Source organism: Parasteatoda tepidariorum, chromosome X1 (assembly GCF_043381705.1).
Source record: "Parasteatoda tepidariorum isolate YZ-2023 chromosome X1, CAS_Ptep_4.0, whole genome shotgun sequence".
NCBI lineage: Eukaryota > Metazoa > Arthropoda > Arachnida > Araneae > Theridiidae > Parasteatoda > Parasteatoda tepidariorum.
The window spans coordinates 28583001-28655089 of NC_092214.1; the positions used below are offsets into that span (position 1 = coordinate 28583001).

Sequence of the window (72089 nt, forward strand, 5' to 3'; positions counted from 1 at the left end):
ATTTATTCCTTTCATTTGTTTTTGATTGATTTAAAGATTTCTGATAGATAATTTTCGAACATATGTTAAATCGCGATATCTAACAAACGATATATCGCGATATAAAATTTCTTACATCGCCCAATCCTACTCTCCTCTAGACAACTCTCATTTCTTTCGACTTTACTCTCTCTCTCTGTCTCTCTCTCTCTCTCTCTGTCTCTCTCTCTCTCTCTCTGTCTCTCTCTCTCTCTCTCTNTTTTACTTTTTTGATGGAAATGAGGGTGATTTAAGAGGGAAAATTGATTTTTTTGCTGGATAGGCAAGTAAGATACAGTTACTGATGCGATTTTTGACACTGAATTGAATAAAATTAATACTGAGATGATCGGACAAATAGTTTAGAAATTAAAAGGATTTAATGTATAAAAAGTACAATTTTGTACTTGTACCTATTTACGAATCTTTTGCTATCTAAACAAGTAAAGCATCGCTTCTCATGTATTTTTGAAACCACATACTAGCCAATAAAACGAATAAATCAAAAGTTGTAACGTTTTTTATATATAAAAAGTACTCTTTTTGACATGTACCAAAGTACAATTTTTACAATGCTATATTGGAGCTATCTGAAAATACAATGAGATAAACAAATAAGTTCTCTAAGTTTTACGTACTAAAGGTACAATTTGGTACTCGCACCTATTTACGCATCTGGAATTTCTTTACAGACAACTGAGGTATTGTTTCTGCTACAAATGAGGTACTGTATTGTATACGTATTTTTATCGCTTAATCCTTTAAGACTTAATACGAGTCAAAAGGGCTATTGCGTCAACAGCTACCTAGAGTTTTTTTTCTCTTGAATAAAAATTATTATTTTTGGAATGTACTCACTTGGAACAACCCTTACCTATACCAAATAGCCCTAGATCGTAAAACAGTGTATAATACGTGTCAAAAGTAGTACTTTTTATCTATAAAATCACTCGCAACTTTTTAAACTATTAGTTCTATCATTTCCTGTATAGTCTCAAATAATTAAACGTTAAAAATTGGAAATGGAATGTCTCAATTGTCAAAATGGAATGTCGAAAATTGGAATTTCTCAATTGATTCAAATAGTTCAGATGAGTTAAATAGGCAATTTCAATAATTCAAATAATTTCAGATGATTTCAGATGAGTTAAATAGGCAATAGAACAAAATAGTACTTTTTGTATACAAGACCCTTATAATTTCTAAATTATAAGGGTTTTTTGTACAAAATAATCTGATAATCTTTATAATCTGATCCGTACTTATAATAATCCTTATAATTACACTACTGCTGGTCATTAAAATTACTACACCAGGGAGGAATGCAAGTAACAGAATAATATTTTTTGGGCACATACATTATAGTTGGACGAACAAGTGATTAAATTTTCAGAATATTTGGATGTAAAGATCCAGAGGAATAAGTACTCAGAGCAGCCTCCCCTGGTAGCAATAACAGCAGTTATTCTCCTAGGCATCGAGTTGAACAGAGATTGAATAGCATGGACGGGTACAGCATTCCATGCAGCTTCAACATTATGCCACAATTCATCGACCGTAGTGACTGACGAGTGGTTGCGTGCCAGTCTTTCTGCAACTATTGACCAGATGTTTTCAATTGGTGAGAGATCAGGAGAACGTGCTGGCCAGGGCTAACAGTCATTTGTTGACTCAGGGTTCGTGACGTAGCTGTACGATCCCTTAAGGCCATGTGGATAACATGTCTGTCTTCTCGGCTGTTAGTAATGGGAACCGCTGAGATCCTACAAGACGTTCCATATGACCGTCATAAACCCATCTATTCCATATTCTGCTAACAGTCCTCTCGACCAACGAGAGCAGCAATACTTCGGTATGATAAGTCGCAATCCCGGTAGGCCACAATTTGACCGCGATCAAACTCAGACACGTGCTGGTACCCTTACGAAAAAATCGAAGTATTTTTGAGGTATAAATGAGGTATTTTTCAAAGATATAAAAGAGATTGTTATTTAAATACGTCGTTAGGTTGAAAAGGTTTCAAATCAATACCTCAAAATTAACCTCAAATATACCTTAAATATACCTCCAGAGGTATATATGTATCAGCCAGAGGTGTTTAATTTTGCGTATGTGGGAGGTAGATATTTACTACTTTAAGGTGTTTCATTTTCAACCTTAGGTTATTACTTATCAACCAGAAGTATATTTTTTTACGCTTGTGGAAGTATTTATTCAACAAACTAAGATGTTTCATTTAACATTTCAGACTATTATAAATTTACCTCAGGTGTATTTTTTGTCTGTTGGAAAGGTAATTTTTTACTAACGTGAGGTGTATTAAGTTCGACCTTATGTAATTATTGTTCAACCTTAAGTATCTAATTTTATGCTTGTAGAGGTATTTATTTATCAACCTATGGTGCGTCGTTTTGCACTTCAGGTTATTATAAATCTACCTCGGGTGTATTTTTTGACAGTTGGATGGGTAATTTTTTACTAACGTGAGTTGTTCGATGTTCTACTTAAGGTTATTATTTTTCAACCTCAGGTATAGATTTTTGTAGTTGTTGAGGTATTTATTTATCTACCTATGGTTTGCCATTTTACATTTCTGATTATTATAAATCGACCTCAAGTGTATTTTTTGGCACTAGAAAAGATTATTTTTTATGAACATGAGGCGTTCCTTATTCTACCTTAGGTTATTATTTCATAACCTCAAGTATGTTTTTTTCTATTTTTAGAAGTATTAATTTATCAACCTAAGATGCGACATTTTACACTCCAGGCTTATATAGCTCAACCTAAAGCTGTTTTTTTTAATACTTACGAAGGTTCCAAACGTGAGGTGTCATACGGTCCACCTAGTTTATTAATTTTTAACCGAATTTAAGTTTCCTTTCATTTCCTTTTTAAATTCAAGAATATCACACCAAAAAGAGCTGTTAAAGGCTTTTGTGCTTTCAACATTTTCCCCTGCATATCAATGAATCAATGGATTGCAAAAATCTGGAGAAAGTGATTTAAACCCCTCTTTCTTTTGTCGTTAGCCCTCAATGAACTTGAACTCTTTCTATGAACAAAGAAAGAGGTAACAGGACCACCAACTCTTTCCTCAGGTGGTCCTGTCGCATTCCCTTTGTTATCTATAGTTATAAAGATGTCGAAATGATTGTCAATGATTTTTCATTATTGAGATTTTTGAAGTGCGTATTGTCTAATCGTGTGAAANTACCGCACACCCTCGGTCCCTACGCAGACTGATCCAAGTGGTCACCCACCCGCACACTGACCGTAGCCAGTGATGCTTGACTTCGGTGATCTGCTGGGAACCGTGTCTTAACGATCATTTCACTGCGGGAAGCTCTAATTTGAAACGAATATAAGTTGTACATATAAGTTGATCTCTATTATCTTGTTAACACCTATTAATTATTTACATTTTTAGTTAATGTAACTAAATAATACAAATGCGGATGTGCTTTATTGACACGGTAGATCGTTAAGACATGGTTCCCAGTAGAACACTGAAGTCAAGCATCACTGACTGCAGTCAGTAAGCGGGTGGGTGACCACTTTGATCAACCTACGTAGGGATTGAGGGTGCGCGGTATCTGTCCTCATTAAACTGATCTACTGTAAAGTGCTCGACTTCGTGTGCAGGTCGTTAGGCTACCGAAGAGGGGATGCCATCCCCTCTGCAGAGGATCAAAATTGTGATAGCAGGTCTTCGGATCATTCTCAGGGATGTTTCCCAGACCGTCGCCAATAGCCCATTGTGCAGCTCCAGTGCGACGTAACTGAACTACAACTACAACATCAACAACATACATTTGCTGGCTTGTGTGCTCAATTTAGGCTTATAAGCCTTTGTCTAGTAGAAAAACAGATAGAACAATTCAGAGAAAGACATCACGAAGAATGCATCCAAGGTTACGGCGGGATTCGAACCCGTTATCTCCACACGTTGTACAGCATTTGGCCGGTGATACCGCTCAGCCAGTGAGACCCCTATGCGGATGCGAATTCGGAGATACGATTAAGGACTCTTTTTCTTTTGATTTTGACCAGCAGATGCAGATGAATAACATACAGTGTGAACTGCCCCTTAGATGAACTGTTCACACATGCTCTTATTGAATCAACGTGCGATCGCTTGCACTGAATGCTCCCTGAAGAATCAATCTCGAATCATGAGGGTGTTTTTTGCATGCACTGAGAACGGTCTCTAAGACTTTGAGTAAAAGTTGAAGTTGATTTTTTATCATTTCCTCGATTTAATTTTTATTTTTCATTAATGGCATCGATAGTTGTTTTTGTTTTTATTTCTGTTCTGATTTCGAGATCGTGAGTGAGTGAACTTCTGGTTTATTATTTGAATAAGAATTTTTTACTTGCTGATTGCGTTAATATTTATAATCTATTTGATTAATCAAAGAGAGTGTTGTTATGAATTGGTTATTTTTAAGCATATAACATAATATTTTTAAAAATTATTTTATTGCTTTCAGTTTTAGATTGAAAATGTCAAGTTTAAATGTTTTCCACTCCAGAGAAGCGATTCGTGTCAAAGTTAAAGTATGTATTAATTGTTGTGTTCGTAATTTAAATTTAGGTTGCTTACAATAAACTAATTCAATTTTTGTTACAATTTAGACTGTCTACATTCTGTGTGCAATATTTGATTTTTAATTTTTCAAAAAAAAATTTATTTTTTTTTTGCATCCTTTTTTTTGCATTTTGTCCATTTTACTTTATCACTCCTAATTATTTTTAATTTTTTAACTTTATTAGCTTATTTGATATAAAAGTTAATTAATAAAAATCGTTAAATTCAATTTGTGTCACAAAATTTCATTTATTTGTAAGATTTACCCAAGATTTAATGTTTTATATCACTTCCTGTTCAAAACATTATATTTTGCTCTTTTCATAATAAAAGTTAATTTTTTTTTATTGAAGACCTAGTTTAACTACTATTGAATTTGTGATATGACCCTTATATCCAACTTAAATTTAGCAATGTATCCATTATTAGACAACCATTGCAAGACAAACAATTTTATTGCTATCCTTCAAAACACTCTCTAAGTTTTGGCAACTGTAGGACAGGAGCATATGAGAAATTAAAAAAATATCAAAAGGGGACAAAGGTGTGATATAAGCCCGCCCCTCTATAGGGAGGATTTGGGAAAGATTGAAGTCTCAAAATGCAGGTCTGTGTCTTATCAGTACAAGAAAACGAATTGATTGTGGTGATCAAGGGAGGCCTTCAAATGAAACAACCCCGAAAGTGATCATGGGTTGCACAAGTGTAAATGTAAAGTTGTGCTGTTTACAGAGCTCCAAGTTACAACAGAAGAATGTTAATGTTCTGTAATATAAATTACAGCTGTTACATGCTCTACAGGCCAGGGCAATGAAATTTGGAACATAATATATCAAAACATGAATTGTAAATGATGGTTTTAAAATGAAACGTATACATCTTTAACTAAATTGTGCACTGCAATTGACTTCATCCAATACAGGAATATCCTCAGTGTTTATACGGGAAAATATTAAGTGTAGAGAGAATTCTCATAATACATTGATTTAAGCCATGGTGGCTCAGGGGATGAAGCGCTCGCCTGCCGATGAGGTGACACGGTTTTGATCCCAGTAGTAGCGAGTTGATTCATATTCCGCTTTCACCTCGCACCGACCACAGTGCTGGCGTAAAATATCCTCAGTGGTAAACAAATCATGGGTTAGAGTCCCCTAGCCATCAGGCTGTGGAAAGTTTTTGTGGTTTTCCTCTCCACGTAACGCAAATGTGGGTTCTCTCAAAAAATCTTCCATGAAAGCAGAGTTTCTCCCAATATTTGATCCAGAAGTTCCCTAGTATTCTGGATTGGTTTCAAAATTACAAGGCTACTTTAGTAGCCTTGTAATTTTGTTAAAATTTGAACTTTAGTAGCCATTAACCAAAAAAATTGGGTCGGCTGTTTAACTGCATTTATTAAATAAAATAAAATACTTTTCTTTGGGCCACAATGGCTCAGGAGATAGAGTGTTTGCCTTCCAATGAGGTGAACCGGGCTCGAATTCCAGCGATTGCTGATCGATACGAATTCCACATTCAGCTGGCACCGACCACAGTGTTGACGTGAAATATCCTCAATTGTAGATGGATCATGGGTTAGAGATTCTAGCCATCTGGCTAACCTTGAGAGGTTCGCGTGGTTTTCCTCTCCATGTAACGCAATTGCAGATTAGTTCCATCAAAAAGTCCTCCATGAAGGCAAATTTCTCCATACTTGATCAAGGAGTTCCCTTGTCTTCTGGACTGGGTTCAAAATTACAAGTCTACATATTTGAACATTAGTAGTCGTAAACCCCAAAATTGACTTGGTTGTTCAACGTCGGTTATAAAATAAAAATACATTGATTTAATGAAGATTTGTCATTATCAGTGTATTGAGATTTACTGTACAATATTGTTTTAACCATAGCTTACCAATTTTTTTAACCATATGCCTAGCCTGAGCCAATGCGCTGCCTTGCAGTCCCATAAAGATGTGAATTTCTGCCTAGATCAACTTCTAGTAATAACATATTAAAAATTAATTCATCTAATTGTAGCAGAATAAAATAAGGAGGAATAAAATGATTAGATAATTCTTCTGCTACGAATCATAATTTGCAAACTAAGTTGCTACTCATTAAAATAACAAAGCAGAAAAAGAATAATTTTTCTAAAGAACGGTCTTTTAAATGTTTACCTTTTCAGAATTACTTTTTAGATAATAAATTTTATACTTCTGTGTTTGCCTCTGTAGTTCATTAATTCTAGCAGGCGTTATTATGTTTTTGTTTTTTTCAGTCTTATGCTCTCGAAGTTTATCCGAAATTGTGTTTTCCCTAACAAATCCATGTAAAAAAAGTCGTTATCATGTATGAATGAGAACTTAGGAAGAAAACGAAGAGCGTAGAGAGAGAATACTCGTAAATGTCATGTTAACGAGATTTTGCTTAAGTTACGAAATTGAAATTTTAGATTAGCAGAACTCCGAAAAAATTTTGTCGGAATATAAACTATTGCTTTACGGAAGTCCATGAATTAACGGTTTTAAGATTCATGGAATTTAATGAATTAGTTTAAAAATTATTATCATGTGTATTATTAATTGCTCCTTATGTAGGATGACTACAGCTACGAATTGCTAATTTACATCGTTAAGAAATTTTGCTTACAGATAAAATGAGAAAAGACTTATCATCTCAAACAGCATTAGAAGTTTTAATGCAACAGCCAGGCGTCAATGGAATGGTTCTTTAACATAACAGAACATTATTTTAAAACTATGTTTTTAACCACAATATTTATCTTTTTTAAAAAAAGAACTTTTTCTAAATATGAATATTCTGATTGCACATTCTCAAACAGCTAAACTTATATTTTTTACAAATACATACATAACTCGTAAATCAAGGCTGAGTGACCAAAAAATTAAATTCAAGGGCAAATTTTTTTTTAAATTTAAGGACACTGACATTTAGTAATTTTCTCTCTCTGTATATGTACAAAAATTCATTTACAGCATGCTTGCAAACAAATTTAGTCAAAAATTAAAAACTAATTTTTAACTGAAATGGCTAGTTTTCATGAATGTGATTTTTAAAATGGATGAATACGAATCGTGATGTGAAGATTTTTAAATTGCGTGAATATGAATCGCGATGTGGGATTTTTAAATCTCATGAATATCATGAGAAGACTAATTGCACTGTGCGATTTTTAATTTGCAAGAATACTGATTGAGTGAATATGAATGACAATGTGTGATTTTTAAATCTCATGAATAGATTATGAATACAAATCATGATGTATGATTTTTAAATAGCGTAAATACGAATTGTGATGAGTGTTTTTATGAATTGCGAGAAGACGATTCCACGCTGTATGATATTTTAAAATGCTTGAATACGAATTGCGTTGTGACTCCTACTCTAGACAAAAAAAATGAGAAATACCGATTTCAGGATCAAAAGAAGGAGTGATAAAGAACTTCTCTCCCCTTCAACAGATGGGGAAACCTTGGCCAACAGAATTAAAGCTAATTGTATATTATAGTTGTTAATAGTATATTATTGTTTGCCAAGGGGGAAATTCAAGCTTGTAACGTCATGCCTTTATTTCCGATCTTGATAACCACTGATACTTGATGCACCTGTCATATACCTTGACCAGAAGTTGAATCATGGGAACAAAGGTATTTTTGAAAGTTAGGAGTCAGAAATTACAATTGGGTTTAATTTTCAAAGTGTCAAATTTAAATTTTTTGGTGCAAATTATGACTAACAACCTCTTATTTCAGATCCTGATCTCAAAACTTTTACTTTCTGCTGTATATTTGTGAAAAAAACCAACTGAAAAATAAATATTTAATTTGATTTTCTCCTATAGTTTTCTAAAAGTAATTCTAATTATTAAAACTGTGGTTAACACATTGGGAAAAAACAGAACTGTTAAAATTATGTAAACCATTCTAAATTTGGAATTCTGCATATTTTGTTGGGCCTTATTCATTACAATTTTAAATTAAAATTAATATTTCTAGGTATACTTGATTTCAGTTATCTTAAATTTTATGTATTGATCTTACATTAAATGTGTCTTGTTATATTTACTTATAAATATGTTGCATTGAAATTCATTAGTCAATATCTGTAGCAGCCATATTTTTTTATGAAAATTATAATGAAACGGAAATTTTATAAAGAAGTGTAAAACCGTGGCAGCAAAACAAAATTCATTGCACTTCTCTTCTAGTTGTATCGACTTTATCAAGGTTTTTTAGTTTTTGCAGGCATTGTATATTTTAAAAATCACTTTACGTAACATTACCTCCTACTTGTATTTATGAACAAAAAATTAAGGAAAATTTATGAACAAAAATTTAATTATTATTAACTCAATATTTTCTATCAAAACTTAGTAAAAAGTAGCTGTCACAAAACAATTAGCTTTCAAGTATTGGGAATAAAAAAGTTTGTTCTTAGTTTCACTTCTAGTTTAAGTTTTAAATGTAGTATATATTACTTTAGATCATTCTTTTAAGAATTAAATTTTCATATTATGGTGTGTCAATACTGTAGAACCCTAAATATATGGTACTACTTAGGTTATCTGACATCCCTTCCAAAGTGCACTAAAAACATTCTGACACACCTTTCATCATTGATACAGATAGTGTTACCCAATTACTCTTGAGACTTTCAATCCAACATTTGTCTGCTAGAAAACAAAAATGTATCATTTATTTATTTTTTCATGATTTCTAAGTATATTGTCATTTATGATTTTTAAAAAAAATTAAGTTTGAAGTGATTCTTTTTAAACTTTATTGTAATTTTGTACTTATTTTGAGTAATTTCACTCTTTAGCGTTTTTAACTTTATTTATTTCCTTGTTATTTACATTTCAAAACTTAATGGAATATGAAATGTATGGAAATTTCAGTTGCTAATTTGATAAATAATTCTAAATTTTTTAAAGCTCAATTTTTATTTTGGCATCTATTTCTTTTATATTCTCTTATAAATTAAAATATAATATGTAAATGTTCAAGCTCTTTCTTGATATTTAGTATAAAGCAATTATTAATTGTATTTTCAGAAATGTGAAGGACTGCTTGCTCCTGAGTATAGAAGATTCAGTGTTGATCCACAAATTACTTCTTTTGAAGTTTTGCAGAGTTTATTAGCTCGTGCATTTGATATTAAAGGGTAGGTTCAAGTTTAATTACTTAGAGGAAATATATTTTAACAGGATGTTAGAATGGCCAATTACAGTCAATTTTTAAAAAAATCTAAATGCATTCAGACTGTTTCTTTACAATTGCCGTACTGTGAAAGCCATTACATTTTCGCTTCCATTTGAATTTTCATAATTAAATCCAATGATTTTAGATGGTAAATAACTATGTGAGTACAAAGATCAGCATAATAAATTGTGCCCTAATGTAGCTTCATGAAAATGTAGAAATCATATTTTTATAATATTTTCTTATAATAATACATATAATAATTTATATGGTACTCACTGAAACATTTTTATTGACGGTTCTGAATATTGAAGATTTTTTAGTTCAGTAAATTAGGGGTTAGAATGAGTTATGGATGCCTGATATTAGTTAGTAAAATGATGTATTATAAATACGAAATAATTTTATTCTTTAATTTTTTTAGCCATGTTAATCTTAGTTTTAAGGCATAATTGTAATTATTTTCATGTTAAGTGAAAAAAAGGTAGAATGAATTTTTTATATTGAATAGTTTTAGATTTTAAAAATGTAGAAAAGCTTAAGTTATTGTTTTTTTTTTTTATTATTTATTCTAGCTTGAATTTAATGCAAGGAATTATCTTCAACGTAGCAGTAACCTTTAAAAAAATTATGATCCCAGTAAAATTTTCAATTCATTCTTTAAAAAAAATTAAGCGAAAAAAGGAAGAAATTAATATATTCTAGTAGATTTTATTAACTTTATTTTAGTAATTGCGTTAATATATGTTATAAAAGTATTGAAATCAAGCATATGCATTTATTTAGTTTTACATTAGGGACACAGGAATTAAATTTTATAAATGCATATAAAAATAATTTTTCACCATAGCAAAATTCCTATTTACTCAAAGAATAAAAATGGTACGAAATGATGTTAACATTACTCTATATTTCAAATCTAGATTAGAATTTCTTTTTATTTTGCATTAGTTTTTTTTTTTAATTCTTTAGCTTTAGTGAAACAAAAACGTCTAGCTTAATAATATTTGCCAAAATTATGTGACTAAATTAAATTACATTAATTGAAATTTTAGGTATAAGCACATAGACTGTAACAATAATGATGGGCAGATATATTTATGGACTATATTCTTGAAAGTGTTAATTCTTTTCGGCGATACCGATAGCTTAACCTGATATTTTATCACCTGTTTTAATTGAACTTTTTTCATTAAAAATGTATAATGCATTAATTTTACTATTTTAGAATTCATCTTTGAAAGCATTAGAAAATAGTTTGCAGAAATAAGGAGAAAAATTAACAATAAATACTATATTGCAGGAAGAGGAATTAAAATTTAAAAGTAAAAATAATTTTCGAACTATAGCATAAATTCCTATTTACTCAAAGAATAATATTGAGTATAGACATGAGCATTAATGTGCATTTAAATATTTAATACATAGTAAAAAAAAAAGAAAATAAACTCTATTAGTAAATATTTACTTAAGAAAATCCTTTAACTCTAGTAGGAAAAAGTCAAAATAAATGATTTTTCAAATTATAGACTGATATCTCTATTGCCCTTAATATCTATAAAATTTTGAAAATACAGTGGAAAGTCCAATATCCGGAATCGTCGTGACTTCAGTAAGTCTGGAAAATAGATTTTTCCGGATAATAGGTCCTTACGGTAAACAAACATCCTTATTCATTAAAAATAACACATAGACAATAATTAATGTCAATTTCAATCTGCATCATGCATATAAATCCACATGATTTGTGTGGTTGAGCAATTTTCAAAGTTTTTGTTACTGATTTCCACATGGTTTTTAAAATGTTGATACTTTAATATGCCATTATAACATATTGCGAATTCCGAACTGTACATTTAACTTAGTAATCATTTCTCAATCCTCTTGATAAGCGACGATTCCACAGAGAATACACTTGATTTTGTTAATGGTTTTTCCAGTAGTTATTAAAACAGATTTTCTCTTGGTTTTAGAAATCTTGATGTTTTAATACGATATTGTTTTGTTCAGTAAACTTTAAATCGCGCATTTCACACTCAATTATTGATAATTCACCCGCAATCCCAGGTGGATTTACAATCTCTTTTTTTTTTTCAGTAATTGCTAAGGAATTTCATAGTGCTTTAATTCTGCATTATCATACATGGAAAATTTCAAATGGATTTTATTGTACACGTGGTTTTCTCGATCATAATTTCAACAGTTTGAGATTTCCACATAGTTTTTATAATTTCGATTTCATTTTTAATATTATCCTCGAATTCCAAATCAAGCTTCTGAATAATCGCTTTATGATCCACTTTAGTTGTGATGAATTTATCTCAAATCCGCAATTTTTAAAATGTGAAATTTTTGAGCACTTTGAAATTGAGTGAGTGATTCTTGGCTCTAATAATCCTTGAATGAAATGAACCATGAGAAAAAAATGCTAGATTTTTTTTTTGTGCTGTATTGAAATGCTGAATTTTGTTTCTGAGAACTATGATTTCTTTTTCACATTGTATTAAAATCAAACAAAAATTGCAGATTGGCTAAAATATCATAAAGAAACAGAAATTGGTGGAAAAGTGGAGGATTCTCATCACTGCATACTTTTTTTTAACAGGTCGCGAATGTAAAAAAAAAAAATAATAATAATTATTTTGAAAGTGGAAAAGAGTTTTGTTTATTTTGATTGTTAAAAAGTAAAAAGTGTCCGGAAAAGAGCCCTTTCCAGTAAATGGACGTCTGGATGCAAGACTTAGTACTGTATTATTAAAGATAGATTTTTTCTTATCTACATAACAATTCCTTTTTTTTCTTCTAAAAGTCAATTTTGTTTTTGACCCAATTCAAACACTGAGGAAATGTTATTTCAATTTATTAAATTTAGTTGGAACAATATGGATGAAGATAAAAGGACCATAGCTTTCTTTTTAGGTATATTCGAAGCGTTTGACAGCATTGATTGCAATATCTTGCTATATAAATTGCATTCAATAGGAGTAAAAGAACATTGTTTAGTTTGTAAAAACTAACAAAATATTCATTAAAAAGCGTCTAATGAAACACAGTGTTTTCCAACGTTCAAATTTGGGGCCCTTATTAGTTTTAATTTTTATCAATAATTTATGCAAATTAACACTGATTTAAATCTCAACATCAATAAAACTAAATGTATGATATTTTTATCTAAAACAAAATCTTATTGAGAATTTCACAATAGCATACCACGAGACTACTTGTAAATTAAATGGAAAATTAATAAAATAAACTTATTGAAAAAGTTAATTCGATAAAGTATCTTAGTATATATATTGATTCAAATCTTAAATAGAAATCTCACATTAACTATTTTGTTAAATAAGTTAAGATTTTAAATTTACAATTTTTATTATAAAATATAGAGTTAGCAAAAACTTTTTAAGAGTTCTTTATTACTCATGGGTTCATTCGCAAATAAATTATAGTCTAGAAATTTTGAGTGGTCACCACTCAAAATTTCTGGACTATAATTTATTTGCAATTATTATACAAATATTATTATACAAATATTGAAGGACTTGATGTACTTCAAAAGAAATTTATAAAAATCTTATAGGTATATATACTGTAATATCCTGTGTATTATTTGCAGCTGCGTATAATTCGCAGAGACTATTTCAAACCCAACAAATGAAATTTTCAGCAGCTAAATCCACCATCCTATAATCCACGGATTATATGGTGGTTTGTTTAACTCTTTTCACTGACAGAATCTATGTCATATGTGAGCAACATGCGATCATGTTTAAAGGGCCTTAACACTGGATGCGAAAAAATCCCGTAGGCGAATTCAGAAACTCGTTGCCGAGAACTTGATTGAAATGTTTTTCGTATGTAAATATACGTCTTGAAATTTTTTCATTCATTTTAATGGCCCCTTACACTCTAATGGCTGATGATAGTTGATAGAAAATCGTGATGTCTGCGATGAGAAAATAATTTTGGCAGATAATCCCTGGCACTATGTGACAACAATCCACGTTTTGAACAGGTAATCTGCAAAGTATATGCCAGAAGTTATGGTTCTATAATAGATATTAACCATTTTAAATCCTTAAACTTTTTTCTATAAAATCTACATATTTCTGCAACTAAAACAAGTGTAAAAACACGGAAATATCAACCCACGCAGACTTACATAATATACCAAAGATTATGCAAGAACCTCAGTTTATTTAGCTCAAAAAATTTCAATAGTATTCCCACGGTTTTACAGAACGCTTTAAACAACGGCTTATTCAAATGGAGGTCAAGTTTTTTTTTTATTTTGAATTAACAATATTGAGAACCTTTTCTAACTTTATTTTTCACCCTTTATATTTCACGAAATATGTATCTGTAAATTTTTACTTTTATTGAACAACACCCAGTTTTCCACTACATAGTATGTTTTGTTCATTGTACTTATGTATTTTTAGTTTTATGTTTAGTCTTTTTATTTCTTTGCATGAATTTAATATTAATAGCTATTATGGTTACATTATGAACCATGTAGCCGAACCATGGTCCAGGACGAGATGACCGAAATATTTCTTGTTTCTTTACTTGTAAATGACAATTATTATATTAATCAATTTTTTTTTTAAAGTTGGGATTTTCCCATTTTTTCTTGAATTACATAAAAAATTGATTTTATTTTATTTATTTATTTTGATGTGATAACGATTTGTTAAGTGTGATAAAGGAGGAATATGACATTTTTTTCGATGTTTATATTTTATCTGTTAATGGGAAAAAATTAATTAGACAAAAAAGAATTTCTTTTTCTCTTTAAATTTTAGAATTGTTACTTTTTTGCAGAAAAATGAGTTTTTTATTTGTTTATTTTCTATACAAAAAAACATAAAAAATTAAGCTCTAAAATAAATTGAGAAAAAAAAATTCAGATAAATTCTTCTTCTAGCAATCTAAATTATATATTACTAATATAATTATATATTGCAAATAATCCTAACAAGGGAGCCGGCAGAATAATATTAAAGGGGGTACAACACTCTAACAAACTAGCCCCCGCCCCCAAGAAAAGAAAAATTGAAAATATTCTGTTATTACATTTTGTTTTGTTATTACACTTTCATCGGTTAATTTTTTCATCTGTTTTAATAGAAAAAATTCTTATTAATTCTTTGAATACATCGATTTAGTTATTCGGGTCACACCGTTTTATCCAGCTGTAGCGGAGGCAATCAAAATTGGTTTAGCTCTTCCAGCTACTATGTGCACTATTGAATGCACTTTTAATACGATGCAACGCATCAAGCCATGGAATTGGTCAACAGTGTCTCACTAGAGATTAAATAGTTAGTGCACGCTCAGTGTGCATAAGAAAAGAATCGAAGATGACTCATAATTCATTGAAAAAGTTATAAACAGATTTGGACAGCTAACAAGACGATTAGAATTCTTGTTTGATTAATTGTTATTTATCAATACCGTAATTTATGGAAGAAACGCCGCGGCGTTTACGAGTTAAAAAGTTTTAACATTTTAATTGCGGAGTTTTGCCGGTTGTGGCGTTTACGATATTTTAAAAATAAATTTTACATTTTTCAAAGAAAATAATTTTTTTTAATCAAAATAGTTGCGAATTATGGCAAAAGATGGCGCCAGCATTGATAACCCACCACCCTTTAAAGAAAGTGGGTTGATCTCGATCTAGTTCCCGCCAAACCGCGTGGTTGATAGCTCTTTCACATTTTTTCTCACTTTGTTCAAAGTGCTTTGTGGAGAAATTTAATTGCGGAAAGTTTTCTTTTTAGTATTTGCTATTATTTATACATCGTTGTTATGGACGCGACTTATAAACTGACATCTTCTTATTTAAATAAAGGAGGTATATTCCCAAAAAATAAATTAATTAAATTAAAAAAAATATATATAAAATGTAAATATGTAGTACAGTATGGAACCCGAAATTCGGCACTTAATCCGACCAATTTTTTTTTCTTTCCTTCCTTTTTTTNAATTTTTATCGATAAGAGAAAAAAAATCAGTCATATTTTCTTTTTATTTGGAATTTTTTTCTCTTGAAGTAAGTAACTATATTTTATCTTTTAAAAATAAAAACCTGAAGAGAAAAAATAATAAATCTGTGTCAAACAGAACATCTGTTCCTTAAGTAGTTTAAAATAAAGTGAAATTGAAAAGTAAAAACGTCTGCATTTCCAATGAACAAAATAAATAAATGCAAGTTGGGAGAAACTGATGAATCAATCTTGACAGATGTGCAAGTGCTTTACTGGTTTGTCCCCCCCCCCACATTTCCCTCTTCTGTTTGACCATAAATTAGCCACACCCCTTTGACATTGAAACTTCTTTCTCACTTGGTGTACAAAATGAATTCTTGGTGTACAAATGAATGTTACTTTTTTTTTGTTAACTTGTTTTTTTTTTATCGTTATTCTTCTTTTTTGTAGTTATTCATTGTTAGTTTCTTGCCATTAATTGTTACTTTTTTTGTAGTTCCTTGTTAGCTTTTCTTTTTCCGAGGTGAGCCTCTTTTGTTAAAACAAAATGTTATGTAAAAGAAAAAACGAGAACAATGATCTCGCTCTGAAGAAGAAACGATTATTTCTTTTTCGGATTATTTCATCTTGAATTATTTATCCTTCGGATTATTTCTTCTTGATTATATCTTATAGATTATTATTTTAATTAATGAAATTTCTAAAGATGGGACAGTTTTAAATTCACCCCATCAAAATCTACAATTGAAACTTAGCTAAATTTATTGGTTTTTCTGAAATTAACAGCGTAATTGAATTATCGTAATATACGGGCGCCATATTGGAATTTCCGGAAGAGATCCGAAATTCTGTAAATTCCGAAATACGGAATTTCGTCGGTCCCGTGAGTGCCGAATTTTGGGTCCTATACTGTAATGTAAAAAAATCATTTCTATTAAAGTAGCCCCGCAGTGGACTGATCGCTAAGACACGGTTCCCAGCAGATCACCGAAGTCAAGCATCACTGACTACGGTCAGTGTGCGGGTGGGTGACCACTTGGATCAGTCTGCGTAGGGACCGAGGGTGTGCGGTATTGGTCCTCGTTAAACTGTGCTACCGTAAAGTGCTCGACTTTGTGCGCAGGTCGTTGGGCTACCAAAGCGGGGGTCCTCCCTCCGCAGAGGATCAAAATTGTGATGGCATGTCTTCGGATCATTCTCCGTGATGTTTCCCAGACCGTCGCCAATAGCCCATTGTGCAGCTCTAGTGCGACGTAAATTAACAACAACAACAATCTATTAAAGTAATATAAATATAGTTATTTAAATTTCTTACCTAACGATGGCACCAACAGCCGATTGTAACATGTTCTGAGCAGTTTGTCCAAAATATACAATCGCAGATTACATTCTTGATTTTATTATAATTATACATTTATAAATTTTAATTTATATTTTAATTTAAAACATTAGTAGTATTTATAAGGAATTAATGTTATATATTCATTTTTGCCACTAAATTGTTATTATGGGTGCGGCGTTTACCATGATTTTTTTTCTTTTAAATCTCATTATCACAAGTGTGGCGTTTACGATAGGTGCGGCGTTTCTTCCATAAATTACGGTAATTACTTAATTATTTGTTTTTGAATAAAAATATTTTTAATAAAAAAAAAATAATAGCAAAATTGTTTTTCTGTATCTCGTTTTTTAAAAAAGCCAGGGGGGTGCAAGTGCCGGCACCCTTGATTACTAATTAGGTAATGTAAATTTTTTCAAAAACTAATGGGGGCACATTTCTCATCTCTTTACTGGTAAATTGTAGATATAAATAATGTGATTCATAATTTTGATGAAACCTTTTTTTTCTGATTTGTTTTATTTGTAGATAAAGGTATAGTTTTTTGACATTATTTATTTTACTATTGTGGGAATTTTATCTCTTATCTAATTTTTCCCCAAAAAGAAATTATTTTTTATAACAGGCAGTGACACAAAAATAACGCTTTTTTTGAAAATGACCACATAAACTAATCCGGTTTCCAACACAGAGAAAAATAAAATTTCTATATTATTTGGTAGTTAACATCAATAATTATTTGAAAACTTAGGCCTATTTTTAACTTAGGCCTATTTTTTAATTGATGACTTCTGATGTTAAAGATTAATATTTTCTCTTTTTAGTGAATTCTCTATAAGCTATTATGCTAGAGATGAGGAGGGTAAAGATACTTATCTGTCTTTATTATCTGACTGGGATTTAGATGCTGCATTTTTAGGATCTTCTGATCCATGTTTACAGTTGAAAGTAGATTTAAAACCCTTTGAAGAAGGTAACTGTTTTATGGTATCTTTCATCTTACTTTTTTATTGTGTTAAATTAAATAATATTAATTTTTATATCATCTTATTCTTTGTATCATGTTAATATTTTAATTTAAATGTGTGTTAAAGCAAAACATATTTTTTTTCTTTTTGAGGGAGTAAAATGGCGTGCCTATTGTGCTTAAAGCTGTGTTTTGAAAGTTTTGTTATTGCATGAAATGATGCTTTTTTACTATTAATATGCTATTTCCATAATTGCTGTGAGTTTGCAACAGTTTCGCGTGATTGTTAGGTTAAGTTTAAGATATAAAATTCAGTATTCGGCCCTTTTGCTGAATATTCGGTTGGCCGGATATATTTTTCAAATGTGATAATATTATGGTAACTATTATCAACAATAAATACCACAGTTAAACAATTCTGCAACCTTTATTATTACACAATGCTATGTGAGTGTTATATCCTTATTGTTATAGTTTCGTAATAGCTAATTGTTTTTTTAAAGCTTGGATTAAGAAAAAGTTATTTTTCAATTGATTAAAAAATATTGTCCAATTTTAGAATAATGTAAGCTAATTAAATTGTATAAATATTTCAATATATTGTGAATTATTTCTGACTATATATTGTGATATTAAAATTCATGCACTCCTAAGCACTATTTGTAATCAGTGATCAGCAGCAATAATAGCATTTCTCTCTAATCAACAACTATCAATACTTGCTGATAAATTTGAAATTAAACAGCTGTCCTAAACAACATCTCATTTCTAAAAATTAGTAATCAATAAATTGTTATAATTAGTAAAACACAATACAATGCTTTCTTTCTCTCATAGCCATCATATTTTACTTTTAAATTTACAAAAATTATTTTTGAAAATAATTTTTTAAATAATTTATTCAAATGTGACAGTAAAAACAGATATGCTTATTTATGTTTGCATCTATATTTCTGCAGATTTTTATTGTAGTACAATCCAATTCAAATTACTTGTCTAATGAATAATAATAAGATATGTTTGCTGGCCTCTGGAAGGGTTCAAACCAAGGACCTCTGGGGTCATGAAATGATGCTCTGACCACCATTTAAAGGATTGTACATCTTGACCAGGATAAGTTAGGGAGCTCTATGCTGTAGTTGCCGCTACTCCAACTCTAGTGAACGAGAATATCTGACTCATCTGTTCTAAGAGTTTCGTGAGACTGAGAGACCCCATGATTGTGAATGATGTCACCATTCTGGTGCAGTTGGTGTTTTGACATAGTTTGAGATCCAGTAGATTCTATTTGTTGAATCAAGGTGAACTGTGGAATGAGGCAAAGTAGTATATTTCTGTTATGTGGCAAAAAGTGAGGAAATTGCATGTTCGTTGTCTGTTGTCACCATGTGAAGTTTTAAGAGACAGATTTTCATTAACTTCTGGCAAGGTTCGAACTAAGGACCTCTGTGGTCATAGCCAGATGCTCTAGCTGCCTTGGAAAAGGGTGTACACCCCTGACAGGGTGAGTTAGGAAGCTTTATGAAGTAGTCACCACAATATCATTCATGGGTCATTCTCACTGAAAAGGTATAAATAGACTAAAAGAATTTCTTAAATTAAAGTAATTAAAACAGTGATAAAAATTACATAAATGCCTTTGTTTATTTTTGTTATATGTCCTTATAATAATGGTCAAGTTTTCTATTTTATTTTTTACAAGATTTAAAATATTTTAAATTCTGCCTTGTCCACGGAGGAGATGTAATAGTCAACGGAGGAGACATTTTATGTTATAAAATATAAAATGTCAATGAAGACTAATTCATTAATTATTGGGCACAACTGATATGAGTTTAACATTAATAAGTAAATAATAAAATATTTCATGATTAGAGATAGAGCTACTTCCGATTAATCATGCTGCTATGAAAGGAAACATCCATTTTTAACCTAGGTGTACAATTTTTTAAGTAACTCTTACTGAATATTAATAAATTAAAATGTAAAGACTATTGAAATAAAAATTCAGACTCCACATGAAAGTTGAGTGTTGAGGGTACTCTTTTATGAACATTTTATGCAAGTTAAACATACTGTCATCCAAATAACGTTTTTGTTTTTTCTCTTTTCTTCTTGTTATTGTTTCTTTTTTCCCTGGGCACAAACGGCTTGCTCTATCAATTTCTAGAAATTTAAGTACATTTAATCACGATTTTTCTGTTAAATCTTTTTCTGATACAGATTTTAAAGTTTCTTGCTCTTTTTTTTTTTAACTTTCTTCAAACAATATAGGGTTTTCTTTTAATTTCTGTCTAGCTTGTCTCATACTAAGTTTTTTCTGTTCCCTTCTCTTTTGCATTTGAACATTTGATTGCTTTCTTTTCTTAAATTTTGGTTTTGCAATTTTTTTCCTAAAATTTGAAGAGAAAAAAAATGTTAAACATCACAGAAATTATTTAGAAAAATTGCCAATATTTACTTCTCCGATAAGAAAAAGTTAAACTTAATTGATTTTCTTTAAAAATAGAAACAAATTAACACATTTGTTCCATTTTAAAAAATATCAATTAAAAGAAAATAGTTTTTTAATTATTAAAATTGTATTATGGTTATCTAACACATTGTCTCTTACATTGACTGTGTCTTCTCCTCCGTGGACTTGTTATGTCCACGGAGGAGACAAAAACTAGTTCTTGAATTTTTCTGATTTTTAATTTTAAAGTTACAAAAATGGGGCAGTTCTTTTTGTTAAATATACTATTTTTGCAATCTAAAATTCATCTATCAAAAATAAAATAATTTTCTCTTACCTTCTTTATGATGTCCACGGAGTATACGGTGAGAACTTTGCCAAACCCCAGTTGAACACAACAATCCAAAACTGACACCAAAGAGAACAAAAACAACTGATATTTAACATTAGAAAATGGAATGGTTACCCATCCCAGCAGCTGTCTTATAGGGATTTTGCATATGCTGCCCTTTATTACATATTTACAGAACTATATTAATTGTCCACGGAGGGAGACATCATTTTTGATGGACAAAGTTTACTAGTCATTTATTTTATAAAAATAATCTTTTTTTTTTAAATATTAAATGCAAAGTTACTATAAACATTTAACTAGGTAAAACTACAAAAATTATTAAAATAACATTTAAATTGTTTAACAGCCATTAAAAATTATTTTGTGTCACAGACGTAGGGACGTCCACGGAGGGGATTTTGAAGTTATGTTTATTAAAAAATAAGAATGAAATATTAAATACATTTAGCAGAAATGCATATGGTTTGTTAGTTAAGAACTTCACAAAAAATGATAAAGAAAAATAATAAGAAATCTGCTGTATTTCCTAATATTTATTACTCAGGGACTTAAAAAATCACCTTTTTGTGAGAATGACCCTCATAAGCTTTTTATTTTGGACGTAACTCAAAATGTCTTTTTACAAAAATGTGAAAAGTTTTTAAGAAAAGGTACTACATAGCATTTGATTGTTTTCAACTTGACATTTCCGTTAGTCAAATTCTAGATAGTAGGGCTTTAACTGTATTAGCAATTTAACTTAAACTTAAAAAAAATGCAAATTACTGTTCTCAGATGCTATAATCAACAACTCTGCCCCTAGCAACAAAAAAAAAGAAGACATACAACTACAATAAGAGGTAAGAAAGAAATGATCCTCAATTTAAACAACTTATAATCTAGTGCATAATGTCTATTTCAATAGATTGACACATTTGATGCCTTTGATCCGTGTATTGTTAGAAGTATAGTGGTATCTTATTCTGGTGTTGTGTTATTTAATGGAACTCAGCTCTGCCAATAATTGCTTGCAAAAGACAAAAAAGTCTTTTTTTTTTGCAAAAAGCTTAGAATAGAAATTAGTTAAATGATATAAAGTGCTATTTTTTTTTAAAAAAAAAAGTTCTTTCTTACTTAATAACTATACAAATAATAACTTAGAAATTTCAAATGACCGGAAATCATAAATTCTTCTGATTTATTTATGCTTTTTAACTAATTTTTTTTGAATGAATAGATGCATAATTTCTAATTGAAAGTTATTTTATAAACATTTATTAAGAAATCTAATTGCCTTATCTTAAATAACAATGATTTCTATTTTATATATAATATCTGCTATTAGATTCATATTGTGTGAGTTATTATAAATCTATATTTAATCAATTAATATTTTAAGGCTTAGAAGACTGGGATGTCGTGGCACCCAATGACATAAATCGCAGCAACAATACAGGCTTCATATTGGATCGATCTTCGATTACTGGTACAATTCTTAATCATGTAAGTGATTGCATACAATTTTTGGTGTATTTGTTTAAGCAAGTGCACTTTTTGTTTTATCAAATATTTCAGGATTTCTTAAAATATGTTGTACAAATATATTCTGTTCCATTCAAAAATTAGAGTAAACAATATAATTCATGTGTTTCATTATTTTTTAGATTTTGTTACTATTACACCCACAAAAGCATCCCCCTCTCCAACTAGTGTTCTTGAAAGAAACAATTTAAGTACTTAAACACTATTAAGATTTAACTTGCTCTCTAAGTTTATTTCAAATTTCTAACTGTGTAGAGTTTTATGCTTAAATATATAGATTGGTTGCTTATCATAGGGCATAAAATTAATTTGTAACTGATTTCTTTTTAGTTGAACTTCTTACTTTTTGAAATTCAACTGAAAAAAAAATAAAAAAAGTTTTGCTATTCTTAGTTTTATTTGTTACAATTACTATATGAGTTTATCTACTTTTAAAATCTGAAATTGCTATCCTTGTTTATAACTTCAGCTTCCAGTCAGTTTTTCTAATAACTAAAGAATAACTTCAAAGTTAGTTTTTTTATTTTTAGGTGGAGAAGACATTTAATATGGTCCAGAGAGCTTTAAATCTTTCTGATGGAGATAGTGAAGTTGAAAGTTTCAAACCAGTGAAGCAGCCAATGGTAGACTCAGAATTTCATATATACTTAGATGGAGAGGGACGTTTAGTGAAGCCCAGGGAGCTGCGACTATCAGTTTATCAAAGAGGGATTGATCCTTCATTAAGAAAGGTAGTTTGGAAACATATTTTGAATGTCTATCCTTATGGTTTGTCAGGTAAAGAAAGAATTGCATACATGAAGCAACGTTCTTTAGAGTATCAAAAATTAAGACAAACATGGCAAGACATGATTGCTAATGGAAATTTGACTGAGGAAATTCAATATGTGACAAATATGGTTAGAAAAGATGTTCTACGTACAGATCGCACTCATAGATTTTATGCTGGTTCAGATGACAACAAAAATGTTGTTTCGCTTTTTAATATTTTGACAACATACGCATTGAATCACCCTAGTGTATCTTATTGTCAGGGTATGAGTGATTTAGCATCCCCTATTTTAGTAACTATGAAAGATGAGGCGCATGCTTATACTTGCTTCTGTGCTTTAATGCAAAGACTGAAACCTAATTTTCATCTAGATGGCAAAGCAATGACAGCTAATTTTCAACAGTTAACTGAACTTCTTGAACATTATGATCCTCATTTTTTTGAATATCTTAAAACTCAAGGAGCTGATGATCTTTTATTTTGTTATCGTTGGTTGTTATTGGAACTGAAAAGAGAATTTGCGTTTGATGATGCCTTGTCTATGTTAGAAGTATTGTGGAGTTCTATTCCTCCCTCACCTCCTGAGAAAGAATTATCAATGTATGAAGAACTTTTTTCTTCGAATACATTTCGCCCTCAATCTCCTCGAATACACAGTAGAGAAAATCCATACACAAAAGTACGCGCAATTAGAAAACAAAATTCTGCTTCATCAATTCGGGGCTTAATCAAAAGTAATAGTAGAGAACTTGAAGAATCAAATGAAGAAAAGCATGTTGAATATTCTCCCAATGGAGATGTAGAAGTCAACCCCCCATGCACATCCCAAGAAGAAAGCACATTATCACTAAGTCGTAAAAATAGTGTTACAGATATAAGTACAGATGATTCTCAAGATTATTTGCCAATGACTACATCAATGACTCGAGAATTAAGGATGGAACTAGAAAATTTAAACAGACAGCTTCCTGGTTCATTTCTTCATAGATCAATTACCATTGATTCTGAGGACTTAGACTCTCCCCGTTCACCAGATTGTTTTGATTCAAATAGGGAAAATTTGAGACATTCTCAATATACTAACAATATTGATTTAGCTGTCACTGATGAAGCTGCTGAAAGTTGGACAAGTGATGATTTATCTGGTATTGACCAGATTTGTAGAGTGGGCTCTAGAAAAGGTCAAAAGCACCCAGAATATTTACATTTAAATGGTAGTGAAGGAGGTGAGGATTCCAATTACTGCTGTACTCCAGATGAACAATTTGATTTAGATCTTGACATTCAAACCAAATCTAATTCTGATATTCCTTGTAATGGAGAAATTTTAGAAAATGAAGAATCTGAAGATAAAGATGGTTGTGCCTGCCACTTAAAATCAGTTATTCCTATTAGACTTGTTCATAGCCCAGGTATTGATAACAGATTTCAAAGACATGACAGTGATAGCTCTGATTCACTTTCTGAAAGTTGCCCTGGAAGAATTGAAAGTGATCAAGAAACTTTGCCTTTAAATAGTCAAAATTCCACTTACATACCTAAATCTAGTTTATCTAAAGAATGTAGTGAAAAGTTCAATAAGAGAAAAACTAGTGGCATTTTTCAAGATTCTAGTGATGCTATGACAAATTCTTGCATTGAAGCTCTGGAATATAGTGGAAAGTGTCAAAAAGTTTCTCTTCCTCCACCATATGAACTTGGAGGAGGCAATCCTTTCATGTTGTTTTTGTGCCTCACACTTTTACTTCAACATCGTGATGTAATAATGAAAAGTCGAATGGATTATAATGAGTTAGCAATGCATTTTGATAAAATGGTGCGTAAGCATAATGTTCATCGAGTCTTGCACCAAGCTAGATCTATGTTTAGAGAATATTTGCAAATGAGTTGTCAAGAAAAGGACTCTGATCCATATGTTTGATATTTCAATAAAAATCTGTAGATGTAAAACAAATCAGTATTACACCTATGATTACATGGATTTAGGCGGTGCATTCCAAATAAATGCAATTTTTACAGTAAACTTAAACTGTTAAGAAATACGAATTTATTTTACATGATGCTACAAAAAACATTTTCCCTCTTTTAAATTGTAGATATTAAGTTTGTTACTATTATGAAATAAATTATCTAATTACTGAGGGTGTTACTTAAAGGATATCAGAATAAAAACAATTAATTAAAAATTGGTATTTAAACAAAAAAGAATTTAAATAAGGATTTTCAGGGATTTGTTTACTCTAAAACAGATTTATACAAATTCTTTAATTTCATTTTTTGAGTTAAAAAATTTAAATTAACTCTCTTTTGTATTGCTAAGATTTTTGATTGAGTAAAAGCATTTTAAATACCAATTTTATATGTTAGTCATTTCAATCCAATGTGTTATCATTATAAAATAAACTTGTCACATTCTGTATTAAGGGGATGATATTTAAATAAAAGCAAGTCATTAAATTTGTATTCTAAAGAAAAAAAAATCCTCTGTGTAAAAAAAACATTTAGAGGAATTCTGAACAAGTTTAGTAGTTAAGTAGCACATTTAACTGTACTTAATCTTTTAATTTCATCATCCTACTTGTGAAATGCTTTCCATGTCTATAATGAAAATGTTTGTATTCTATTTATTCAAATTATATTGTTCATTAACTATTTTTTTAACATTAATTATTCAAATTATATGATTTACATTTATTTACAAGTCCTCCTTTTACTTGTTTATCTAGTCACAATTTTATATATATGCTCTAGTTTTGTTTCTTCACTTAAAACCTTAAAAATATTGAAGCATTTATTTTATCTATGTTACAAATAGTGTCTGTAAATATACTATTGGTTAACAATATAAGATTCTTTGTAACTCTTGTATTTCAATTATCTTGATTAAGGTGCCTGAAACATAATTTTTTATTAACATTTTCTACCAAATTATCATCAGGGATAGCAGATGCAACAAAATTCCATAAAGGCAGGAATAAAAGAGAAACATGTTGAAACTAATTGTTAATACACCCATAAAAGTGCAATCTTAATAACTGCATCCACAAGCTCCCATGCTCCAACATTCTATTCTAAATGCTAAACATTTAAATCCAGTTTAGTGGTAAATTAACTGAGTCTACTCTTAAGGTAAGATGCTTGAATTATCCACATTAGATTTAAATCCTTGTCCTTTTAATTGCATATAAAGATATGTTTAATGCAAAAACTGCATGCAGTCTTTTTTTTGTGTGTGTGTGTATTTAGTTAATATTGTGAGAAATCTTGTTTGCGTTTGGCAACTTAATAGTGTATTATTACAAAGGTTGTTAATTTAGGGAACTAAGGTAAATGAAGAATACTATCTTAAATTGGATAGCAATTCTGAAGACCGAAAAAAATTTATTTTAATATCATAAATAAGTTTAGATATACAAATTTTAGGAGTGCAAAATTCTTTTTCTGACAAATGAGTAATTTTTGTTTAAATGTTTTTTAGTAAATTCAAATATTGAAGCAATTATATTAAAATAATATTTAAATTTTGTCACACATTTGCAATAAATTAATATGATTTATTTTCAATGCTAGATGTTAGTAATGAAGAAATTATTTTATAAAAATGACTGGATAAACAATGTTAATATTTATCAAAATATTGGAGCCAGTGGTTGGAAAAACTATATTATTTTTGTTGTTTACTATATTTATAACTACTTTATTACAAATGTAGTTAACTACAACTACTTTTTTCTTAAATGTAGTGACTACAAACTACTTTGGAATTGTAGTGACTTCTTCGCTACTTTAAGAAACCAAACTTTGGAGAAATTAATTTACTCCTGTATTATTTACACTGCTGAAGAAATTAATTTACACATTATGTTCAAAATGCTTTTGAATAAAAAATTGGTTTTTATTAAACAAAAAGAATTATTTAGAAATATTTATTAATGATAATATATTTATACATGAGACAGTTTGTTATTCTAAAACATTTTTCTTGAATTTGTTTATTTAGTCTTCAACTTTTATGTCCTTCTTGACAGCGAATATTTAATTTAACAAATGCTAGAAATTATCAAATACTTGTAAAATTACAAGTTATTAAATTATCAAATTATTAAATCATTAAATTATCAAATATTTCATACTTAAATTATCAAATATTTCATACTTTAAATACTTGCAATTTCATTAAGTGTTTAATGCTTTTTCATTTCCTCTAAGAAATTAAGTACATCGAAAACATGTTTCCTTCCTTTGAAATAACATCACTGTTTTACAAGTGTATATTCGCATGTGAAAGTGTGACCAAAGTGATAAATTAACTATTATTCAGAATGGCTTACTTAAGTATTAGTTATATGTGACTCTAAATACGCAATTCTTGTCAACTCACAGTCACATGGGCATTTAAAACTGCGTTCTTTGACAAACCTGCAAAGATATGTACCCGTCAAATTCAAAAAATTAGTTGTGTTAGAACCCTGTTCATGTTCTAAACTAACGTAAAAAAGTAGTTGCCAGGAATCGCTACGAACTACTATTTTTTGTATCACAATATTCACTACACTACTTTTATAAAAGAGTAGCGACTATAGTTTCACTACTTGTAGTACGCTACTTCCGACCACTGATTGAAGCAGTAATAGATATTGTGAATGCATTTCATAATTTTCTTTATTATAACCTTCCTAGTACATTTTTCTGTTCTTTCCCCTCCAGTGCTCTCACTAAGAGACAAAGTTTTCAGAATGTTTTTCTTTAATGCACCATGATCTAACTAGATTGGATAACCAATTATTAAAAAAACTCTTTTCAATATTGAGAACAATGCTAACTTGTAGGATTGTCAAATGATTTTCATTAAACATAGAAATTTCATTTTGCATGTGATATATTGTTATGTGCAGAAAACGGTCACTCCAGTTTCTTATTTCTATAATATCAAGTGATCAATATCAATAAGGTGTGGGTGTAACACAAAACTTAAATTTCAACATCAAAATCTAATTTTCCAGTATGTATTAAAAAATCACCATGTATTGCACTCATAATTAAAATGTCATTAGCTTTCAAGTAATGTCAAGCTTTTCCTCTTATTTAATATATAATATGCATCAATTTCATACTTAAAACATAAAGGCTTTTAGCATTAATAAATCTTTGTTATATTAATGTTATCAGAATAATGGGAATAATCGATGTTTAAAAATCAACATTATTTATTTGCATTGAATGAAAAATGAAATGAATTTATTACATTTTAATGAATGAAATATATTAAAGAGAATGTATGTTATGCCTTTAAATTCGGCTTAAGTACTTGGTGAAAAAGTAATAATTCATTTGTAAAATTAAAATCTAAAAAAATCAAAAATAACATTTTTTGGGGATACTACAAACAAAACATACAAAATTTGGGGATACTACAGAAAAGAACAATTTTAGTTTAAAGAGAAACTTTCTTAGCAAAATAGCAACTGAAATATGATAAAATTTACTTTAATGTAGTTTCTTCTTTTCCTGTGGGCATTAATGAAAGGTTCCTAGTTTCTTTCTTCCTGACTAAAAATAATAGCATGTTACTAATGTCAGAGACATATGTTTTCTTTGTTTAGTTGTTTTTTTTTATTGTTTTGGAAATTTATAAGTACATTTATTATATCTATTTGATTCGCTCTAAAATGTATGTAAAGTTTTACTAAAATTCCAGAATCAATATATCTGAGATTAACATTAAACCTCACTTAAACAATCTGTATTAAGTTAATTTTCTATTTTTCAGTAAAGTTATATGCCAAGTTTTATAGGTAGGATTATATATGTGTAAAGTTTATTACAAATTAGCAATTGATTTAATGAAAAGGCAGACTTTGACTTTGGTTAATAAAACGCAAAAAATCCCAATAGAATCTGGTTTTTATTAGACTTTTTTATTTACTTTTTTAAGTGAATGTTTTTAAAAAATTTAAAAAGAAAANAAAAAAAAAAAAAAAAAAAAAAAACACTGTTTGTGGGTGGATCAGAAACCCTGTATAGCATTCAAATTGTGATTTTATGGAAAAATTTCGTTTTCTGTAACATTAAATTTTATGAACATTTTGAAGAATGCCTAATTTGCCTTAAAAAGTTATCACGCACAATGAATGGGGTGTGCAGTTTACAAAGGAAACAACTTCTGAAGCATTTTATTACAGGAAAAGTTTTACAATGATTGTTAATTTTGAAATAATAATTTTTCTAGGTATGAATATTAAAATCATGAAACGAGCATTGAATTGATTTTTGTAAGGGGAAATACGTCCCTAATGTCAGTCTATTCCCTTGTATTCTGAACACACCAAATAAAATATTACAAAATTATATTTAATGTTAACCAAATATTTACTATATAATTTTTTCCTTAGCCCTCCTTGGCTTTTATAAGTATGAGTTCTGATCTAGTTTGCTCAGGGGCATTGGTTTTGTATTGTCTTTTGAGCAATTTAATAATGATGAATGGACTAGTTTACTCTGATGGTGCTGTCTTGTTTCCAAAAAATTAACTTAGTTTTAAAAGAGAATAAGTTTTGGGAGACTCCAGTTACAATTTATGGCACTAATATTTTATCCATTTTTGTAGCTCTGTTAAAACTTAAACTATCAGGGTTTTTTTATCAGCTACTTTTGTTTCCTTTTGGATAATTTTGTAATTTAGGTATAATCCTTTCTTACATTTTTATATTATGCAAATAGCACTACATGATTACAGTTTACCTAAAATCATAATATATTATAATTATAGCAACATACATTTTAACAAAATTGAAAAAAGGGTTTACTTAAATTATATTTCTTTAAAAGTGAAACATTTTCAAGGGCAAGCTGGCTGGGCAGCCAGTCTTTTCATAAGTTTCATGAACAAGTAACAAATTTTGAAATTTAAATTTCAAATTCAAGAACTTTACTTTAATAAGGAACTAGTAAAAATGTTTTTTCGTTTATCATTGTATGCTCAAACTTTTTTTAACCTTCGTTGAAATATATTCCTTTCTTAATTTGTATTTATTAAACATCAGAGCTATGACTATACCTTCAGATATTTCTTAAAATTCATTAACTCATATTAAATTTTTGAAACATAATTTTTAAAAATTATTTTTGTTTATTTATTTCCTTCGTAAAATAAAATGCAGTAGAAGATCTTTATAATGCAAACCTTGAAGTCTATGGCTTTGCGTTTTGTAGAATTATGTGTTATATAAATCATTTCACTTTATGTTAAACTTGTCTATTAAATATAGCCATATTGGTCTAAAACAGAACAATCTTAAAATTATTAAAAATAATTTTTTTTAAATAAAAATACTAAATATAATGATTTTTAAATTCAAATAATTTTTAAATTCAAAATATGTACTTAAATGTTTATTGTTTACATAAAAAAATTACATTTTCTGCAGCATTAGAGCTAATAACAAACAAATTAAACAATTTCTGTTTACTTAGCTTTTGAAATTTTAAGCTCTTAGAAAATAGTTAAGCAAACGTTTGAAGGCTAATATTAGTTCTCACTTAGGTATAGAAATTTATTAACTGCAAATTTCTTTATTTACACCCACAATACTAGTGTGGTTTATGGAGAATCGCAGTTTATAGAATTGCATTTTATAGATCTTTTACTGTCTTTTGTAGAATGTTATGTCACAGTTTATTGTACCTGAAAAGACTAAATATTAACGTCCTTTTTTAGTGTTAAGGAAGTTTTTATTTCTTCATATTTAAAAAACAACAAATTCCTGGAAATGTTTTCTTGGTTATGTTTTTATTATGTTTAAATGTTTTCTTGGTTTCTTGTTATGTGAGCTCAAATGTGTTTATCCTATGTAGAAATAATATAAATATTATTAATATATGAAAACAAAGTATCAACTAAACATTTTTTTTTCCAAAAAATTTATTAGAATATTATATCACATTTTATTATAGTACCATAAAATGCTAAGTAATGCTGTTTTTTAAATTTGGACTTTTTCTTTCATATTTAAGAATAATATGGATAGACATATTGAATGCTTAGCTCATTAATGTAACTGCTCATTATCCTCTAAACTTAAATGTGAAGCTTTCCTACTTGCAATAGAGTTAATTCATAAATATTTTCATATTGAAAGTCTAAGTGTGATTGTGTTTGGAGCAATAATGCTCTCTTACTCTGTGATAGTTCATCAAAATGGTAAAACTTATAATGATTTAGATCTGATAAATTCAATGTAATGATATAAATCCCATTCATATTTACTAGTTTGAAAATATGAAATTCAGTTTATTGCCACTGGTTACTAATTGACTTGTCTAATTAAAACAAAAAATTGCAGGGTTACCAACTTCTTCACATTGAGCGGACTTTCCCCTCAAAACTTTGAATTTGCAGAATACATCATTTGTTCTGCAAATTTTGATATTCTTCATAATAATATTTTTGACATTTGCTTGAAAAAAATAATAAAAACATCGTTTTTATAAAGAAGAGAAAGAGGGAAAAGAAATGAAAAAAGAAAAATACCCAAATTTCAAGGATGATACAAAGTGCTCAAAAATTTATTTGCGACATTAAATGAAAAATCTCATACTTTATACTTCCCTGCAACATTTAGCGCCAAAACGAGAAAAACTAAACTTGCTAAACTCTGGTATTTTTTTAATTGAGTGTGCGATTTAAATATCATACATTTTAAAATAAATCCAATTGATTCAGATTCTCGCAATTATAAAATCAAATATCGTGGTTCATGTTCACGCGATTGAAAAATTATGCATTGTGTTGAAAAATTACGCATTAGCACAATTTTAAAATCAAACATGATATATATTCACGAGGTTCAAAAATAATTAATCACTATTCAAATTTATGCTATTTAAAAATTGCACATCATGATTCCAATTCCATGCTTTAAAAGTCGCACAATGCAATTGGTAATCATGTGATTTAAGAATTACACATTGTAATTCATATTCACGTGTTTTTATACTACGCATTATTAAATGTTTAATATGATTTAATGCTATTATTAAATAATTATATTATTAAATAAATGCATTGAAAACATTTTATTAATAAATTGCGTTTTCTTTTGCTATCTAATTATTTTGCTTAATTTAAATGGGCAAACTATTGGCAAACTATTCCTCTTGCAAATGGGCAAACTATTCCTCTTATGTGTAAATGCTCCTCTTACTGTTGTTCAAACGTTGGCAACCCTGAAATTGTTTATTATTATTATCATTATTATTATTAATTATAAATATAGACTTAGCTTTTTTTATGAAGCAGTAATTATTATTAGATCCTAATTACTCCTAATATCTTTTTTTACACTTGGAATAATTACATCTTATTTGATCTTTCATTGATCAAATCATTAAAAACTGTTGTTGGTTTGGCAATTTAACAGCATAAGAACCACATTGAGAGTTTTTAGTTTAATCTATTTAAAGGAACATGGTATTATTTCACCTTTATTTGTGTATTTATTTACATCAATCTAAAAAATATATTATCTTGTTATGAAATTGTGCGCATTTTCTGATATTAAAACTGTATGAGAATAGTGTAAATGCTCAGCATAGGAAATTTTCAAGCATATACTTGTTATTCTAAGACCAAATTCAGTAACTGTACTGGTAACTAAATAAAATGTTCATAACTTAAAACTCCTTCCTTTACCAAGCTTCTCAGATGTGTGAGCAGTATGTATGTATTCTATTCTTTAATATGCCCCATGTTAACACTAAATCGAGTTATTATTTTGTAAAAAGTTTGCAGTTATTTCAGTGTCTCTTTTGATGATTGCAGTATGGTGTTGGCCATTTATAAGTTTTTCAAGTCTGCTAACTGGAATGTTTTCTCTCCTAGTTATTAGAATACATAAACTTTGGTTTATAAAACTTGTTTTAATAAATTTTTTTATTTTAAAAAAAAACTTTCATTATGGAGGGTTTACTTTTACTTGCCATTCTTCAATTTTCAATCTTAGTACCAAAGAACAAAATATGTAAATTATATGAACTTGATTCCATCCATTTACTATATCGTAATGAAATTAAAATGTATCCATGCCTTTTGAATTAGCCTATCAGATAATTTTGAATGTTCTATGATTTTATTTTTAAATTTTATAGTAAACAAGTCTTTAGAGAAATCAATTTTTTTAGTTCTTCTAAATATTCTAATTTAATGTTGTTAATCATTTATTGTTTGTTTTTCTTATAGGGCCTATCTTTTAATTCATTTTCCACATTTGGGACTTTCAGAGCAAAATTTTGACTCAAACTCAATGAAAAGAAGCATTTACATTGCATTTTAAATTAAATGTTCGCGACTTTCTGAGGTTGAAAGATCACTTAAACAAGTTTTACATTATTTTTAAAAAAAGTCTATTCGAATTTTAATTTTGGGTTTAGTTTTTATGATATTTTTTAATATAATCCAGGGACAATTATTAACGTTATACATTATACAAGATTTTATAAAGTACTAATACAAGAATATAATGCTTAAGAATACATATTAAAGTGGTTTTTATAAGCATGGGAAAAAATATTTTAATCAAATCTTTCGCAGCCCCCTAAAAAACGTGTCATATGGTATATAACTAATATTTGGAAGGTTTCAGCTCTGTAAAATAATATTTAGACCCCACCCGACCATCAAATTTTGAAAACTACTGTTTTTTTGAGAAAATTGCAGTTTTTTGGTACAAAATTTGAATAGGTAGAAACTCTAATCTGGTCTCATTTTATAGATAATTCTTTTAACTTCATCTTTTAAGAATGAAACCTATTTGTAATCAATAGACTAAAAGATAAAAGTGTTTTTTTTTGATAAGTCTCCCAGTAAAATTGATTTTTAAAAAAATTTTAGAAAAAATTTGCACATTTATTTATAAATGTGTACAATGCATTATCTCTTTCGTAAATGGACCTTTTAAAAAACCTAGCATGAGGATAAAGAAAAATGTGATTGATATAAATCATTGTGATTCATTAATAATCTCCACTTTATTTTTAAAAAAATAATATTTTTCATTGTTTCCATATGAAAAAAAACTGTAGTAATTTCTGTTGGTAGAACTTTTGAGAAATGGTTTCATTAATGTTGGTGTCTTCTTGTATTATCTAATTGAAGAATATCTTCTTTATGTGTAATATCTTGAAGAATAATGTCAAAAAAAAGTAAAATTTTGAATTAACCTTTTTAGAGGGTACCTTCAAAAAATTTCACACTTTTGTTTTTATGACCACCCTAATACAAATACATCAGATTCATTATTTTTTCAAAACTTTGAAACACAATTAGTTTACTTTTTAGTCTTACATATCACTATTACTTTTTGAGGTTTATTACTACTATTTCACAATAAATCCTTCAGCTTCAGATATTTTTTTTTAAATACAAAAAATGTGGTAAATCAAAAATATTTTATTCTAAATAAAAATTTATTAATAAAATACTACTTTTAACACCATGTTTGATTATGAATATCGCCATGGTGATAAGCATTCTGTGTTAAAATGTACATTAAAGCTATGAACTAAAGTTCAAGTTCATGTTAAAGTTGAAATGTAATCTAATGTATTTTTAATAAAATCATATTTTAAAAATAAAGACTCCAATACAGTTAACTTAAGAAACTAAAATTGTACTAAAAATTTGTTATTTATAATTCTAAAACAAGAGAGAAACATTTGGCAGTTAGTTTTTTGTGTATCTGAATATATATTAGTACATCTTGTCCCATTCTAATGAAAGGAAAAAGTCATAATCTAAATCAAAAAAATTTATTGTTTGCTATTCAATGTCTTGCCTGTTCTTCTGAAGAAAAAAATCTTGAAGTTATCTGCTTTTATGGAAAAATGCTTGCTACATAAATTGCTTCTACAATAAAAATTATTAGTTAACTAACGACAATTTTCTGATTCATTTCAATATTGATATTTATTAACTTCATGACAAATGTAGTTTTTCATTACTATATTTTTTAAAAATTTGATTTTTGAGTACCTCTTATACTTAAAAAATACCTAATTATATTCCACGTATATTTTTCAAAAACAATTCTATGATTTATTGTATAGTTTGACTCAAAGTTATCTTCTAAACTATGATGTGCAAGAACATCTTACACAAATGGGATAGATAAGTTCTGCTACTTGAATACAACTTAGCACTAAGTAGGAGAGACTGTTGGTGCTTGGACTAATTTTAACCTTTTATTTTTTATACTGAAAGTAATAATTCAAATTGTTAAAAAATTTGTGAGAAATACATTGCACAGTTGTCTGTTGATATAATTTTTTCTAGAATAATTCTATTAAAAAATTCTTTTTCATATAAGGAAAATTGGTTTAAGGTATAACATTGTGTTGTAATGGACCACAATATATTATGTCTTGGACCATTTGAAGTTACTCTTTGAATAACACTCATTTTTTAGTTCTTTTCTTTTTAACTTGTTGGTTTATGAATTTTGATATTTGTACATTTAATTTTTTTAAGTTTTAAGCAGACTACATAAACTAAAATAAATTAAATTAATTATGCACATAATACTAAATTATGTTTTATGGAAATGTTTCAAAATTTAGAACTTTGCAAAGAATATAAGAGCTTTAATATGTTGTGAGCAGCAAATTCTAGTGTGCTAAACTGGACCTATACCACATACATTGGACCAGGCAAAGGTGCAGCAAGCATGCCCTTTTTATTTTTATTTTGTTATGTCTAACAGAAATAAATTACTTTTCTTAAAACATTAGTATTTTATCCTAAAACAATATCGTTTTGATACTTATCTTCCTAATTTTATTTTCAAATTTAGTTATTATGGGATTTTATTTTTGAATCAAATTGATTGAAAAAAATTACTAAACAGCTTAAAAAATTTTTAAAAAAAGAGTTCTATAACACAATGCTGGAAAACCTAAAATGATCGTCAACACAGCTAATAGTGCTTTTGTTACAATTATCAAACCCACATACTGAATGCAAACTTTATGCAGTGCGTAGTGCAAATATTTACACTGGTTTAAACTACATGTGGTATTAGGTACAGCTTTTTAAACTCATATTCTCTACAGCTTTTTGTGGAGTAAAAAAACCCATGCTGTTTAACTACCAAGTTTCTTCAGTAAATTTGAGGTACATACCTATGTCTTTTTCTTTTGCAATTTAGTGAATACTAGATTTATACTTAAACTTGCAGTGGTCCCACCAGGGCCGGATTAACTTATAGGCACACTAGGCACATGCCTAGGGCCTACGAAAAACTTGGGAGAAAAAATTTTTTGTCAAAAATAATTTAGCTTTAAAAACAACAAGTGTATTTTGCACAAAATTATGAAGATACAAATAAAAATATAATATTTTTCGGTAATAAATTATTTTGCAGAATCTTATGATCTATTTTTTGCGATTTTTGGATTCAACAAAATCTTGTATTATGCTGTCGAATTCCAAACTACGCAAAATGTCGTATTCAATAGACATAAGTGCGAGCGATGCCAAACGATCTTGATTCATTGTTGAACGCAAATAATTTTTTATCAATTTTAATCTGGAGAAAGATCTTTCTCCTTCTGCATTTGATCCAAGAATCGACAAATATATTCTTAAATATCCTCTTATAACTTATATTATCCTGTTTTTGAAAAGACAGGAAGAGTGGGAGAAGGAGAGGAGGGTCCGAAAACGGCTGTGCCTAGGGCCTACGAAAGGTATAATCCGGCTCTGGGTCCCATAGATATTTTGGAATGTTCTTCAGTAGAACTGGACTATCACTTTCATATGGGAACATCATAAAAACTGTGTGAACAAAAATTTTAATTGCTACTTTAATGTGTACAAGCAACAGAGCATAGCAATTATATTTGTTTTTTGTTTTTGCACTCTAAGTTGGAAAGATATTTTTAGACATTCTTAACATTTTGGCAACCGATTTATCAATGACAACGAGAAAATATATTTTTATGAATGCCTTAATCTGTTGATGCTATTAATTCTTTGTTTATTCTTCATGTTTGCTCTATTATATTATTATTTGTGATTTATTTCATTTTAATGTTATCTAAATTGATAACTTTTTTTGAAATTTGTTATTTTTTCCTTTGTGTGATGATAATATTCCTCTCGTTGTCTAGTCTTTTACCATGCTATAATTCCTAATAAAAAGCATTGTCTTCATATGCATTGTTATTAAATTAATGTTGGAAAGTTTTTTAAAATTACATTGTTTGGTGCTTTTGAAAGGAAATTAAGTTGCACCACATCGTTAAGTGCAACTTTTTGTTTTTTCAATGTGCAGGTTTCATGATACTTAATCTCATTTTGTACAAAAAATTATTTTATCTGATTCTTTCCAAGTTTTATATAAATTTTTATTTGGTTTACGTTTATTTTATTGCAAAAAATTACTGTAAGCCTATGATATTTAAAGCATATTTTTACTAAAAGAAAAATATTTATAAATTTTTATTTTAAATATTTATTATTAGTTTAAAAGTTGCTAAGTGAAATTGTGCTTTTTTATTGTGCTATGCATTGTTTGTTTATTCACGCCTTGATATTCATTGTTCATGAAAATAATATGTTTAAAATACACTTAAAATTACCTCTGTTATAAATGAGCTTAATATTTTTTTTTTTTAAATTGATATATTTTAAAAATCTTGCTGGTATTTTAATAGCTCAAATTGTTACTAAAGTTTCTGTGCCTTAGAGTACAGGTGGTCACAGTTATTTTGAAACAAACTGTTATATAACCCTTAGGCTTATTATAATTTTTTTTTAAAAAATAGCTGTTCTTTGAATTCTCAGTTGAATATAAAAAGTTTAAGATTTAATATGTCTTATTTTTAACCCTTTTTTATGACAATTAGCTTATTAACTTCAATTGAAATCCTTTACAGACAAATTTAAAGTTGATATCAGCCTGATTGTAAACTAACCAGGAAAAATTTGGAGCCTTGTAGCTATAAAACTAGTGAAGCAAACTTAAGGAACGCTAATACCCAAATGGAAGAAAATGGTGTTAAAATGTAATTCAAAAATAATTTATAAAAAATAACAAAAATTGAATTGAGATCTTTATAATTTTCTAAAGATTTTGCTTAAAAGAAATCTTGTTTCAATAATTGAATTTTTTCCTATTAACATATTCCCAATATTCTTCTTTCTTTTTTTTTCTTAATAAAAATTTTAAATTCCAGAAATTTATTCCTCTCAATCAGGAATAATATCTATGATAGTTACATTATTTGTCTTCTTTGTTTCAGCAGTTTTTCAATATCAAAGCTATATATATCTCACCCTCTACTACTGTTTGAAACCTCATTTAAAATATTAGTAGAAACTTTTCTTTTTTATCCAGCAGTAAGTATTAGCTTGCTGGACATTATTGCTCCAAACTTTTCTGTTCTTATCCTTGGTTCTTCAATTTAAAATTTTCATTGTGGTTAGATATTTTGTTACATCATCCAACTATCTCTTTTTGGGTATTGATAAATAAAGAGTTAAATTATTTAAATTAGGGATTTTGCATACCTTATTTTAGTCCCTTTTCATGTTTTTTGAATAGGATATGATTTCAGTTCTTTACTTAAGTTAAATCATTTTCAAAAAATGCAGGGGCTGCCAAATTTTTGGAAAGTTTCTCCTAGTGATGGCTAAGTTTATATTTTAATGTATGATTCTTTATTTTGTATATATAATTTGGAGTTATTTTTCACACCACTTCATGTAAATGATTCCAAAATTCATATGAAATATCACTTTGTTCCAGTTTTCTTGTGTTGAGGCTTTTAAAATGTTTGCAAAATTACCAAAAATTCTGAGAGCTTTGGTTTTCAATTGTCTACCACGCTATTAAATATTTTCCAAAAATCGTAATGGTTGGTAGTCTAAAAGATATGTGTAATATTTATTTGAATACTGTAATTTTAATATACGTATTTTCTTTTTACATAGTATCTATGTATTTTGGTTTAGCTTTTGTTTTATCTTCTAGTTTTGTAACATTTTACCACTAACAATCTTCATTACATTAACAAACTTAATTGTGACTTGGCTGATAATTTATGTTTGTAAGCTTTAAAATTTATTTAAACTTGCTATTGTATTTGATGATAAATTGTATAGATACTTCATATAGGTACTATTTTTTTTATTTTATTGCCTCATACCTCTTAAATTTTGCTTAAACTGAATGCATTAGAAACTTTTGAAATCGTTAATGTTTTCAATCTTTATCTAAATTAAATGTTTTCATTAATTGCCTTTTCACATTTTAGTTCTTTTTATTTGCTACTGTAATAAATGTGTGATCAGAAAATCAACCAAAAATTTGCATTTTATATTGAAAGTTTTGTTATAATATTTTAACTCATCTATGCAAATGTTTATATTGAGATATTTATCAATGTGTCTTAGGACTGTGTATTTTGTTCATAACAGAGCATATTTATATATCTAAATAAATTGAACATTTGAATCTGTCGTTTAAAAGCTTCAATTTATTTACTTAAAACCAATAATTGAAACACATGCATCTAGAAAGCAGGGTTGAACTAGAAAAAAAAATATAAAAGATATTGACTAAAAGTATTACAAAAAATAATATTTTCTACTGTATTTGAGAAAGTGTGAAATTAAAAAAAATTGCTTTCCTGAATTACTTCTGATATAATGATTGAATTTTCCTGCACTAATATATTTTTATTATTCGATGCAAGCATATGTGACCCATATTTTTGTACAAATTTTAGATTCTGTTGTTTTAAATTACATACTTCAAAATGATGCAAAAAAAAATTATGCATTACAATTCAAAATTTCTATCATTAATAAATTAAATAGAATAATAAATAACTATTAATAATTATTTTTTTGCTTCAAATTATTTTTAAGTAAAGCGAGTTTTACAAAAAGATTTAAAAATATTTTGAACATCTCAATTCTAGAGATAAAATGTTTATAAAATATAATAAAAATGGCCAGTAGCTAATTGTTGTAATATTTGAAATATGCTTAAAAAAAGTGATTTTTTCTTTTTTTGCTTATGTCAAACATAAGAGTACAGAGTTACAAAAAAATCAATTCTACTGCTAATAGTTTTCTCAAAAAAAAATTCTTTAATAGGAAAATTTAAAAAAAAAAAAAAAGACATAGCGACAATATTATTACACCAAAATGTTCTTTAAGCACTTTTCAAATTTGCTAAATTTCATCATCCGATTGTTTTTACTTAGCGTAAAAATGCCCCTGCTGAAATTTTCTAAAGCACGGGTGACAGCAGTAACATTTTTCTTCTTAATATTGAAAGATTTTCGTTTGTGGCACCGATATATGGAATGTTATTCATTTATAATTATTAGTAAGAAAAGCACATGTTAAAGAAAAGCACTTTTGATGCTTCTCTTCCCGATCCCTTTTAAAATATGTCTTGAGTATTTATCACACCCTGTTTGTAATAGTTTAACCTCGTAACCAAAGTCATCGACAGTGCTCCTGACGACTGGCGAAGGGAGGTCTTCGATAGTAAGTTTGTATTTTGTCGTCAGCAAATATTTTCACTTTGATATTTTTCAGCCGTAGTTTGTTTTTGTGGTGGGTAAAAAATGTTTTATATTGTTCAAATCAATAATAAAATAAACTAATCAACGTTAAAGGATCATAAATAATGCCACACAAGAGGGACTCTTCCTATTAATTTCCCCGTTGTCCCCTATTATTTTTGATATCTTGCTTTTTATAATAACATAGATACCGATGTAAGGATGTACAAAGCTTATTGTTACATTATGATTAGAAAAGAATAATAAACTTAACGATGTAAATACTTATTTGCTGCGAACTTTTACGTGGAGTGTAAAATAGATTTTCAACTCTCCATTTTAAAAATCCAGAACTACTGTAACAGTATGTTCATGATGAATGAAAAAATATCAAAATAATTAATTAAATATTCAATATATATAGGGGAGAGTCGGGTACCCCCGCCCACTGTCAATTTTATATGTATAGAATATTTTTTCAAGTCAATGGGCCATCGGACATTAATTGTTAGATTAAAAAAAGATTATTTTCAAAGTTTCAAGTATTTATGCAGCTGTTAACATGGTAAACAATAGTTTTGAAAATATGTTGAATACAGTAGTCATGAAATTAAGAAAAATTGGTTGAATGTTTCGATTAAACTTCATTTTAATACTAAAAAAATAATTTTTTCTATACATACAGCATTAAAGTATGTAGTCTTAAGTTTAATTTGCACAAAGAAAGAAGTTTATATGTAAAAAATTGTTCGAGTAATTACAAATTTACAAAAAAATTGGATTTCGGGTAGCCCCGCTCACATGAATGTCGGGTATCACCGCCCAATTTTATTTCGTCGATAAATGTACGGTTGCAAAGATTATTATTTTATTGCTTCAAATTTGAATGTTATATGCATTTTTAACAACAAATATTGTTGTTATTAAATGATTGTTATTAAATGATAGAATTCACTAAAAGTATATAAATATGTAATAAATAAAATAATTTTGTGATAAAAATGATAAATGAGGTTTATCTATTGTCAATACATTGGTCATTTTCATTTACACCTGAAAAAACAGTCAAAAAACATAATTTTTATAACTGGGCGGGCTACCCTACACATTTTGAAAAGAGCTGAAAAACATGTTTTTTTTTAATTTCTATTTTTCTAAGTTAAACTATTCTTTTTTTGGTTTATTCTTTTTGCACTACTTAATTAGATGAGAAAACAATAGAAACATACAAAAATATTGATTATTACTCAATATTATACAGAAATATAAGCAATACTCCTTAAGTGGGCGGGGCTGCCCGACTCTCCCCAATATATAGCTTCAAAGTTAGTTTCTATCTTAAATTGCAAATAGATTTAAAACTTCAAGTTAGGAAAGTATATGGAATTGAAAACTACATTGGACATGGTTCCAAAACAGAGCGTCAAAAAAATTTTAAAAAATATTTGGAAGTGGACTAGGAAGAGGAGGAGAGGGAAGGGGAAATGGTAAAGCCATGGAACCGGTGTTCTCCCCAGGTGGCGGATTCGAGCGTTGCGCAATAGATCGTTAATGCGTTTTTTAATTGTCATAAAAAAAATTTTGAAATTTCCGCAATGCTTTCTTTTAGAATTATGCTCAAAGTAGTTTTCAGTTGTATTTAGTTTCATAACTTAAAAGTTTTTAATCTATTCGAAAATCACTCTTATGATTCTCCACACGCTAATGGTGAAAGCATGCGAAGTGTTGCCGTAGGTAGATAATTCTGGTCTGTGCCACATATTGGTGATCGAAATGGACTGCAGATGGCGTAGAGCAGAACTCTCTACCAATGGCAACACTTCACATGATCTTCATATTCATATTGAGTCTTGATTTTCATATTGAGTAAAATCTTTTAAATTGGAAAACTATATGGAACTAAAAACTACATTAAACATAGTTCTAAAGAAAAGCATCACGAAAATTTAAAAAAATATTTTTATTAAATAAAAAGGAAAATATCGGGAGGAAAGAAGGGCCAAAGGCATGAAACCGGTCTTTCCCCCAGATGGCGTATTCGAGCGTTATTGCGATCGCCAACAATCCTAATTGTCAGAACAGCTTGGAGCTTGCTCCAAAAGCGTCGTGTCGTGGAATAGACCCAAATAATTTCTCACGTAGCGCGCAGCAAAATTCACGTGTACGAATTCGGTGATAGGAATGAGAGCTTGATTGGTAAAACATATTTAATTGTCAAAAGCTTGTCAATCAGGTTCCCGATCACATCCCTGAATTCGCTTTTCTTATGTAGTGAATGAGAATGCTGCCTTTGATTGCTTTAGACGTGGGCGTGAAAGAAGACCTTCCGCGAACCCCTGTATTATTCCCTGTTCTCGTGTGGGGATCTATAGGACAAAGAAGTGCTTTAGTTTCCGTTTTGATTCCTAAAAAGATTATAAACTTTTAATTTAGGAAACTTTGTGTAACTTAAAACTGTATCAAACATAGTTTTTAAAGAAAGCGTCATGGAAAATTTTGAAAATATTTTAGACAATTAAAGGGGGGAAATATTGTAGAAGGGAAAGTTGAAGGGGAAAGGGTCAAGACGTGGAGCCGTTCCTTCCTAGATGCATATGGATGATTGACTGAATGTAAACAATAACAAGCTTCCTAATACCGGACGATATTTGGAAAACTTCCGGCGTATACCACAGCTTATGTTATGCTTTGGCGATGTACATTCTAGGAAATTTTATCATAGTAATCTGTGTTTAAATTTAGGCGTTATTTTACCATTCATAAGAGTTTCCTGTAATTTACAAATTTTAACTCGTCGTTAGCCTGGAAAAAACTTAAGAAAATTGGCATAAAAACATAAACGAAGTCTAAGGATTGCCATGTTTCGAGTATTACATATTTCTTATTTGGCTATATTTGTGCAAAATATCTCCTGTCATTTTTTGGTTTGCATAATAGCATAAGCTTACGGAGTTTTCCGAAATAATTTATTGCCTGTTTCGTTAAAATTCAAATGGAAAGAATGCGTTATATTGTAAACACTACAAGAATATTAATATTGGATACAGAGCTTTTCAAGCTGAGCTAGCGCCATCTGTGCTTAGCTTTACACGGCGTTGCAATCTCGAATCTAATCTAAAGGCGCACAAGACAGCGCTCGAATACGACATCTATGGAGAAGCCTTTGGACCCTTTCCTTTCCCTCTCCTCCTCTTTTCAGTTCTATAGGAATGTACTACAATATTTTTCCTTTTCTTAATATTATAATAAAAATATTTTTTGAAATTTCCATTGTGCTTTCTTATAGCTTTGTGCTTTCTTTCTTTATGTTTAATGTAGTCTTCAGTTCCATATAGTTTCACAACTTAGAAGACTTTAATCTATATGACAATCAAGACAGAAACTAACGTACTTCCTTCTTCTATGACTCTCCACACGCTATGATGAAAGCATGTATAGTGTTGCCATAGGTAGAGAGTTCTACCCTACGCCACCTATGGCTCATTTCGATCGCCAATTCATCTTATGTGTTGTTTCTAAACACTCGCACCGTAGGGACCGAGGGTGTGCGGTATTGGCCCTCGTTAAACTGATCTACTTTAAAGTGCTGGACTTCCCGTGCAGGTCGTCGGGCTACTGAAGCGAGGGTGCCACCCCCTCTGCTGAGGATCAAAATTCTGATGGCATGTCTTCGGATCATCCTCAGGGATGTTTCCCAGACCGTCGCCAATAGCCCATAGAGCAGCTCCAGTGCGACGTAAATAAGCTATAACAACAACTAAACACTCGCACCAGCGGGTAGAAAAATCGTATACAGTAAGAATGGCCTCTAAGCGCAACACAAACGCAAAACGGGGCGATGCATTAATAACCGTTCTGTTTTTCGGGAAAGAATGGCAGCAAATATTTCTGTTATTTCGAATTGGGCATCCATTGTCTGAATTTCTGCTAACTGAAAACCAAAAACGATACTAAGTAGCCATAATATATGTAAACAATCTACAGATGTGAAATACAAAGTTTTTCTCCTTTAAGTACTTATACATGCTTTCTGGGTTGAAAAAGTCCACTACCTATTGCTTTATTTTAATTTTATTGCTGGACTTAAATCTGCACAAAATTATCTTGGGGATTTCCCCTAAGATTAGGCTTAGTTTTGTCCGATTTTCCATTATGAGCTGGTCCACCTAATATTTCATATTTGTTATCGTTCTTAAAAACTCGTGTTTAGGTAAATTTAATAAAAATGTTAATATTACAGCGATTAGATTATTTTTACAGGTAAGCTTATAATCATTAATGTACATATTTTCTAAAGCTGAAGTTTCTTGTTTATTAATTAAGTGGAATCTTCAAAATAATTTTTGTTTCTTATAGTTTATGTTGGTACTAAATTCTTTTTTCGCGTAGCAATGGTCATGGCAGTACCAACGCTGATACCAGCGAGTGCCATGAATTTTACAGAAAATCAGCAAGCATGTATTGTACTGGAAAAACTTTGGAGTCAGCGTGAAGCAGGACGATTTTGTGATGTCGTGCTTCACGTTCAGGGTCAAAAATTCCAAGCCCATCGAAATGTCTTGGCTGCATGCAGCCCGTACTTTGATTCTGTATTAAAAACTCACAAAGTTATCAAAGAACAGCTGACTGTAACTTGTCAAAATTTGGATGCATTCCAATTACTCTTAAATTATATGTATACAGGAGCTGTAGTTATTGATAAAAACAATGTGTCTGAATTATTGAGATTGGCGAATCATTTTCTTGTAATCAAATTGAAAAATTATTGTGCGGAATATTTAGATAGGTATTTAGATCCTTCTAACTGTTTGACAGTTAGAGAGATGGCAGAGAAGTACAATTTACCTGTTCTGCACAAAAATGCATCTGCTTTTATTCACAATCACATTGTTGAAGTTTTCGATCAAAATGAAATTTTAGAATTTACGATATCTAAGTTAGAAGCATTTTTTAAAGAAAAACAGTGTCTCATTCCCCAACATGTGTTGCTTAACTTCATTTGTAAGTGGGTAGAACATGATGCTAGTAAAAGGGAAAGTGATTTTAGAACTTTGCTTACATTTATTAATTGGGACTCTATTGAACGTCCATATTTAGAAGATCACATGAAATCCTGTTCGCTTTATGTGAAGAATCCAAAATGCATGTATTTGTTGTTGATGTGTCTTGAAGAAAACAAAATTGATTTACCAGAATTTAAAAGTTTACACACTTCTTTAAAGTCTCAATATGGAGCTGGATCAAATGTTGATAATGATAGTTTTATGAATATAGCTATATCTGCAGCAATACATGGATTGCAGAAGTATCCTTTAGCTGCTAGCAGTGAAGAAAATGCTCCCATTACTGTTGCTCCATTAGAAAAAGAACAAGCAAAAGAAAAATGCCCTTTGCCTCCTCCAGTGGAAGAACCAACAAAGGTATCCTCGGATAATGATTCGAGCAATAGTAGCTTTGATGATGTTGCTCCTGACTGTGGTGTTAATAATGACTATGATGACAGTCAAAGTTCAGATGAAAAACAAAGTCCTGAAACACCTCCAAATCGTCGTAAAGTTGCTTCTCGCAAAATAAAATTAAAAACTAGTAAGTAGTAGCTTGTGAATTTCCCTTTAGGGTTCCAAGTATAAAGATTATTTTCAATCAAGCAATGTGAGGGGTTTTACTTGCACTGAAAATATTAAATTTGCTGTTTTTTTTTAAAAAGAAATTTCTAAGCAAGACTGGTTTCAAGAGAACAGAATAAGATTAAAATATTTGGTGTGCACCACTCCCACATATTGTTGATTGAAGATCATTCATGTTTAAAAATTAGGATTTATTTTATTTGATTAATTTTTGGCGCAAAAGATAAGTATAGATTTGATACATTAAATTTTATCGCCTAATTGTGACTTACAGAAATTTAAAAAAATATCCTCTATACTGTTCTATCACAGTATTTGTGATAAATTGCAAAATCAATTTAGGGCTTGAAAAATGTTGTTTTTTTTTAAAAAAAGTTTGTCTTTGTTGCCTGTCTAGTTTTTTTTAAGAAAAAAAAAAAAAAAAAACAAAACAAAACAGCCCACCTAGCTTTTTAATAAAAAATCGAGTTTTTTGCTTTAGAGATATTTCTGTGTCGGTATCTGTTCATTCCAACTATACATGCCAAGACCCCAAAGTGATTTTGAGTTTTCAAAAATGATTAAAAATTTTTTTTTAATGGTTTGTTCCTGAGTGGCTATGAGTTATATCTTTCAAGTTGATCACCTTTTGTGATGTTTCTTTTAGTTTCTCGCAGGCCACTCTGTTTGGCCAGAAGTTGCTAAAAATAGGGAATTATTTTGCTGTAGATACCAATATGAAAATCTGAGGTTTTTCAAAAATATTTTCGTTTCTAAGTATTTTTGTATCTAATTTTTTTTCTTGTTTAACTGTACAATATTTGGTAGCTATTTATTACTTGTTGCTTTGCAAAGCAACCATTTTTTTTAAGGCTTTTTAGATTGCTACACAATAATTTTTTATTTCTTAATGTAGACTGATTGTTAGGGGAAATATACGTATCATGATCTGTGGCAGAATAATCGCCAAGTCATGGAAACTTCCGGGCAGTGGCCTGCGAGAAACTAAAAAAAACATTACAGGAAGGGACAGACTCTTAGCCACCACCGGGCAAACATATTTATTTAAAAAAAAATTGCAAGTGTAAAATCTATTTGGCATCTTGGCGAGGCAGATCACGATACGGAAATAACCCCGATTGTTACATTAAAATTATTTTATTATTAAAAGTTATTCAATTTTAAGATCCCCATTTTTTATTTTATTAACACAGATTTAGTTCTCAAGTCTTTGATAAAAATTGAAGCAAATAACATTTAATCATTTTGCTCAGCTACCATTGCAATTTTATCTACTGTTATGTTTTTCAAATTCCTAGGTATATTTTGGTTTTTATAAAACTCATATGTTTTTAGCAAGACATATTATTTAGTAATTTATAACATATTATTTTGCACAGTGTTGGTAGAACTTAAGATTAAAAAGTAGCGAATGGTCACTCCAAAAGTAGCGGATTCAAACAATTTGTAGCCCAAAAAAATGTGTTATATATATATATATATATATATAAGAAAATTTAAAAGAAAATTAGTAACATTTTAATGCATTACGTTATTTTCGTCAAATTCAATATTTTGTTTTAACTCAGATTTAAAGCCATGTGATTTATTAGTCCAAAGATAAACGGTCAATAATGGTTAGAGCTAAAGATTTTTTCCCGATCATGTTCGACGTGCATTTTTTCGTACATATCTTTGCGATTTTACAAGTCAACAATTTGAAACATAGATATGGAAAGATTATAGACTCTGCACAGCAGAACAAAACTAAGGCGAATGTGTTAAAAAGTAAGGAAATTGCAGACTTTTCAGAATCATTTTATTACGGGAAGGGGAAAAAAGATTAAAATATTTTCGGTAGCACATTTTTAAGATTTGTAGCGTTCGAAAAATAATGAGTAGCCCAAATTTGATTTTCAGTAGCAGGGACTTTTAAAAGTAGCCCAATCAGCTATTTGTAGACCAATCTGGCAACACTGGACTAGCATGTGATAGTGGTTTAAGAAATGGGAACAGAGAAACAAGTTTGACCAAGATAATAGAAGGGAGATAAGAAACAGGTATAGGGGTTGACAATAACCCCAGGATGCAAAAAATTAAATTAAAATATGTATTCAGATATTGCGTCATGGTTTGGATACCTGAAAGATCTTCAACTAAATTATTACAAATTTTCAATTGAATTTAATTTAAAATTAGAGGACAAATTTGAAATTAGAGGGCTGAAAAAGAAATTTGGAGAATTAAAAATTTTAAGTACACTAAAACCGATTTACCAATTTCTCAGCTGTTGACTATAAGCGTCTGAAATAACATTATCTGAATGGGAATATGGACGGGACCACTAGAAAAGTTCACTACGACCGAGTCTTCACTATAGAGGGGTTTGACTGTATTTCACAAAGTAATCCTCACTTATTATTGAAAATTGCAGAAAAATTTTTAGCTTTTGAAAAAAAAATTAAAAGCATGCTAAAAGACAATCTCTGTGTATAATTTTCTTCAGGAAAAGTAAGCTAAAAAAAGGATTAATCGATGAACAACTGACTTTAAAGCTTTTTTTTATATTTTAAACTGAAAATTATAAGAAAATAAACATTTAAAGGTGCACTTTTAAATAAAAGGTATTTATTTAATAAAATAATGTTAAAATTTAAAATTACTAGAAAATTCATTAATATCCTTTCTTCCTGAATATCAAGCAAATTTTTACTATAACTAGACAACATGAGAAAAATTTTACTAAAATGAAATAATCAAATTAAAGTTAAATAATTATCAGTCACTAAATAAATCAGAAGTGGATTTTTTTATTAAAACAAGTGATTAAGAAAACCTTTTTTCCCAAAAAATAACATAAAAAGGCTGCTTATTTTTTAAGAAAAGGGCAAGAGGGTCTGGTCACCCTTTTAAAAACATTTAAGGAGAACATTGCTTTTCATTAAAGAGATAACTATTTGAACAAACTTTAGAAGCTTGGTAAATAAGTGTGTGTAAGTAAAGGGCAAGATTAATCAGGGATTTGTCCGGGTCGAATTTACTACCGTTTAGCGGTACCTTCACAAATTCAATTTTAGGTAAAACGGTAGTTTCACAAACTCAACTTAAGGAAAAACGGTAGTTTCACAAAATACTTTTTCTTAAAATTTTACTTTTGTATCCCTCAAAAAACGATAAATCTATATTTTTACCATGTTTTGTATTGATTTTTTAATATAATTTTTCATTTTTCAAAAATTATGTCTAAATTTTTCCAAAATAGGTATCCTTCAGAAAAACCTAGACAGATCCCTGTTAATGGCTGCCATTCCTTACATGCTGACCAAGTTAAAAAAAAGTGGTCACAAAAAAAAATTACCATCATTCACTACTCTCTCACCATCACCTCTTTTTCTCATTTGGCTCCCTATCTTCATCAACCCTTAATTCCTGAAAATACACCTGCTTAATGTGCACAAAAACATTTATTTTAAATATTTTCTGTTTATATTTTATTTAAATGTTTGATGCATTTAATGGTATTGAATTTCCTATAAGGAACCCTTAAATGGGCTAAATTTAAACACAATAAATTAGTCCTATTTTTAAAAAAAACCCCATTTGAATGGAAGGATTTTATTTCTTCATTATTGTTTGATATTATATTTTTTTATGATTTTTTCTGCCCCCTTTTTACTGACAGTTTGTATAAACTTCTTTTTAGATGTGGCTTATTTATTACTTTCTACTGAGATGCAATTCTTCTCCCTGAATGCAAAAAGTTTTTTTTTCTCGATTTCAATTTTGCATAATTTTTGTTGAAAATATAAATAAACATTCCTAACTTTTGCCATAGATTTGCATCATCTAAAAATGTAAAGTAATATTGCACTCTTTGTTTTCAGATTACAGTCAATGCTTTTAATGATCAATTTACTTTGTTAAGTTGTGAAAATACTTATTAAATGTGTGGTTTTATTCACTAATTTTTTATTGTTTAGTTTTGATACACTTTTAAACTTAGTTGTTTTGAAATGCTTATATCTTCATATTTTATTTGATAATGTTCACACTTAATAATTCTTAAAAATCATAACATACAATAGTTTGAATTTAGGGACTGTCCCTTAATTACTAAATGTTCAGACAAATAATCTTGCTTCAGTCTGTTAGTTCAGTCTCAGCTTTTTTCCCGGTGTATTTTTTTAAAATCTTAATTGGCCTAGTTTCTAAATCAAAAATTATGTTATAGATAAACTTATTAACATTTTTGAGTTCTAATTTTTTAAAAAAATCCAAAAAATCCAGTATCAGGCTTTGGTGGAAGAATAAGAGAAAATTTCAAGCTTCCAATAAAAAAAAAAAGATTGTGCAAGAGAAGGGGGAAGCCCTCATGGCCAGACCCAGAAAACGACATGGTCCGATGGATTCTGGATCAAAGAGCAGGGGTCTGTTTAGAAGAAATTTGCGTCCGTTAACGAACCCTTCACAAAATATCTTTTAATAAGAACGGACCCTTCACAAAATATCTTTTCATAAAAAAGGACCCTTCACCAAATATTTTAACTTAAAAACAGACCCTTCACAAAATAATTTATCTTTTAATCGGACCCTTCACAGATTTGTTTATCTTCATTATTGTTTTGTTAATCGACTAAACCCATCCCAGGAAGGGGGGGGGGGAAAGACAAATGTAAACGAGCTAAATTTTGTCTTCTGCAGACGCTTCTTCCTTTATTCGTTCGAAATGAATATTCTGCGTTCAGCAGTATAGGCTAAATACCAAATATTTGTATGTTGCATCGCTAATTTAGTAGCTGCAATTGCTGTTTATTTTTTNCCCAGGAGGGGGGGGGGAAGACAAATGTAAATGAGCTAAATTTTGTCTTCTGCAGACGCTTCTTCCTTTATTCGTTCGAAGTGAATATTCTGCGTTCAGCAGTATAGGCTAAATACCAAATATTTGTATGTTGCATCGCTAATTTAGTAGCTGCAATTGCTGTTTATTTTTTAAAATTTACTTTTTTTAATTATAATTTTACAGTGTTGACTCCTTGAGAAAGTTTTTTTTGTAATAACGGACCCTATTTGCACAAATTCACAAAAGCGGACCCTGATTGAAAGAATGTGACTTAACGTTTATTTTATATTCACAAATTACGAGTAATTATTTCACAATTTTACAAAAACGGACTTTTCACAAAATGTCTGGACAGACCCCGGAAGAGAAAGGAGATTTCCCGTATCAATAATAAGAATACAACTGCATGCTCGACTGTTGGCAAAAGAAAAGAATAAAAATTTTACTGGTTGGCCATCCTGCTGCTACAACTTCATGCGACAGCACAACTTACGAATAGAGCTTGTACAACCATTATGCAAAGTTTTTCTGAACACTGGAGAGAGAAAGTCTTACAGTTTCTGGAATTCAACAGAAAGCTTATCAAAGAGAACAAATTCACAGCTAGTGAGATTATAAACACAAATGAAACTCTAATGAGTTTTGATTTCCACCAAACCGACCTATAGAAAACTGCGGGATGAATTTGGTTGCCATAGCAACTACGGGACATGAGCAGATTTCTTTCACTGTGGTGTTAGCCTGTTCAGGAGCTGGCAAAAAAAATGTATCCTATAATAATTCTTAAGAGAAAAACTTTACCTAAAGAACACTTTCCCAAAAGAAACTTTGTGGAAGTAAATGAAAAAGGGTGGATAAATTCACCAAGTCATGACTTCGTGGTTGTCATCCACTTGGCGAAAAAAGAAGGGAGCTTTTTTTAAGCCAAGCAATGCGGGTGCACATATGTGAAGTAACTAAAAATCAATGTAAAAATTTCTCTGTGTTTATCCATCATTCCTTGGCTTGACTAAATATCTTCAGCCTTTGGATGTGGGGATTAAATCATTCAAGGCTAAAGTTAGATATTATTAGAAGGAATAGATGGCTGTGACGAGTTTAGTTCTAATAAAAAAGATCAACATGCCTCTTATAATAACGCATGTGAATGGGTTTTGAATGCTTCGGAAGATGTGTCTGTTGAGACAATAAATAACGGTTTTTAAAAAAATGGCATCCCCCATTGTTTAACTGCTGAAAAGCAATACTAGCACATATTTTGATGACGATATCAGTGATACTGATGACAATAGCGATACCGATGCAAACATTTTAGAATTGTTTAATTCTGATTCAGATATGTCTGATATTGAAAGATTTTAAATGCTTTCAAATTACTTCTGTGTTTATTAAATATTATTTTTCATTTATGTTGTGTATATTTTTCTTACTTACCTATTAACCTGATACTTTTTATTGTTTTCATTTATATATTATAGCTAATAATGTATTTAATTTTGTTAATTTTGTTTTAGATTTGCCATTTTATTTATTGGGTTGTTCGGAAAGTAATTTAGCTTTTTTGGGGGAGAAAATGAGAGACAATTTTCGTATAATGAATAAATATTTTATTAAATTATATATTGGCAATTCTGGTTCAACACCTTTTGCCATCTTTCTGGTCTTTGCTGGCAAAAAACTGATCTAGGTGATTTTTGATCTCTTCATTTGAAGTAAAGATTTTACAGTCCAAAAAATTTTGCAGTGACTAGAACAAATAATAATCCGAAGGCGCTAGATCTGGAGAATATGGTGGGGGTGGCAGTGTATCCTATTCAACCTGTGAAAGCTTTTGGAGAGTGACCAAACTTGTATAAGGTCTCACATTATCTTGGTGGAGCACTATACCTTTTCTGTTGATTAATTCTGGCCTTTTCTATTGAAGTGCATCATTCAGTTTGTCCAGCTGACGATAGTAGACTTCCGAATTAATTGTTATGTTATCCAGTAAAAGCTAAAAAATAAAAAAAACCTCCTTTAAAATCCCACCAAACAGACAGCCGGATATTGACTTTCGAAATGCTTTGAGCCGGTTCGTCTTTTTTGCTCCATGATCTCTTGCGTTTGACATTGTTATAGACGACCCATCTTTTGTCCCCAGTAATGATGCACTTCAAAATTGGATCATTTTCATGACGTTTGAGAAGTGAATCACAGACGTCAGCGTGATACACAAATTTCTCTCAGTGAGAACATGGGGAACCCATATATCGAGGTTAGACCCAGGCCTTTCAAGTGGTCATAAACAGTTGAATTCGATAAATTTAACCTCTCACTGATCTCACGTCTTGTTATTCGCGGATTTGCATCAACAATGCATTTATCGTGTCTTTATCAGCTTCAACCGGCCTTTCAGATCGTGCTGCATCTTCGACATCAAAATTGCCGATCAAAATTTTGCAAACCAGTTCTGGCACTGGCGTACTGTCAGCACATCTTCTCCATACACACCTGTTAATTTCTTTCTGGCATGAACAGCATTTTACCTTTTTTATAGTAAAAAAGTAAAAAATGACGAAAATGCTGCTTATTGCTCTCCTATTGAAAAGGATACCAACCAAAAACTACTGAGTAGAGTTAATTGAACTTTTTCACACACAAGCCTTGCCATATCAGCTCTCAAAACATGTAATGATAATGCGGTTTAAGTGTGAAGTTGGTTTCCAAAAAATGCAATTAAATCCTCCTTCGGAAAAACGAAATTACTTTTCGAACAACCAGATATATATTTTAATAAAAATTATGTCTTGTTCAAAATTTGCGTAGATATTGTTTCAAATTCGGGTGTGGGTTATACGTTGTTAATTTTTGTCTCACTTCAGAAAATGCCACATGCGAATTATAGGCCGCCACAGATAATGTGCCAGAAAATATGCTAGTAGGCGTGAGAAAATATTTCAGATGATTAGGAATAGTTTTTAACGACAGATTTTATTCAACTCATTAACACTTGGATCTTTAGGTAATATTCTATATGAACTTTTATCAATTGACTTTTGAGATTCCTCTAGTTATAGGAAAGATACTTGAAAGATTTTAATTCAAAAAGAGCTATTTTGCTAAGATATTGATAAAAAGTCTAGAATTTAAATCAAGAGTTTTAGCAATCAAATGTACATTTGGTTGCTAATCCTGTTGATAAATAAAAAAAAGTAAGGTTATTTTATTACGTACACCCTGTACATTATAAAAGAAACTCAGTTAAGTTTCCTTAGTCATTACCCTAGATATCTGGGAGTATACTGAAGTTAAAAGTTTCCTAGATGAATTAAAAACTGATAGATTTAATATTTAAGATTATTTTTTTGTAAATTAAAAAAAAGTTATATTATTAATAGTTCATTTGGTTTATAATTCAAAAAATTTTTTTATTTATTTTTTAGCTGCAAGGAAGATTACTATGACTACAAGAAGATCATCTTTACTTCAAAAAGCTGAAAAAACAGTTCCTCCCATTAAAATTACTCGTAAATCATCTGGTACTATATCTGCCAAGCCTGCTCCAAAGAGTGCCTCAAAAACTGCCAAACAAAATTCAAAATCTCCGAAAAATCAAATTTCAAGTAAACAATCACAAGTGGTTCCTGCTGGTAACAAATCAAATTCTAAGTCTGGTAAAAAACGTTATGTGTCAGAGACTGATACTGAAGATGACGATGATGATGACGACGAGGATGACGATGAAGGTAGTTCAAGTGCTACAGATTCCAGTGTGGAAGAATCTGTGAATGGACATGGTAATAAATCTAAATGGAAAGATGGTGTAAAATGTCCAAATTGTTCTTACATTGCTCATAGCTCTGTCAGATTAGAGCAACATGTTTCTCGTATACATGCAAAAGATGTGACTTATAAATGTAAAGTTTGTGATTTTACATGTAAATGGAATAGAGAATATTACAGCCATGTCAAAACACATTTCCAAGGCCCACCATTTCGCTGTGAAAATTGTGAATATACTTGTGACAGAATACAATTTCTTTTGTCTCATCGTATGCGGCATACTGATGAACGGCCTTTTAAATGTGATGAATGCGATCACCGGTGTCGTACAAAAGCAAATTTAGACTGCCATATGAGATGTCATACTGGTGAGAAACCATATCAATGTGAGCATTGTGAAAGAAGATTTGCTATTAAAGCTAGTTTAGATCAACACTTAGCATCACATCGTGAAGATAGGCCTTTCTTATGCGATACTTGTGGATTTAGTACAAAATATCAATCACATCTATTTTCTCATAAGAGAATTCATACAGGCGATGTATTTCGTTGTCATTTTCCAAATTGTAAATATAGTACTCCTAAGAAAAGCCAATTAGGTTCCCATCATAGAACTCATACAGCTGTCCGTTCCCATATTTGTTCCATTTGTGGAAGAGCATTTATTGAAAAAAGCCATCTTGTAAGACATGAACGTATTCATTTAAATGAAAAACCATTTAAATGCGAACACTGTGATTATTGTAGTTCGCGCAGAGATAAGTTAAAGGAACACTTTCGAAAGCATCATGGCGAAAATGCAACTGCTAAAGGACCATATAGGCCTAGGAAACAAAGGAGGCAGGGTTATGAAGTGAGTGCTTATTCTCCCCCAAATAAAAACCAGCCTCCAGAATCTGAAAACAACCAGTTACAGCCTCAGCAACATATTGAATTACAGACAGCTGTATCTGCCATTGGAGCTAACAATCCTCCTCCAGCACCGGTGGTTTATAGTTACGAGTCTTCTCATCAAGATGCTCTTCACAGTCATGCTGCAGTTGCTTTACAACAATTGGGAGCAGCTGCTGCTCATAATTATCAGGTAGCATTTATGGAACAAAGACATCACCAACCTCATCACCATCATCACCACCACCATCAACATACTCATCAGCATCCTCATCCTCATGTTGGACCAACTCCACCATCTGCTGTTCCTGCTATGATGTCTGATCAGAATCGAGTAAATGTTGTTACAGTTAGCTCACATGATGGAACAAATGTTGTTGGGCAACCAACAGAATTCAGTCCATTTATGTCATTTATGTAATTTTAATTCTATATAATTTATATCAATTAAAACTATTGGGTTTAGGATATTTTAACTTACTAGTTGATTGATTGTGTGCCTATATTTTGGTAACTTGTAACATTTCATGCAATATATTATGTTACAAATTTATTTATTATCTTGTTTTAAATTATATTTGACATGTGAGTATTGATACTTTTTGTTTTTGCTTATCAAAATATCTTTAAAGCTGTTTTGTTTGACTTTATTTATATTTAATTAGATTATCTAATAACTACTAATTAATGAATTCTAGTTTACATATTGATGTTAGTGTGACAGAAGATAATTATCAAATGTTATGTTAGTATAGTTTATTTTTTTTCTGTTCTCGACTCTTTTCTATAAACTTTTTAAAATCCATCTTTATAATAATTTTATATAAAAATAATATGTATTCCCTAAATATATTATTTTGTTTGTAAAAAAAAAGAAAGTGTTCAAAAGTATAATATTTTTTTAATACCGAATCAAGATCTTATCCTTAGAATATGGTTTTAACAAGTTTGTGTTTCTCGGTGATATTATTTTCTATATTAGACATGTTCAATTTTTGTTATTTTATAAATAATATGTATATTTTAGTTATAACCACTGGTTGAATTTATAAATTTAAGTTTATGTGAAGTTAAATTTTAAGTACAAATGCATGATATTTTACATTGTATTTTGCTCATTGTTACCAACATGAAAAACTACTAATTAAGCAACAAAAAAAATTTGGAATCAAAAGTTTAACATTGAAAAGCTGAAGATTTTTTGTTTCATTACCTTTTTAACTTTTGTTATTGTTATTTTTTCTTGGGAAATTTTTTATATATTAAGTGCACCACTTTATTGGTTGCATTTCTTTTAACCTTTCTGTTTGACACAAGACCTATTAAAAATCCAACTTAATACAATAAGAATGCCAACCATAATAACTTGAGTGATAAGTACCCTTAGAATAATAAAAAGCAATCTTCTGATCAGTACCATAGATTGAAAAAATATTTTTTTTAAAGCTCATTAAAGATTTTTGTGTTGCCATAACTCAGAGAGTCAAAGTATTAAGTGGACTATATATTATTGGGTTCCTATAATGAACAGTACTAATTATGTAATTAATATAATCTTTTATAAATTAGAAAATAGCAACTAAAAAAATAGTAACTTAGAAAATAGTTGAAAATGCTTTTTCGAGTTTGAAATTAATTTAAAGGAAATATTACTTAAAATAATTTTTAATAAAATTGAAATTCCTTCTTAATGTGCATTACTTTAATTTGTCCTCTGTAAAAATCTACTCTTGATATGATTTGTATTTTTTACCCTGTATTTGTAAGTTTATTATTATGTGGTACTTAGCATGTTTTTGTTTCTTAAGTTTTAAAAAATAGAAGGAAACAGTTGTATTTAGTATTTGCATGCATAGTTATAAATCTGCTGATTTAAAAGGTATTTTAAAAACTCAGCAAATTTTAGGTCAGCCAATTTTTGCTTTTTTTTGTGCATATTTATTAACTTGAATATGTTAAGGAAATTGACAAAAGAAGAAAAAACAAACTATATAATTGAAAAGAGCATGAACTAAGCTAATTTTGATGCTGAAGTTATTTCAACATATTATTCTTAATTGTGTTTTCATTGTTTCTGATAAAATATTAATAACTTATTCTAATCTATTTCAAAGTGTGATAATATTTTTTAGAAATAATTTGACATATCTTAGAAATTAGATCTTCACACATTAGCAAGATACATCATTAAGATCAAAAAGATTAAACCTATAAACACAGATAAATTTTACCAATGTGTAATTATTATTTTAACTGTGAATTAAATATTTTTTTTCATAATGGAATATCAATAAAAAAAGGCAGTGTTTTTAATGGATGTCTGTTTATTTTTACAAAGAGGGCCCATTTATTGGGATCAGAGGGCGGGCAGCCCTTCAAAAAACGCTTAGGGAGAACACTGGTTAAATATCAATAAAAAGTTATTTATATACCTCTTTGGTTATAATTTTTGACAATAATCTTAATAAACCATAAATTTAAGCTAAATAAATGTACCAGTTCATATGCACATTAAGTCAGTTCCTAATGGTCACATATGGATGACATTTCCAGTCAGCACTCAGGAGAAGAAAAAAAAAAAAGCTGAGACCTTGTCACCTTTTGGTGCAGGTGTGAGACGAATGGTTTAAGAACAACAAACTGGGGAATTTGGTATTCCTGACTTCAAACTTTCTAAGTTCAACCCTGTTTTGTTTCAAAGAAATTATCTTATTACAGTTTACTTGAGTCCACTGAGCAGAAGTGGCTTACAAAATGTGTATTAAAACAAAACCCATTAGAGTTATTAAATAAGAATATTTTTATAAGCATAATTTGTTTCTTAAATGAAATTTTGGAAATAGTAAGTTTTTCTAATTCCTATTTTTGTATTAGCTGCTCTTAAAACAATCTTTGATAATACAGTTTTTTTTCTCACCTATTAAAGTAGATGAAAAATTTTCAAGTACTTAAAAAGGTAGAAAGTCTGCATTTAAGAAAATGGTATCATCAACCACTGTTAGTATTGTTGAAAGTAAAAGGTGCACTGTTGCTTGTAATGAAAATCAGTGCAAATGTGGAGGGTTAGTATTAATTCATGAGTGCAAAGTAGATGGCGATATAGCTAGTTCTACTTGATGTTTTTCGTCAAGTGGTGCACAAGAACTGACTTTTTCAGAAGTTCTTAGGGTCATGGGCTCTTGAAATCGTTGACACTCAGTATAACACTTTATCATTCTGTTTAATAAGTTATTTAAAGGCGTTGAACAATTATAATAATGATGAAATAAATGTTTTTTTTAAAAATATGTATATATAGCCAATATGTGACATTTACTTTTTTAAATGTATGCTTCATTATCCTATATTCTAGTCTGTGATTTTTAGAGGCACTTCAAGGTCTACCATCCTTTACTAGGGTATTAGCCATATTCTTTATGTATATTAAATCTGAAATTATGGGTAACTTTTAACATATTATTAGAGTTATGCAGACTAAAGGAGTGATTTTCTTCTCATCATTTCATTATGATGTGCCAAATGTATAGGCATATCATTAATCCTGCCTTAGTACTGTAGGACTAATCTAAAATGTCCCACGTAACGATAATAAACAAAAAGCAAAGAATTGCATGGAAAAGCTCTCTGGTAATAATACAGTAAAGTGAAACTGAAAAAATATATATAATTAAGTGATACTTAAAATATATATATAAAAAAAGACGTTTTTATTCTGTCTAATGTTAATAATTTTGTATAGATATTTGCAATATTTTTTTCTTCCTGTTTTTCTTCTTAATAATAAAAAGATATGAGGTTAGAAAATTAGTAGTAAGTTAGAGATATTCTGGATAATGTCCAGTGTGCCAAACAAAACAAAAAAGAGACCACCCTGAATAACTTTTGATCTAATAATCGGTTCTTCACATTCTTAAACTCAATCTTAATGGCTCAAAGGGTTGACCTCAAATATGCTAAATAATAGGTGCAGACGATATTTTAAGTTACGAAATCAGATGCAAAAACGTTCTTTTGCTGAATAAACATGCCTTTTTTCCCTACGGATTTGGATTTTTAACTCTCAAAATTTAGGGGGTAGCCCCAATAGTTAGATCAGGAGAGCAGTCCTAAGTTTGGATCCCTCAATGTTAATTTTACTTTTTGCTTATATTTCGAATTTTTTAAGCGAATTGAAGAATTTTAGCATGCAATTATAAAATTCATTTATCCAAAAATAATTCAATGCAAAAAGTAACTTTTAGTAAATATTTATTATTTTATTTGATAATAGTCTAAAAAATTTTGAATTGTTAGGTATAAAATATTTTGCATCATTTAAAAGAATATAATTTTACCTGGCAAAATACAAAACTGATTGAAAAGTTCCTGAGAAATTCAATTTCAAAAAGTCAGATATTTAAAAAATTAGATTTCTCGGGAACTATTTGGCCGATTTTGCTCAAATTTTGTATTTTACCATCTAAAATTACATTCTTCAAAGTGATATAAAATTTTTATACCTTTCAATTCACAATTTTTTCGGCCATTATCAAGTAAAATAATACATATTTACTAAAAGTTATTTTTTGTATGACATAATCTTCGGATCACCGAATTTTATAAATGTGCAAAAATGTTTCAGTTCACTTAAAATGTTTTAGAGATATAGCGAAATACGCAAAAAGTAAAACTAACATTAAGGGGTCAAAATTTAAGAGCGCTTTTGACCAAACTATTGGGACCATATTTCCCTGATTGCAGCTACACCCTTATATTTTGGGGGTCAGTCGAAAAAAAAGGGTATGTTTATTCAGAGAAAGTACGTTTTTGTGTCTGATTTCGTAACTTAAAGTATCGTCTGCTCTTATTAATTGGAATATTTAAAAATCACTCCCTTGGGCCATTAAGATTGAATAGAAGGATGCAAAGATGTGATTATTAGATGAAAAGTTATTTGGGGTAGTCTGATTTTTATTTTGCGCACTGTATGACAATGGTTCGAAAGGGTAATTTATGAAGAAAAAAAAATACTGAATGATTGAAACAGTTGTATCTGACTTTTTTTTATTTTTATGGCTCTTTAGACCAGTTATTGGATTTTTAAAGTGTCTCTTTCTCTTATAAGTAATTTATTACAATATGTATGTCTTAAATAGGTTAATTAGACTAGAATAATAATGTGTTAATGTTTGTTAAAAATTAAATTATAATGCAAGAAAAGTTTAACCAAAAAGAAAAAAAAAACAATATGACAAGTGTCCTTAAAATATGTAAGATAATAATCCAAACATTTAAAAATGGTTTATGACTAAAAATGTGTGAAAAATTTTAACTGGAAATTACTTTCTGTGTATTAAATCATAATCGATTCCTTTTTAGATAGAAATCTAATGTCAATAATTTTAAATGAACCGTAATTTTGGATTTAAAGCTGTAGAAAGCCTGTATAGGATAAATGCACTATGACTTCAATAAATTAAAGATAATTATTAAAACAAGCGTGTAATATTGATTTATGTATCTTCTTAACCATGAAGTATAAAACTTTTTAATTATTTTAAAAAATTTTGAAGTTTAAAATACAGAAAATTTGTTAATGATTTAATTGATAATGTAATATTGATAATGATTACGTTATATTGTTAATTGATAATGATTACGTTATATTGTGAATTAATATTGATTACGTTATATAGTGAATTGATATTGATTACGTTATATTGTTAATTGATAATGACTTATTTGTTAATGATTAACTTGTTAATTCATAAATGACTCAGTTTCATCTGTATAAAAGTTCAAAGATTTTTTTTTTATTCATAATTTTCTCATAAAATATACGCAATTGCAACTCTTGAATATGCCATCTGGGGGAAGACCGATTCCATACTTTTGGCTCTTCCCTCTTCTCAGTTTTTGTAGAGAATTGTACTACGATATTTTTCCTTTTCTTAATTTTTTTTGTATTTAATTATTAAAAATATTTTTTAAAATTTCCATGACGCTTTCTTTTAGAACTATGTTTAATGTAGTTTTCAGTTCTGTAAAGTTTTCTAACTTAAAAAATTTTAATCTCTTTGAAAACCAAGACAGAAGCTAACGTACTTCCTTTTGCTATGATTCTCCACAGTCTAACGGGGAAAGCATGTAAAGTGTTGCCGTAGGTAGAGAGTTCTGCTCTACCCACCTGTAGCCCCTTTCGATTGCCAATAACATTAAGATGCAAATATTATCAAGGGTGAGGAATTTTATAGTATTATTCTTGACTATTATATTTGACTTTTATTTTAATATTTTTCCTGTACTAAGGTGTTTGCATTTATGAATTTCTTAAGGTTTGCTTTTAAGTGACTATATTAATTATAAAATATGTTTCACCCAGTTTTAGATTTTTATTGAAACTAGGTTTTTTATTATTTTACAATGGATTGAAGGTGAAGCCGATTACATTAAAGAAATTATATTATTATTTGATAGGCCCATATAAAATTTTTGATTTAATGTTATCTATAACTGCAAGGTGATATATGCAATATAGTTTGTGCAACACTTAGTAATTTACTGTATGACTGCTGATTAATATGAAAATCAGGTATGAGCAGTTAAATACATTAGTTTTAAGTTATATTTTGTGTAACTTAACAGCCTGGGTGGAAATGTATAAAATTGAATGTAGTCAGCAGGAAAAAAAAAATCACCCTTATAACTTTTGAATGCTTGGTCAGATTTTCATTCTGTAAATTGTTCTGGTAATATCTCAAAGAAATCTCTAAGTATTTAACTGTAAACGAATATGCTTATTTTGACCAAAAATCTCTCTTTTTTCTGAAAAAGCATACCTCTTTTTCATAAAATTCGGATTTATCACTACAAGGGGGAGGGAGATAAAGTTTTGAAGAATTGGCTTTTATAGTTCAACTATACTATAAGGGTTCAAAAACTTGATACTCTGTTATTTTAATTTGTCATATTTGTTATCATATCTTTTGAAGAATTTATTACATTGAAATGATTCTTTCACAAAAAGTTATAAAGCCTCAGCCTAAAGACAAATATATAATATAGTGAGAAATTTAGATACATCATTTTTATTAATTGGTTAATGATGCAAAAATGTTGAATAGTAAGGTATTAAAATTTCTTATATTTTCAGATTTTTTTCAAACCTAAACCTAATTTTTCATGTCATTTGATTATTAAAAAAGTGCTTGAAATTAATTAGAAAAATAGTAACAATGATTATGAAATGATGCTCCATTTTGTAACTGTATCGCCACATTGCAGTACTCCAAACTCTGTCATTTGTTTTAGCTTTTAATTGAAAGAGTTGATCCTTTCTTTAATCATTTTTATCTATGCAATTGGGAAACTCATATTCTTAAGAGCTTCCAAAAATAAAAACTTGTAGATAATCATCCTTTTTTTTAAAAAATTTGATATTTCCTTTTTATTTAACATTGTGTTTCAGTTACAAACCATTTTCATTGGAAATCCAGTAACGGATTAATTAAAACGTTTTTTCCCCAGTATAGTATTACTGCTTTTAAAATTTAGAGGATTGCATTTTCTGACGCTTGATCATGTGAAGCTGTTAGAAGATGGTGCAATTGTAATTTTTATTATAAAATTCTTGAAATTTGTAATCAACCATTTTATTTTAGATTTTTGAATTAAATGGTTATAAAATATTGAAGAAAGCTCTATAAAAAAACTTAGTTCTTTTTTTTTACAACATAGCTGCCAACTGTCACTTGTGATTACGAATGTGATTTGAAAGAATCTTAAACTTAAAGATGTATAAACTAAATATTTAAATAATCTGATATTTATTAATGATGGCAAATGTAAATGAATTTCTGAATATATAGATGGCTGTACTAAAATATAATTTCCTTCATATTTTTTTATCAAATATATTTTTTAACAATTATTTTATATGATATAAGTTATAAGCACATTTTTATATTTTTTTTTCTTCTCAGTGATTTTTTGTTAACTGTTAGATTAGTATATCTATTTTTAAGGCATTTTTACTTTTTACTCCTCATTCATAGTTTGTTTTCTGCTTTCATCTTAAACTCATTTTCAATTGCNTTATAAGCACATTTTTATATTTTTTCTTCTTCTCAGTGATTCCTGTTAGATTAGTATATCTATTAACTGTTAGATTAACTGTTAGATTAGTATATCTATTTTTAAGGCATTTTTACTTTTTACTCCTCATTCATAGTTTGTTTTCTGCTTTCATCTTAAACTCATTTTCAATTGCATTTTTATTTTTTAGTGGTATCGATTCATTATAAAGAGGGATTTTTATCTTAGGCTAAATATTTTATTTCGAAATATCACTACGTAAAGGAATGTGTCCTGAAGAGAGCCTTTACTTTTCGGCATTAAAATTTTTTTGTTTTATTTTATTTTCTAATTCTATTATGTGTTTATAAATATATACATTGTAAGTTATTAAAGATTTAATAATTTTAAGGGTAAATAAAGTGACTGCTATTGCTTAAAGAAAAAAAGATCTCTTGAGAAAGGACAATGCAAGAGGTACTCATAGTGGGATTTTAACTTAAGCTTTTGGAGATTTTAACAAGTCAGTTTATCATTTTTCTCTTTAAAAAATTGATTAATGATGACAAATACAGCAAACAAATTTTATTTTTTCTTAAAAGCATCTGTATCAAAATTTAGTTTTTACTTGTTGCATTGAACACAGTCGTTCCAATTTTTGTTCATTTTTGAAGTGAAAAGTATCGAGAAATATTATATTTTTATATTGTTTTATACAACATTTTCCAACAAAATAGTGAAAAAATGTGTACACTGCATATAAAATTTAAAAAAAAATAGTCCTGTTAGATTTTGGATGCACATAGAATTTATGAAAAAATGATATATTTTAAAGAGAACATTCCACCAAGAAACCAGCTTATATTTTAATTATATATTTCAGAATGTTTTTTATTAAGTATTTTGACATGAATCTATCAGCTGTATAATTTCATAAGTGGCAGAGTTTTCTTCTTATTTTTTTTTAAATGAAAAATAGTTGCTTGCTATAGCAACTTATTCTCAAGTTTTGTTAAAAACAAAGAACAGAACCTAAACTGCTGTTTGCCTGTGAAATCTGTAAATAAAAATAAATAAATAAATAAGATCTGGTTGGCACTTAGGAAGTTTTATAAAGAATTGACTAACTAAAATTTTCCAGTGAAGTTATCAATGGTAGAAAATTCCATAAAATAAACAAAAAAGTGACTCAAAAAATGTTTTTTCTTGAAAGAATTTTCGTGAAAATAGGATCTGTTAATCAAGTCATTTGTGGCAGTTGATAAAAGTTTAAAAAATTAAAAAAGAATGAACTTAAGCAAAATTTTGAGCTAGTGTATTTATAGCTTATGTTTTAATAAACTACTAATATTTTTGTAAATGCATTCATGATCAAAAGTTATTTTAAGATTTCTTGCACAGTTGATTATTATTCTCCAACAGTATAGCAGAGAGTTATTTAACACTGTAAAAACTCAACGAATATTAATTTCAGACTGATTTTAATTTTAGCAAAACATATGAAATTTTAAATGATAATTATATAAACTTCAGTATTAATGCTTATAGATTGTTCCAAAATTAAATTATGGGCTGAGTACCATGAAAAAAGTTTGCTTTTCTGTAAATGATCAATTCCTATGTCTTGTTTTAATCTAATTATTACTTCTATTTTCTGCTTGCAAATTTTTTTTCTATAGATGTTCTCAATATATATATAAACATAAGCTGAAATGAATCTTGAGTTTTTAACTTCATTACTTCTAGTAAGAGAAACGACAGCTGCTTACCACAGTTTTTTGTTTGAGGCAGTACTTTCAAATTTAATTTTGTTTACAGCAAAAAATAAAAGAAAGGCACGAGTTCAAATCTTTTGCACTTCAAGATATTAATTCTGGTGATTTTGTTATATGATATTCATGCATTGCTAGAAAAAGTGACATGGTTGCTATATTTAGAAGAAGAAAAAAAATCATTCATTTGACAGTCCTGATTTGGTTTCTTTTGACTTTATTAAACATGGTACTGTAAAACATGAACTCTTTATTTTTATACTTAATTTACATCTAGTTTCTATTACAAATTCATTGGGTATACTTGAATTAAGTTTTGAATGAAGCATGTAACCTTATATATATATTTCCATGATGTCTCTCACAATCAAGCAAAATACTGAAGTAAAATTTTTTTTTTTTATTATGTTAATAGAGGACTGTCATTAATTAACGAACTTTTATATAAGAAACACATTTTTTTCTTTATGAAACATTTAAATTATCACAAAAACCCTAGCATTTGCTAGTGTGTTTCTTTTTATTGTAAAACCCGATTCAGTTATAAGTTTACTTTAATCCCTTTGGCCCTGAGTTATGAATTAGAGTGATATTGACGACTGGTTATATACATTGTATTCTAAGTACTATCTTAAATATGAAATATTAGCAAAATATCATGATGTTTTGCCAATGTTCCTTATTTTTAAGAGTTTCAACATTGAATTGGTAAAATTTGCCATTAAAAATTATAAAAATGAGTAATAGAGTAATGTAAAGATGTGTTCTAATAGTAGGATGATAGGTCTGAAAAGGTTAAGCCTAAATGAGAGAGGCTAGTTTAACTATAGATTTTCTCATACTGAGCAACCAAATAATGTTTTGCATTTCTCGTAAATTTATGAAAAGAGAACCAAGTTACAAAACGAGTTCAAGATTATGTTGAAGGTTTCCTCTATTAAGAACTAAATTCTTCATACAGGGATGCTAATTACAATGGATTTAATTTCTGAGTACATAATTCTGAGAAGTTTTTAATAAGTACACAAAATATAAGATTTTTAATGACCACTTGTTTTCTAATACCTTTTTAATTTATAAATGACCCTTGAACTTTTTTGTAACTTGGAGACTTAATTTCTCTATTTTATTAATTTGCTCCATAATTAAATTGGAAGCAATCAGTGCAATACATCTATAAATTCTGATTGTTAATATGTAATTGGATAAATTGAAGCTTGTTTTAATATATGGGGAAAATGTAAGATGTGGACTATTAATAAGAATTAAGTTAAATTTTAAGCACTGATGAGCATTCTTCATAATTTTGCTAATTTCATGGTGTTAATTTACCAATGTAATTAACAACTGATTAGAATCAAGATAAAGTTAAAATTGATTGGAACTTTCTGGGTTTTAATACTGTTTTTTTCAAAAGGTGTCAAAATTGTACTTTTTTAATTGGTAATATAAATATGGGCTACTCGGTAAAATCTTTATAAATAATAATTAAAAAAATCAATATTGAAAAATGAAGGACTTACGTACGAAAAAATACAACTGGACAGTAATTTAATACAATAAAATAGGTAATTCTAGGTTTAAAAATCAAGGGTGTTGTTTGAGAGGGGGACAGTGGGTTTATGTCCTTCTCAATAATTAGAAATCTCTAAGTCCCCCTCAATATTTCATCTAAATACAGAAAAGTTTCATGAATCTATGATTTAAATTCATCTAAGTTTTAAACAAGAAAGAGATAAACTTATCTTTTTTCAAATATTTAGCAGGCATAAGAATTTTCTTATGTGAGAAATTTATAGATCAGTTAAGTATCTTAATTTTGTCTCTTTCAAAAATTGGACCCCTGTGAGGTCCCTGATAAAAATCTATAAATTATTTTCTAAAGAGACTTCTTGCAAAAAGTTAAGAGATTGGAAAAACAGTCTTAAAATGGGCAGCCTGTATTTATGCCAATAGACTAGCTTATTTAAATTTTATTTAATAGTAACGTTGTTGGTTATTTTTTGTTCAAAGTGATAAAAATGCAATTTTTTATTTTTAATTTGAAATGGTAACAACAAAACATTAACCCAGGTCATTTACCTGACAAAAGTTTTGTGATTTGAAAAATATTACTTTTAACTGTAATTAGTATTTTCTTCTTTGTCTAAATGTAATATATTGTTTTCATGTTTTTATAAACAGTTATATTGTACTAAACTTTCTAGTACATTATTTATCAACTAGCCTGTATTTATACCCTACCTCATATTTGTACCTTCTCTACAATAGAAAATTATCATCATACTCTAAAGAATTTTATTGTGACTACGAGAAAGCATCACTACCAGTTGACATATCTGTTTTTATCTATTCTCTACGTAACCCTTATGCTATATTTATGTAAATCTTGTGTTGTCTGGCTATCTTGAAAGCTCCTCCAGACACAAGATTCGTGCTGGTGGTTATTGAGGTTATGAAGATAAGTCACTTTAAGTAAGGATGAGGCGTTAACGGTTTATGTTAAGAGAGTTATATCATTTCTTTAATTCTCCCCCATTAGTAATGGTTTTACTCCAGTTTCCATAGCAGTAGACAACCTCAGACTTCAAGTTTGGAAGACTTCTCACGAAAGCTATTCAGTAAACCAACTAATTTTAAATATTCTTATTACTCAAAAATGTGCTTGGATAGTTTAAATGTGTCAATTCTTTGCTACAAAATATATGGTAGGTCGAGGGAAGCCTTTTAACACTAGAAAGACTGGAAATTGCTGACCTAGAAAATCGGAAAGAGCCAGTATTTTTTTAACTGTAGATTTAATAAGCATCTAAAATTTTTATTGATCTGTAGATCCTGATGTGTATCCTGAAAAAATAGTAAAAAATAATTCTTAAACATATTGTAAAGCTTGATCTTTAGAATCCCATGGGATACTTTTATTTGGATAAGAAAAATATCTGATTAAATAGAATATAACTTTTCTTTTACATTTTTGTTGCTCAAATAATTGAGTTTCTACAGTTAATAACTGATAATTGCTATTGATTATAAAAAATAATCTGAAATACTCATTCAATTAATGAAACTGAAAATTTATGACACAAACCAATCTGATTTATTTTCATTCCTTTATAGTTTTCCTAACAACAAATTTGCTGCAATATGGGTATACGTTCCAAGTAAGACTTCTTTATAGGAAATTTCGACCATAAATTTAATGCTCTTATTTTTTTTTTTTTTTTAGAGTGATGTCATATCTGTTTACAGATAGGTCTGCAGGTTTCCAATTTTTAGCTGCTCTTTTTATGACATGCCTCTGAGCTCTTTGCATATATGGAATGTAAAATTTCTGTGACTAAGTTCCATTTTTTGGGTCAACTCTATAGAAAATTTACATAATTATAGCAGATGTGCTATTATAATTTAGTACTACTAAAACTTGTTATTGCTTTTGCAAGAAACAATGAATTTCTTTGTAATATTATATAAGTGTTTTTGTACAGCCGACCCAATTTTGGGTTTTCGACCACTGAAGTTCAACTTTGTAGCCTTGTAATTTTGAATCCAATCCAGAAGACAAGGGAACTCAGGGATAGTGTATTGGGAGAAATTTGCCTTCGTAGAGGACCTTTTGATGGAACTAACCCGTATTTGTGTTACATGGAGAGGTAAAAACTTCCGCAGTGAGCCTGACAGCAAGGGGACTCTAACAATCATCCGTCTACCACTGAGGATATTTTACGTCAGCACTGTGGTCAGTGCGAGTCCGATTCGAAATTCGTATCGACCAGCCATGGCTGGGATTCGAACCCAGTTCGCCTTATTGGAAGGCAAACGTTCTATCCCCTGAACCACCACGGCTCTCTCCGTAATATTGCAAAATATCGGAGGTGGGGGGGCTGCTCGGGCCACTACTATTATTCTAGGTATAAGTTCCAATATTTTTACTTGTATGAGTTTAACACCTAATTAGAATCTTGTGAAAAGTCAGAAAATTACATGGCTTCAAGTTAATTACTTTTGGAATAACAACAAATAATGGGAAGGGCTACATAGGCCCAGTTTTTCTTGCGTTAAAACTTTATACTTAAGTTTTTTATCTTGTTTGAAGCATAAGGAATTTACTAAATTACTTTTTCTGCATTTTTGAGAAACAAAATTGTTAACTGTGATTGTCTCTTGTATACAGTCAAATTAGAAGCTAAGTTCAGTTTTTATAGTGGTGAAATCTTTTAACTATATTATTAGTTCATTTGTAATGCTTATTATTTTTGGATTCTATTATTCCTTTTGTTACGTTTTTATATGTTAATTTGTTATATAATTCCTGTTTTGTTTTTGCTTTTTGAATTGCTAGATAAATTTTATGTTGCTTGGATATATATTTAGACCACAAAATGTTTGTTTACTGTATATGGCCTTAAAACATTTTGATAGTAACAAAAATAGCTTATTTTTTAATAAAATTTCAATGCTTTTCACTTGGATTTAGTTTATTTCATTTATAATAAGAGTTAAAATTTATTTTGATACATGTATATATGGAACCCTGTTGTAATGTTAATTTACATGGTTACTGTAAAAATACAACTATTAGTGGTATGCAGCACAATAAACAATGTAATATCTTTAAGTTTAAAAAAAAAAATTTCGTTTTGAAAAACACATTTCTTTAAATAAGGTACTCAACTAGCTGATTAATAAATCATGCTCAACTATTTATTAGGAGAGGCTATGACTTGAAAAATTCACTTTGGAAGAAAACTTGGTGTAATAATAGCATACATTAAAATGTGTTAACCCCTAGCCAATGCCATGAAAAATGAGTTTGAAAATTCCACTTTATATACTAGTTAGATCTTCTAGTCCATATATTTTTCAAATGTTAACTTGCACTTACATATAACAATATACAAAACATGTATATTGTTATATTATAGTCTATTTAAATACAATAATGAATAGATACAATAATTATTGCGGAAAAAAATATGAAGTTTTATTTAAGTATGATGCAATACTGCAAAGGTATTTTAATTATGCAAACCACACAAAATAAATAATTATTGAAAAGAATCTAACAATTATAGAAAAAAATTCTTGGGTGCAGTATTTCAAAATTATATGAAAAAACAAAAAGTTATTAAAAGTATATATGCATGCATCTTAATATAAAATTTCACTTTACGAAACTAGGAACACATGTGTGAACCTGCATATTCTTGACTATTATTTTTCAATATTAAGTAAATGTAAAAGCTTCATACAGATCACAGAGCTACTAAGTCCCAAAAAAATATATATATATTTTCTAAATTACTTAAGTTTTTGAGCATGTGGATTCAGCGTCATTTTTCGAAAATAACTTCTGAAATTCTACTTGAATAACTTACATGCTCTGTATCTATTGAAATCCCCAGAAAGCTTTAACATCCACAAATATTTCAGTGAGGATATAACTATAAATTTTTTTAAAGCATGCTTTTAGAAGCTAAGCTCCACATATGTGAACCGAGGTAATGGATTACAGATGTTTGGATTATATGAGTGAGATATTGTTTCTGATGTACTGAAAACGCCGTACAAGAGAGTTCCAAAATTTGACCAAAAAAAATCAGGAATATGATCATAGATTGTGGGGCTGCAAAGAATGTTGAGAAGGTGAAATTTGCAAAAAACACATGCAAAGGTAGAAGTCAGTTGAGGTTTGTCCTACTTAAATTAAGTGCTTGTATGTGATCCCCTTTAGTTTTTTTTTCATGGAATAATCTTTGAATGAATAAATTTTATATTTGTTTTTTTTTTATAATATAAAAAATTAATGTGTGAAATTTTTTGATTCTCTTAGATTCTTGAGGTATGGAGAAATACACAAAAATTAACATTAAGTGGTTCTAACTTTTGACCGCTCTCCAGACTAAACTATTGGGACTACATTTCCCATATTGTGGCTACCCCAATATTTTAGGGGTCAGGAATCTGAATCTGTTAAAAAAGGTGTGTTTATTCAGAAAAGGTATGTTTATGCATCTGATTTTGTAACTTAAAATATCTTCTTATCATCAGACCAGGTCAAATAAACTGTTGAAAGCATGTGGATAATAAACAGAGAAGACGAGTAGATTTTTTTCTTAGCTGAGTCCAAGATATGTTTGGGAGTGACCTGATGAAGGGACAGGTTTTCACTACACTCCACCAGAAAATTTTAGACATTTCAGGTGAACGCTGAGGCGCAATAGGCAAGTTTGGGTAGATCTGTCACCCAAAAGGGAAAGAGAATCCTGGTTCAATCGCCATGTACCAGTTGTCAGTGGGGTAGTAGCTAGTCTTTTATAACAGCAGATTTTTTGATGAAATAAAGTTCCATAAATGATAGTTTGGTGGTATTAGAAGTCTGTTGAC

General features: G+C 29.2%; 2 protein-coding genes across 2 annotated transcripts; both read left to right on the forward strand.

Moving 5' to 3' along the window:
* The first annotated feature begins 4309 nt into the window (after positions 1 to 4309).
* LOC107446673 (TBC1 domain family member 25) lies at positions 4310 to 26068 on the forward strand. Its single transcript, XM_016061384.3, has 6 exons — positions 4310 to 4351; positions 4512 to 4578; positions 9662 to 9771; positions 17963 to 18111; positions 22294 to 22397; positions 22967 to 26068. The coding sequence occupies exons 2-6, from the start codon at positions 4525 to 4527 to the stop codon at positions 25127 to 25129; spliced, it is 2580 nt and encodes an 859-aa protein (XP_015916870.1). The 5' UTR covers positions 4310 to 4351; positions 4512 to 4524; the 3' UTR covers positions 25130 to 26068.
* An 18548-nt stretch (positions 26069 to 44616) lies between these two features.
* On the forward strand, positions 44617 to 61107 carry LOC107446661 (uncharacterized). Its single transcript, XM_016061359.3, has 2 exons — positions 44617 to 46368; positions 54651 to 61107. Exons 1-2 carry the CDS (start codon positions 45174 to 45176, stop codon positions 56300 to 56302), a joined length of 2847 nt encoding a protein of 948 aa, XP_015916845.2. The 5' UTR covers positions 44617 to 45173; the 3' UTR covers positions 56303 to 61107.
* Positions 61108 to 72089: the final 10982 nt, after the last annotated feature.

Excerpts from the sequence above, each read along its gene's own strand:
- LOC107446661 (XM_016061359.3), top strand. The coding sequence starts at position 45,174 with ATGGTCATGGCAGTACCAACGCTGATACCAGCGAGTGCCATGAATTTT. Across the intron at positions 46,369-54,650 it reads CAAAATAAAATTAAAAACTA|CTGCAAGGAAGATTACTATG; the intron begins GTAAGTAGTAGC and ends TTTATTTTTTAG.
- LOC107446673 (XM_016061384.3), top strand. The coding sequence starts at position 4,525 with ATGTCAAGTTTAAATGTTTTCCACTCCAGAGAAGCGATTCGTGTCAAA. Across the intron at positions 9,772-17,962 it reads CGTGCATTTGATATTAAAGG|TGAATTCTCTATAAGCTATT; the intron begins GTAGGTTCAAGT and ends TTCTCTTTTTAG. Across the intron at positions 22,398-22,966 it reads CTGGTACAATTCTTAATCAT|GTGGAGAAGACATTTAATAT; the intron begins GTAAGTGATTGC and ends TTTTATTTTTAG.